At 52.8% G+C, this 69,413-nt stretch overlaps 4 protein-coding genes and 1 long non-coding RNA gene across 5 annotated transcripts; 2 read left to right on the forward strand and 3 right to left on the reverse strand.

Annotated features, from left to right (window-relative positions):
* Positions 1–1,091: 1,091 nt before the first annotated feature.
* Positions 1,092–4,691, reverse strand: LOC135116792 (uncharacterized). The gene is made up of 2 exons (XR_010276403.1): positions 2,024–4,691; positions 1,092–1,769 (listed from the first exon to the last, which is right to left on the reverse strand). It is a non-coding gene; the product is annotated as an uncharacterized LOC135116792 (long non-coding RNA).
* Positions 4,692–5,340: 649 nt separating this feature from the next.
* Positions 5,341–15,794, forward strand: LOC135116794 (endoplasmin). The gene is made up of 13 exons (XM_064034362.1): positions 5,341–5,546; positions 5,812–5,907; positions 12,000–12,160; positions 12,229–12,483; positions 12,549–12,745; positions 12,827–12,998; positions 13,357–13,535; positions 13,615–13,798; positions 13,875–14,041; positions 14,342–14,510; positions 14,676–14,832; positions 14,911–15,113; positions 15,337–15,794. The coding sequence occupies exons 1-13, from the start codon at positions 5,501–5,503 to the stop codon at positions 15,679–15,681; spliced, it is 2,331 nt and encodes a 776-aa protein (XP_063890432.1). The 5' UTR covers positions 5,341–5,500; the 3' UTR covers positions 15,682–15,794.
* Positions 8,600–10,548, reverse strand: LOC135116796 (uncharacterized). The gene is made up of 3 exons (XM_064034364.1): positions 10,326–10,548; positions 9,990–10,137; positions 8,600–9,911 (listed from the first exon to the last, which is right to left on the reverse strand). The coding sequence occupies exons 1-3, from the start codon at positions 10,522–10,524 to the stop codon at positions 9,785–9,787; spliced, it is 474 nt and encodes a 157-aa protein (XP_063890434.1). The 5' UTR covers positions 10,525–10,548; the 3' UTR covers positions 8,600–9,784.
* Positions 15,795–17,292: 1,498 nt separating the features above from the next.
* On the reverse strand, positions 17,293–19,887 carry LOC135116795 (solute carrier family 35 member E1 homolog). Its single transcript, XM_064034363.1, has 2 exons — positions 19,171–19,887; positions 17,293–18,267 (listed from the first exon to the last, which is right to left on the reverse strand). Exons 1-2 carry the CDS (start codon positions 19,493–19,495, stop codon positions 17,651–17,653), a joined length of 942 nt encoding a protein of 313 aa, XP_063890433.1. The 5' UTR covers positions 19,496–19,887; the 3' UTR covers positions 17,293–17,650.
* Positions 19,888–20,554: 667 nt separating this feature from the next.
* On the forward strand, positions 20,555–25,027 carry LOC135116790 (palmitoyltransferase ZDHHC18-like). Its single transcript, XM_064034358.1, has 4 exons — positions 20,555–20,875; positions 22,835–23,636; positions 24,364–24,485; positions 24,601–25,027. Exons 2-4 carry the CDS (start codon positions 22,899–22,901, stop codon positions 25,025–25,027), a joined length of 1,287 nt encoding a protein of 428 aa, XP_063890428.1. The 5' UTR covers positions 20,555–20,875; positions 22,835–22,898.
* The last annotated feature ends 44,386 nt before the right edge of the window (positions 25,028–69,413 follow it).

Consider the following 69,413-nt stretch of genomic DNA (forward strand, 5'->3'; position numbering starts at 1 on the left):
ACTTTTAGTTACACAATCAATAAAAACAGAAAAGGTGTAGTTCGCCCCGTCTTACCTACCCATGTGATGGTAATATGGGGTAAGTACCCCCCTGAGGTGAGATGGGGTGATGATAAAAATAAATGAGAAAGATGTACCTAAGTAATTATGCTGACAGAACTCGCACATATATGAGTAAGAAGCTTCATCATCATAATCTATTCCTGCGCAGCTATTTATATGAGCCCATCTTCCACATAATAAGCACGATATTTATCCATCCTTCAAAGGCAATGGAATATACGTCACCAAAATATGGGATACTCAAAGTGACCAACAGTTTTGAGAAAACACAATGCAACCTTATTATAGGTTAGTTTAGGCGTTAATCACAGCAACACCTCATCAGATTACTTTATTAACTAAACCACAGTCAAACCAGAAAGAAATAGGACAAGCAATTAAAAAAAAACATGTTTTTTTTTATTTTTTTCTCGACACTGTGCACTTGTGAATCATTAAACCCGGCGTGACTGACAAGTGTCATGGCGGCCCTCGAACGATGAATAAACAAACGTGATTGGTCAATTTGAATTTGAATTTTGGCGGGTACCCTGTACTTACCTCTTTCGCCCACTATATGTAGGTACCTAGGTAAGTACCTACTTATTGCTTATCCATTTCTGAACTATCTAAGTATCACCCCTTACCCCTACCCCTTGATAAGACTGTTTGTTAGACAACTAGAATCAAACTTAGTTAAAGGAAAATCGACAGTGTCGAATGAAGTCGAATCTTATCCTTCTAGATGATTTTATCACTAGTAGTATGGGTGATGGTAAGCAGGTCGATGTCGTTTACACTGATTACAGTAAGTGTTTTGACAGAATAGATCATTCCACCCTTGTACTCAAATTAGAGTCAATAGGGATTAGGGGAGACCTATTACGTTGGTTTACATCTTATATTTCCAACAGATCTCAGGCAGTAGTTATACAAAATTACCTATCTAGCTGGGTAACAGTGCCTAGCGGTGTCCCTCAGGGTTCCCTTTTAGGTCCATTACTTTTTGTGATCTCTGGAAGCCGTGGTGGCCTAGTGGGCAAATCAAATCAAATCAAATACCTTTATTTTCAGGCTGCATTGGCCCATAGATATATACCTTAATTACTAACATACATATTATATTATACAAAATTAAATAAATGCAAAGAACCAACCTCTCGAGTATGAGGGCGCGGGTTCGATTCCAGGTCAGGCAAGTACCAATGCAACTTTTCTAAGTTTGTATGTACTTTCTAAGTATATCTTAGACACCAATAACTGTTTCGGATGGCACTTAAACTGGCGTTAAACTGTAGGTCCCGGCTGTCATTGAAAATCCTTGGCAGGCGTTACGGGTCAGAAGCCAGTAAATCTGACACCAGTCTAACCAAGGGGTATCGGGTTGCCCGGGTAGCTGGGTTGAGGAGGTTAGCTAGGCAGTCGCTTCTTGTAAAAGCACTGGTACTCAGCTGAATCCGGTTAGACTGGAAGCCGACCCCAACATAGTTGGGAAAAGGCTTGGAGGATGATGACTTTTTGTGATCTTTGTAAGGGTTGCTTTGTTTTGCAGATGACATGAAAATATAAGCATCTATTTCATCACAAGCAGATATTCAAGCAAGCATAAGTCAGATTTGAACCCCTCAAAATGCTCTGTGGTCACTTACTCTAGGAGTAACCGTGTCCCTCTGAGTAGGTATAGATTGAAAGGTCAAACACTAGTGAAATCTAGTAAAATACGGGACCTTGTGTATGACCCAAAGCTTCTCTTTGACGAACACATTGACAGCATAGTGAAGAAAGCTTCGCAAGCTCTTGGGTTTGTGATGCGAGTCTCCTCTAGCTTCAAGGAAGCTAAGACCTTAAAGATTTTATACTGCTCGTTTATTCGAAGTTTATTGGAATATGGGTAAACGTTTTCATCCTTCTCTGTGATTCAATAATGAATTAATAAATCATTTTGTCTGCGATGATGAATTATTATGATTGAAGAGCAGACTGTCTGCTCTTCGATCATAATGCAATCGTCTGCTGCAGACCATAGATAGAGAGACCAAATGAGAAATCAATGGCAAACCAATGAAATGTCAATAAGATTGGTCTTATATTTGTAAAACGTAGTGATTATATACTCTCTGATATTTGTAGCAGCTAAGGTTAAAACGGCTATTGCGATTCAATTGTTACATTATTAACTTAACAGAATCAAGTCCCTGGGGCCCGATTCTGCTAAGCTAATAATGTCAAAAATAAACGCCTACGGTGTCGCATGCAGTAATTAGTTCCAAATATGTTTTATTTTTTTCTCACTAGGTGAGTTACATGAACTTCGAAAGTCGATTTTTTGGTATAGTAGGTAACTTCGGACATCCGACGTCATACGTATATGTTAGTATTGCAATGTCACAAGTGTCATGGTTTAAATAGGGATACCTATTATTAATTACACATCAAAATGAATAATAAAATAAACTTGTTTGAATACAAAAAGAATAAAAACTTATCAAAAAAACTTACTGCCGAGCAAATTAACTAGAACCTATGTAGAAGTTACTGTCATCCAAATATCTGAGAAGCATGAATAGGTACTAGAGCCTTGCAGGCTCATAAGTCATAGTTCCATGGTTCTTATCAGGGAGCAGAACATAGGCAGCAGGGGCCAACATAGGGGTAGGCGGGACAATAACAGCCGAGATGTTCAAATGACAGCAATATATTTTGCCTTCTGAAACTTTAAAGAACCAACTTGTAATGACATGATGTTTCTGTTTACCCACACTCGAACCAACCGCAAACATTTGACTTCCCAATTTCATTATATTTTTGTCATCATTCACATAGCAGTTGTATGAAGGCTCTGAAAACAACTCTTTATAACAACCCTATTGACAGTTATGTCCCCTGCACATAGGCCATGGGAGCTTGCCAGCTTGGCATAATAAGCACAATATTATAATGTAGTCATCATGTTGTTTTTCAAAAAGACTCCTTTATAAAACACCTACCAAACATTTTACTCTATGTAACCAAAAAAACAGTTCACAACAACTCAGGATAATTACTACTATGCTGTTCTGCATTGTCAATCTGACATTAAAGATGATGACTTCGTCAATTCCTGTAATATTTTGTTTTATTACTAGACTGATATCTTCTTATATATAAAAATGAATTGCTGTTCATTAGTCTCACTAAAACTCGAGAATGGCTGGACCGATTTGGCTTTTTTTGGTGTTAAAATGTTTGTAGAGTTCCAGGGAAGGTTTAAACGATACGAAGTTTGCGGGATCAGCTAGTCAAATATAAGAATGTCTTCATGAACATTGTTATACTTTTGTCAGAACAGCTTGTTCCAACATATTTGAGGAAAAACATTGAGCATTTGAGTTTCAGCAAGTGGCATAATAGATATTATCTTGTACACTTTTTATGGTCACCTGGAAAGAACAATGAAATACAAAATCTGAACAAAATGCAAGAAACTGAGTTTACCCTCCCCCCAAGGTGTTCTCTGATGTAACAAGATTACATCCATTTGGCACATTTGCACTTTATTCCACTTATCTTTTAGAGTAACAATCAAATTTTAATATCGCAATAAGCCGGCACACTGGCTTCTTTCTTATTTACAGTAGTAACAAGTCTAAAAGCATTCTGGCCTACTTTTAATTTCTGTAATAAGTCCACTTTCGACGAGTGGCATCGTGAAGCGGTCGAACACAAGGCCGCTGCACACGTACACAGGTCGAGCGAGCGCGGCGGACAGGCGGCGAGCCAGCGCCGTCGCAGCGCCGTCCGCGCCCACCAGCGTGGTGGCCAGCGCCGCGCGGCCCGCTCCCGGCATGCCCAGCGCCACCTCGCTCAGCTCCGGCGCGCCGCCGCTGCCGACCCAGAGCAGCAGGGCTCCATCGACGCGCAACGCTACAGCTTTGCACAACAGGTCACCGCTCCATATTTCAAACTGATGCACACTCCATGCACTTGGTTTATAAGTAATGTCTTTCCGTGAACTTGTAACTTGAGGTTTCCCGGTCTCCATTTATGAGAAATGATTGTACCTTGTGTCTTGCAGCAGTTGCAGCATTCAATAAATGAGTATTAAAATTGCAACCGCAATTTTACAAAATATGGGTCGATCTGCATCTATAAAAATAAAATTACTCTGTGAGTGATCTGCATTTCTTTCTGTTAGTAGTGTAATCATTACAATGACAAAAATATGTCATTGTCAATTTTTGTTGTCATTGTCATTTTGATAGTCAAATTTTTTTATTTTTTTTTGCCCATAGGGCAGGCTGAAGTCTTTCGACCATACTGCCTAGTTTTGATAGTCAACTTCATTATTTATTTTTCACGGCAGGCTTATATTTCGCTCAATCTATTACTATACTCTATGATTTCGCCTAAAGTTTAACTTATCCAATCAATACGCGTGCAATACGCCGAGCCGCGCCGCGCGCGCGTGGCATAATGCCGCCCATGCCGCCAGCCTTTTGGGTACATTACCATTGAGGATCGATGCCCTCTACCAGTTTTAAGTTACTTTTTTATGTAAATATAGAATTAGTTTACATTAAAATAATGTACAGTTTATTTTTAATAATACCTAATCACTAAAAAAGTAAAATATTCCGTTAGTGAGCCTTTACTTAGGTACCAGGTTAAAAAAAAAACATTGCTCCGAGCCCTTTGAGCCTAAGAAATTCCTTTGAACCTAAGAAATTCTGATTTCTGGACAAATTGTTTTCAAAATCTTTTGAGACATTCGGATAATCTGACAGACTTCTTTTCTCTTTTTCCCATATATATCGATGCTTTTTCCGTATATTCCGTATATTCGATTTTTATTTCCAATTTTTTAAATTGTTGATTACAAGTACGTTTCGTTACACGACCTCAAAACTAAATTGCAGTCACGTATTAAGATCAGCACCATCTAGGCATCAGATAGGAAAATAAAAAAATAAAATTTCTCATTTAAAACATAGGGAATAAAATTTAAAAGGATTCTTTCTCCATCACTGGATACTACAAGGTTCCAGCCATTGACTTATAAATAATTCCGATCTCAAAATGGTTCCAGCAGCAGCTTAATCTCTCTGTTTGAGAATCTGTGAAATCTGTCACTTTGAAATAAAATTGAATTGATGTTGTGCTGCAGTATTTTAGCCAATGAAAAAACGACATTTGGTTTTCGTTATCTACTATTTGCTGGTATAATGTCGTGTGTACTTTCTATTCGTCCATAAGTCGGTTAAGGTATGAACTACCAATAATAATCAAATAACCAATACGAGGCCGAAAACTTAATCCAAATCCATAGCTCATTTTAGTTTATGCCTGGCAAAGCGAACGGGCGGCGTTTAAAGTGAACGTGGACCGCAAGGTTCTGGTTTAGTTTAAATGTATTTCTGTCTTTGAACAAAATATTCCAACGAGCAGTTAACAACGTACTGTAAGCTTTCTGAAACTCACGATGAAGTATTTTCTTTTGTTGGGATGCGGCGTCCTGTTCCTCGCAGGTAAGTTGTCTACGTAGCGCTTTTTTATTATTTTTAAATATGCGTTTTGTTTATTGAAGTCAATATTTTTCACAATTTATGAAAGAAATTTGTTATTGCTACTGTTCAAAAATATGTCAAAATATTTATCGTTGTGTTAGTTTTTGTACTTCCGGAGGTACTGCATTTTATTTCTTAAGTTGCGGCCACTAGAAATTTCTGTAGGTGCGCCGGTTTGCTAATGAATGTTAGTCAGTTTGTTGTTATGTTATAATAAATGTTTCAGGATGTTCGCGGGCACAGGAGGGCGTCGGTGTGGGCTCGGTGGAGGAGGTGACGGTGGACGCAGACCTGGGCGCGTCGCGTGAGGCTTCCCGCACTGGTGAGCTCGAGCTTGTTGCCTCGCCGGCCATTTATTGTCATGAACACTGAATGCTTACGATACAGAGATATTGTTGCATACTGTACAGCATACCTACTTAGTTTCAGTACTCAGTATACCTACTTAACATTGATTTAGCAAGTTGATGATAACTTAGTAGTACCTATACAGTTAAATTCATTTGTTTCTACTTTGAAGGGAAATTACGAACATGGTCATACTAAGTTGACATCATACAAGCACTCTGTAGAAAATAATCTTGTGTATGCATTTATCTTAATGGTGATAAGTACATAAAAAACAGAAATAATTAGAATGCATACATATGTTATAATTATGTTTCTTAAATAATAAGTCAACAGTTATTGTATGAGTCAATCAGATACCTACTCCCAAGGGAGTTAGAATTCAGATTATTTAATAAATTATTTTGCTATAAGTAACATGTCACTGTAATCAACAGGTCATTTTATGCAAAGTCACTGCATCCGACTTAGTTATAAAGAACTAGCTTCATCCCGTGGGTTAATATGGTATACCTAAGCTATATTAATGCCAAAATTTCATCCACTAGTTTTTGCATGAAAGAGGATCAAACATCCATCCAATGAAATGAACTTTCACATTTATTAATTATGTAGGATTTTATGTGAAAACCAAACTGTATTGTTTTATTTCATAATTAAATAACCCATTTTCTTCCTGCCCTGTTCCCAATTTTATTTGGGGTTGCAGAAAATGTCTTCCGCTTCTATTCTTCACTGTCACGTCATACTGACACTTACACCCTTCTTATTCATGTCACCTTTCAGGTAATCCATCCATCTTAGCACACATTTTGCTGCATGCATGTCATTCTGCCTCATTACATGCCCATACTCAACTTAATTAGATTAATTTAATACCTGACGCAGGGCTAACAGTTCATCATCATCTGTCTAGCCTTTTACAACTATGATGGCGTCGGTTTAGAGTTCTGTCTAATTGGATGCTGCTTAGAATCAGTGTTTTACATGGAACGACTGCCTACCTCAACTCCACAACCCAGTTACCCAGGCAAACCAATACCCATTACTAAGGTTACTGGTTGTCAGACTCTGGCTTCTGACCCATTAAAACCACCAAAGATGTACTAATGACAGCCATGACCTTCAAGTTTATCGTGCCTTCGGAAACACTGAAGAATTCGTCACAACAAGATTGTCACCTATCCTTGGACTGACCGCGTTGCTTAGTCTTATAATCGAACAATCCATGTGGGTTTTTACTTAGCTACAAGTTCGTCTTGTTGATCAATTTTTATTTTAGTGATAATAAATCAGAAGGATTATTTTTTCCATACTTGTTTATCTTAATCTTTATACTGTAACCTGACTGATAAGCTCAGTCGAGTTGATTATAATTTAATTTCATAAAATTTTTAACAACAGTTGATTTGATTGAGAAAATTGTCTGTCATATAGGAGGAAGTAGATATTTGATAATAGATACAAATGATATAGATAAAATTAGAAAAAAATACATAAACGTTTATGTATCCTGATTTCTGATTTTTAGAAGATATAGTGCTTGCCCGCAACAGAAAAAAGTCTACTGAGCTGCATCCAGTTTCTGTATCATAACCATACATAAGTAGTTTGCACTGATAGCCAGTTTAAGCCAGCCAGAGCGATATTCATTCCTAATTACCTTATGCTACGTTCACACGCGCGCGTTCAACTCTACATTTAACGAGCACATTCACGTTCACGAGCGTGTGCACGGTACGCCCGAGCCCGTGAACGCTCCCGTGAACGTGAATGCCGCGAATCGGGCAAGTGTCGGTTTTTTGGCAAAGGTCAAAGGATGAATGTGCGGGCGCCCGGCGACTGTTTAGGCTCGGGCAGTCAGTCTCTCCTGCGCTTTCGCGACCAGTAGATCTTCATTCAACGTTGCTAAGAAAGTCGCTACGATCGGAGATTACTACATGGCGGAATGGTCAACGTCGTTCATCATTTTGCTTCTTTTTCCAATAAAAATAATTTAAGTCAAAGGAAATGGCAGCAACAACACCGAGATCCTCGCTGCTCGCCATATAGCACTGACTGACACGACGGCGTGCGTGTGAACAGCTTGAATTTCCGCCGGCATGCCGCGCAGCCCGCCAGGCAGCCCGCCGGGCTGCACGGCGCGCGTGTGACCGTAGCATTACAGTTATAATATTTTTACATGATTAAAAGTTGAGTTTTCTGTTGTAAACGGTTGTGAAGCTGCCTACTAACGTTCGTAACAGTGTCGCTCGCAAACGCATGTGCATCGACGAGCTCTTGTGTTCTTCTCTCGGTGCTGCCGGCATCGAGTGTCGCGGCAAGACCTACCGCATCATTTGTGAAGTTGACCAACATAGGAACTAAAGTTTGAAAGTTTTCTCAATACTACAAGATGAGATCACATTGGTTGGTTAAAAAGAGGTTCGCATTAAAAAATATATAAATCCTAAATAACTTTATACATATAATAAACTAGCCGTTTTCCCGCGATTTCACACACGTCCCGTGAGAACTACTGCCCCTACTGAGATAAAATATAGCCTTTATGTTACCAGTACTGATTTGCTAAATTCAATGTACATAAAGCGGGCGACAACCGCGCTACATAGAGAACCGAGAGAAAAATCCGTTAGAAAGTGCTCTTGGTCTTTACCCACCCAAAACAAAAATGTGAAAGACTGCCAAGTTCGATAATATGGGAATGCTTCGCCTATAAAAGAAGTGAGATCTGAATAAGTACCAAGTTCCATACACATACCTCAGTTAAAAATAGTTACTTTTTAATGATGTTACTTGGCAAGTTTTCATACACCTTGTTATAAACCTACTAAACGCAATGAATCAAGTATTTAATTTTCTATTAAAACTTGCCAAGTAATCATCATTAAAAAGTAACTATTTTTAACTGAGGTATGTGTATGGAACTTGGTACTTATTCAGATCTCACTTCTTTTATAGGCGAAGCATTCCCATATTATCGAACTTGGCAGTCTTTCACATTTTTGTTTTGGGTGGGATTTCATTTATTTTTGTAAGGCTGTTTATTTTATTTTTTTCTTATGATTAAGTTAGTTAAGTAAATGTCTCATTTATACTATCTTTCAGATTTTTAAATATGCACTATGCTTCTTACAAAGAAATGAACTAGATTAACTAAATGGACTAGATTTACCAACTGACTGACATGACATGTTATCATATATTATGTTCGTGGATCAAAGTTACACATTCGTTATTTTCGAAAGTGACTCACACTTGGCCGTTTTCAGATTTTTACTTTGACTAAATACAAACCTTTGTAACGAATTTCAGATCGGTACGACCATTCGAAGATATATTATATAAATATAGATAAATTTAGTTCGTTTTAGTTCCTTAGGGGTATAAATTTACACTGGGTATTTTACACCTTCATTATTTTGAAACCGACTCACACTTGGCCATTTTCAGATTTTTTCCTTTACCTTGACATAAAGACCTACCTCCATGCCAAATTTCAAGTCAATACGACCATTGGAAGTGGTCTAGGTTTTTGATGAGTGAGTCAGTGAATCAGTCAGTGAGTGTATAGTAAAAATAGCGATTTTCTGACGTCAATATCTCAAGACCTACAATAGGTATATTAATGAAATTTTGTATTTTAGATAAGTGAGGGGGTCTCAACAGATACTAGAAATTTGATATGCGTAAATAAAATAGATTTTGAGTTACAGGGGGGTCGAATTTGGCCCGAAATGGTTCGTGTAATATAACCCACGGCCGGTGTGTCGCTTTTTTTGCTCGAACTTGGCGGACACACTGCCGTGTGTCTAGATTTTGTTGTAATCATCCCCTGATATATACCTACACTAGCGTTGCTTGAGCTTGTCGTCCGCGGCCAGCACGCACAGGCGCGCCTTCAGCCACGCCGAGTCGCGGATGTGGTGGCTCAGCCGCGCGTCCGGCCGCGCCGCGCCCGCCGCGTGCCAGCCCACCCTGCGCCACACGCTCACTTATCCGCACGAATGTCACATCGCTTGCATGCATAAACAAAATGCAACAAAGCAGACTAACACTTGCGAGCTGGTCACCGGAGCGGGGTACTTGTCGCGTGGCCCGCGCCCGAACATGTCGTGAATGCGCGAGAGCGCGCGCCGCTCGCGCTCGGCGTCGCCCGCGCCCGCCTGCTCGCGCACGTAGAACTTGCCCGTCACCGTGGCGGCTGCACACACCAATACTACTTACACTAACTACTTACTTGGACGGACAGATAGGGCAAAACCATAAGGTTTCCTAGTTTACCACGGTAAAAAGGCACGCCAACGCCACGTTGGAGTTAAATTTTAGAGTAGTGTCAAAAATTTGGTGCCTATTTATAATTTTTCCACGGGTAGGAATACACCGACTTACGTAGCCCGAGGGGCTTCACGAGCGACACGTAGGAGCGCCCCTGCTCGCGCTGCGACGCAAAGCGCAACTTGAAAGAACGCGCGTGCAGCGAGCGGCCCTCAGCGGCCGTGTCGCCCGGCGCGGAGCCCGGCGCGGGGCCCGACGCGGGGCCCGCGCCCTCCGCGGCTGTAGCGCCCTCGGCAGAACGCGAACTGTCCATGTTTTCTGTAGCCTTCGCTCGTGGTGCTTTCTAACGGAACTGCTTTGATTGAGTAGATATATCGATATGTCGAGTTGCTAGGGGTATTAGCAATGATACTTACTTTATTTTATCGTTACCATGTCGACAAACAGACATCGCAGTGCTTATATTCATAAATAGGTTTCCTTTTCATTTATTAAAAAACGTGTTTTGCTAAATAAATGTCCATGTTTTGTACGTAACAAATAACAACGAAAAGACAGAGGTTCAAATGCTTTTTATTTCAAATAGGCCTTTGCAGGCTAACGACACACTAGTAGTGCACGGTTCCAAAAAGATATCATGGAGAAGACTCCGTGCATATAGTTTTTTGCCGGCAAGAGCCGGCATAAACTATTACTATGGACACTATTTTAAAGAAGTAATCTCAGGAAGTAATATGTTCTTTTACATAACTTAAGGCGAGGAATTGGTCAACAATAATTCCATAACCGGCACGCGCATCTAAGGCGCCAAAAGGGGTCGGAGCGTCTGAGCGGGGCGAGGATAACAATACGCGCGCTAGCTTATAACTAAAAGTCGTAAGCGACAAAATGGTTTTGTAATTTTATTATTTAGAAATGATAATTTGATAAAAATTCCTTCTACAATTTTAAAGAGTATGTATATACTCAACTACTAAAAAAGTTAAGAGGCTTAAATCGGTCCCGTATGCCCATAATATGTGAATCTCTTTTTAAAAAGAGGTATGTTTGATATATTTTTCTCTGTTATAAAAGTTACCTAATCATGTTTCTACTTCTAACAAAATAAGGTTTATATCATGAACTTTCAGGTAACCAAGTTGTATTTTGATCCGTTTTGTATTTACTGAGAAAAATTGAAATTCTTGACGCCAAAAATTCCAATTCGTCCTCTTAATAGTTCATCGACAAGCATCGCGCACCCACCCCGGCCGTCGCGAATACTTATAGTATACTAGCTTCTGCCAGCGGTTTCACCCGCATCCCGTGGGAACTACTTCCCGTACCGAGATTAAATGGACTATCTAACACCGAAAGAATTGTTCAAATCGGACCAGTAGTTCCTGAGATTAGCGCGTTCAAACAAACAAACTCTTCAGCTTTATAATATTAGTATAGATTATTACTTATTTTAAAATCAAAACTAATACTAATTGAGCGCGTCGCTAACACTTAGTAACAACTACACAGATCAATCGGTTAGCATTGCTGGACGCGGTCGGTCCGTGGATTGGTGACCATTGTGTCGTGACGAGCTCCTCCGTGGTTCGGCAGGCCCGTTCAATTTGTGGTTGTGGAGTTTCGTAATCGGCACTCGTTACGGGTAATCAAAACCCAGAAAGATGACAGCCAGTTTTGCTGAGGGGTAACGCGTTACCCGTGATTCTATCTGTCATTTTCACTCGTAGTCGTTACATGTAAAACAGCATTAGTACCACCAAATGTAGAGAATGAAATGGATTTTGTCAGATGCGGAAGCTGTGCTGCGAGAGGAGGAGGCCATTTCTCCGGACGGACTAAGTGTGGCGCAGATGCGAGAGATGAAAGAGCACGCGCAGAACTACACCTTCCAGACAGAAGTGAACCGCATGATGAAACTCATCATCAACTCCCTGTACAGGAACAAAGAGGTAACGGATCGCGGGCGGCGCCGGCCGGCTCCCACTGGCCGGCGCCGCTCACCGCTGCGTGCTTGCAGATATTCCTGCGGGAGCTCATCTCCAACGGGTCGGACGCGCTCGACAAGATCCGGCTGCTGTCGCTGACGGACCGCGACGTGCTGGACGCCAACTCCGACCTCAGCATCCGCATCAAGGCCGAGCCCGAGAAGCGCCTGCTGCACATCATCGACTCCGGCATCGGCATGTCGCGCCACGAGCTCATCAACAACCTCGGCACCATCGCCAAGTCCGGCACTGCCGAGTTCCTCTCCAAGATGCAGGACGCGGAGAAGGTACGCTCGCGCCCCGACCGCCTCGTGCACGCGCCCGAGCCCACCTAACGTTCGTCTGTTTGCAGAGCGGCGCTCAGGAGATGAACGACATGATCGGCCAGTTCGGCGTGGGCTTCTACTCTGCATTCCTGGTGGCCGACAAGGTGACCGTGGTGTCCAAGAACAACGCCGACAAGCAGCACGTGTGGGAGTCGGACGCCAGCTCGTTCAGCGTGGCCGAGGACCCGCGCGGCGACACCCTCAAGCGCGGCACGCACATCACGTGAGTAGCGCCCGCCTGTCCCTCGCGCTGTCCGCGCCCGCCCCGCCCGCTCCGCCCGCTCTCACGTCGCGCTGTCCGCAGGCTGCACGTGAAGGAGGAGGCGGCCGACTACCTGCAGCCCGACACCATCCGCAACCTCGTCAAGAAGTACTCGCAGTTCATCAACTTCCCCATCTACCTGTGGGCGTCGCGCACCGAGACCGTGGAGGAGACCGACGCCGACGACAAGCCCGACGCCGATGACGATGCGCAGGTCACTTGTCCTCTCACTAACACATACTTTAAATCTCGTTTGCAACGAGCCGTTTTCCCGCGGTTTCACCTGCGTTCCGGAGGAACATCATTTTGTCTATAACAGGACATAATGTAGCCTATGTTACTCGGAGATAGTATAGCTTTCCAACAATAATGGAATTTTTCAAATCGGTTCAGTAGTTTCAGCCAAGGGTTTAAATAAACAAACAAAATAAAATATTTATCTTTATTACTTTTGTAAGTAAGTAAGAAGTATACATGTGTAGATAGTATATGCGTGATAAATGTAGATTCAGAATAGATGGATACATTTATTTGAATACAGTGAGCACCACTTTGAAATATTCTGAGGGCAGGTCGAGGATGCTGCAGAAGACAAACCCGAAACCAAGAAGACCGAGAAGACCGTGTGGGACTGGGAGCTGATGAACGACAACAAGCCAATCTGGACGCGCAAGCCCAGCGAGGTCAACGACGACGAGTACACTTCGTTCTACAAGAGCCTCACCAAGGACTCGTCGCCGCAGCTGGCCAAGTACGTGTCTCCGTCTGCGGCACTAGCAGCCGGCAGCCGGCGCTAGGTCCGCTGACGCTCCGCTGACTCGTGTGTGCAGGGCGCACTTCGTGGCGGAGGGCGAGGTGACGTTCCGCGCGCTGCTGTTCGTGCCGCGCGTGCAGCCCGCCGACTCCTTCAACCGCTACGGCACCAAGACCGACCACATCAAGCTCTACGTGCGCCGCGTCTTCATCACCGACGAGTTCAACGACCTCATGCCCAACTACCTCGCCTTCATCCAGGTGAGTGGCGAGCGACGCCGCCCCCGCCCCGCCCCCGCCCCGCCCCCGCAGCCCGCTCACCGGCCTCTGTCCACAGGGCATCGTGGACAGCGACGACCTGCCGCTCAACGTGTCGCGCGAGACGCTGCAGCAGCACAAGCTCATCAAGATCATCAAGAAGAAGCTCGTGCGGAAGGTGCTCGACATGCTCAAGAAGATCCCTGACGACGAGTACGACGCCTTCTGGAAGGAGTACTCCACCAAGTTAGTAGCTAACTGTGTTACACGCACCGCCTGTTTGCTACCGTTTCAAACTAAAACATTGAATTGAATTTCGAACGGTAAAAGCTTTAACGTCTAGAAACGACCCACGAAGTGATAAGTACTGCTGGCAAGATAGCACGAAATTAACATAACCTAGCATACTATAATACGTACTCGGGAGCGGGTTATACATTAATAGAACATACCTATAAAACTCTTCATCATGAATCCTTGGTCTCGTAAAAGCGCATAGAAACCCTTGCATTAGTTTTGGAGTCGATAATAGTGGTGGTGTTGCAGCGTGAAGCTGGGCGTGATCGAGGACCCCAGCAACCGCTCGCGCCTCGCCAAGCTGCTGCGCTTCCACTCCTCGCGCGGCGACGGCATGACGTTCCTGGCCGACTACGTGGCCCGCATGAAGCCCGGCCAGAACCACATCTACTACATCGCCGGCTCCAGCCGCGCTGAGGTACCCTCGTCTGTTGTTCCTTCACACCCTAACTTCAATATTTTTGGCTTACGGATTAATTATATTCCTTATTTTAAAAAAATGGTTTAAAGACAAGGTTCTTTGTATATTTAATAGCTGGACTGATACCCAGGATAGTCGCAATAAGCGTAAGTGTGTGTGCAGGTGGAGAAGTCTCCGTTCGCGGAGAGGCTGGTGAAGCGCGGCTACGAGGTGCTCTACCTCACCGAGGCCGTGGACGAGTACTGCCTGTCCTCGCTGCCCGAGTACGACGGCAAGAAGTTCCAGAACATCGCTAAGGAGATCTTCGACCTGGAAGAGAGTGAGTGATCTTTCCGTCCGGTACGTCATCGGAGACGGGCGAGCGGCACGGCGGCACTGACGCGGGTTGTGTCCGCAGACGAGGCGCAGAAGGAGCGGCTGGAGGCGTACAAGGCGCAGTTCGAGCCGCTGACCAGCTGGCTGGGCAACGCGCTGGGCACGTGGGTGACGCGCTGCGTGGTGTCGCGGCGCCTGCAGCGCTCGCCCGCCGCGCTGGCCGCCACGGCCTTCGGCTGGACCGGCAACATGGAGCGGCTCGCGCTCTCCAACGCACATCAGAAGGTTATTTTGCTTGTTTTTCAGCGATTCGTTACTCCCAGTATATATTATTACTTATTCCGATTCCATAATAGGGCGTACCCTAGTATCACGACGAGACGGCAGTTCGGTCGCGAAGTAGATTTTGGCTTCTAGTAGATCGGCCGACCGAACGGCCGACTCGACCCGGCTCGAACGCCGATCGAATCGCGTATCGCTACCGTACGCTGACGGAGGTCGGTTGCAGGCGGACGACGCGCAGCGCAAGCACCACCTGACGCAGAAGAAGATGCTGGAGATCAACCCGCGCCACCCGCTCATCGTGGAGCTGCTGCGCCGCGTGCAGGACGCGCCCGACGAGCCCGACACGCTCCGCGCCGCGCACACGCTGTACCGCACCGCCGCCATCCGCTCCGGCTACCTGCTGCAGGAGGGGCAGGCCGGCGACTTCGCCGACGACGTGGAGGCCATGCTGGCGCGCGCGCTGGGCCTGCCGCCCGACGCCGCGCCCGAGGACGACGACGAGCCCGACGTGCCCGACGCAGAGGCCGACGCCGACGACGTGCCGGCCGACGACCACGACGAGCTGTGAGCCTGTCGCTGTGTCGACGTGTGTGACGATGATGTAACTTTTTATACTTGGTATGCTTCGTGTGAGAATGTGAATTTAAACTTAAATGTAATGTAAATAAATTATATTTATTATGTGGTGTATTGTATTTGAACAACGCGCGACGGTCAGGGCCCGATTCTCCTAATTTTACTTAAGCGACATACGATTCACATTCGTCTGCGATCCAATCTCGACTCGATTACGATTGAAGCGTATGTGGCATTCCGCTATTTTTTCTTTAAAATAAACGTTTTCATCCTTTTCTGTCATTCAATAATGAATCATTTTGTTTTGTTAAGAATCTTTATTTGCAGAGACACGGTATTAGGTACAGGTGTTTTGGTAAATTACATAACTTACATGCATATCTCACCGCTCAATCGTAATGCAAACTTCGAGTAGACACTGGTAAATACTACATTGACATGCATAAAAAATAATAAATATTACAGTATCATACACATACAAAAGTGTTATTTCAAACAATTGTAGAGCAAACTACCGTATAGACCAAAATCACCTATAATAAAAGTTTGGATCCTAAATAATTTCTACAATAAATTATAGCGCATTTCATAGTTTTAATCGAGTAACAAATAAAATCTGTTGAAATTGTGGTAAAAATACAACTATGACAAGATGTCAGTTTGAAGTGGACGGTATATGGGCGGTGCTTGGGCGGTGTCCAGCCACGCCTGCCGTGACGTATTTGACCTACCTGAAGGCGCGTGACCTACTTGCTTTAGGGCATCTCCGTGGTTTTAACCATATCGGGCATTCTGCTACTAATAAAAGACCAATCGTATTCGACTGACATTTGATTGGTGTGCGATTGGTCTGCTATTTTGGTGATTTTGGTCTATACGGTAGTTTGCTGTACAATCATTTTGCAATCGTAAATCATTTGCAGACAAAATGATTCATTATTGAATGACAGAAAAGGATAAAAACGTTGTTTATTTCAAAGAAAAAATAGCGGAATGCCACATACGCTTCAATCGTAATCGAGTCGAGATTGGATCGCAGTCGAATGCAGTATGTCAAGGTAAGGTAGTTAAGGTTTATATAAAATGTTGTCTTCAAATGCGCTCCGCCGCGCTTCCAGCGATGGCTGCTGGGCCTATAGCCCAATGGTTGACCAATGGCAAACCAATGGAATGGCATTGGAATACGATTGGTCTTATATTATTAGCAGAATGCCTGCTTAAGTTAAAACTGCTTTTAAGATTCCATTGATATCCAATTGACACATGAAATTAGCAGAATTAAGCCCCAGACTTACTTAGGACGCAGTCGCACGGCGCCGCTTGTTAAGTAGGTGCAAGCTCACTGTTTTCCCACCGTAGGCTTTTTACATTGACTTCATACAATGTTTTATGTAAGGCAGAATAAAGGATTTAAGGGTCAAATTCATATGACAAGTTATCGCTGGGTTGGAGCTTGTGATGGATCGCTCCGTGTGAAATGGTGCCATGCCGCCGTCGTGCCGTTCATGTGTGCCACGACCTTAAGTCGACAACACACCGCACCGGTTCATGTTTCCCGAGGATACGCTATCACTAAATGGTTGGATTTATAAAACAAAGGAAGTAAAAGTCTTTGTATATTGTATACATATTAATAAAATATATACATTTGTTAATAAATCTCATAAACAAGTCGACTAAGCCACATGCTAGTAACAATACTGTTTTTTCCACGTAGGTAATACATATAAGGTCCAGTTCAGATTGATCGATGTTATCTTGTAAACTAGTGAGGTTCCTTTCCTTTTATCCACAGAAGTACTTCTTGGAAATATCAACTAAACCAGGTTTTTATACGAACAAACGAAATAACAGTCTTCACTATTATTAGAAAAAAAACCTGCATTATGCATCAATGACACTTCAATATAAAAATATCCTTGTGGTTTTATTGTTTTTCATTTGAAATGAGCAAACTAAAGTCAGACAGGCAGCGTGGGCGCTCGGCGCGCTTGCAGCTTGGCGCGGTTGTAGGCCAGCACCCCCAGCGCCGCCAGCGCCATGCCCAGCAGGTTCAGCGGCGGCGCGGGGTTGCGCAGCAGCAGCAGCGACGCGCCCACCACGGCCGCGCGCTTGGCGGCCGACGCCACGGCGTACGCCAGCGGCGTCACGCGCGACAGCACGCTGAACGCCGCCACCGCCTGCAGCCACGCCAGCACCCCGTCCGCCGCCAGCAGCGCGCCGCCCGCCGCCCAGCCCGCGCGCGGCGCCGCGCCCGCCAGCAGCGCCGGCCCGTCCGCCCACGCCCACAGCGGCGTGAACAGCAGCAGCGCCAGGCGGCCCAGCACCTGCAGCAGGCGCAGGTGGTGCACGCTCGTGTCGCGCATCACGCGCTTGGAGAACAGGTGCTGCAGGCTGAGCAGCGCCGCCGCCGCCAGCGCCGCGCCCAGCCCCAGCGCGTCGAACTGCAGCTCCGTGGCCGACGCCACGCCCACGCCCAGCGCGATCAGCACCAGCGCCAGCGGCACGCCGCGCGGCACTCGCTCGCCGAACAGCAGCCGCGCCAGCCCGGCTGTCCACAACGGCGTCGTTGCTTTCACTGAGGACACACGCCGCACATTAATATAACAACTCTTCATTAAGATTCTGGAAACGGAAGACACACAAAAACAATGGTCAAAATCCACAATAAAATTATTCTATTGCACATAAAAGGGGACAGAAGCGACTTTGGAAACTACGGGGGCTTGATTCTGCTAACTTAATAATGTGACAATTGAATCTCAATAGCAGTTTTAACCTTAGCGGTCATTCTGCTGCTAACATAAGACCAATCATATTCTAATGAAATTGCATTGGTATGCCATTTGGTCTGTAGGGTAGTCTGCTACTCATTATGATGCATATTACAATCGTAAATCATTTGAAGACAATATGATTCATTATTAAATCACAAAAAAAAAGTAATGGTTCCCAAGAAAATGACAGATGGTGTTGTACCTACTGGTTAGTGAGCCTTTGCCAAGTAAAAAAACATTGCACCGGACCCTTCGAGCCGAGACCCAAGAAATGCAGAAACGATTTACCATATGGAAATCTTGAATTTTCCACGGAACCCTTGAGGGCCTGTCACGGACCCTCAGGGTTCTGCTGAACCCCATTTGGGAACTGCTGTCTTAGACACCAATGACTGTGTTTCAGATGGCACGTTAAACTGTAGGTCCCAGTTGTCACTCAAGATCCTTGGCAGTCGTAATGGGTAGTAAGAAGCCAGTAAGTCTGACACTATCTTGGTATTGGGTTGCCCCAGTAACTGGGTTAAGGAGGTCAGATAAGCAGTCGCTCCTTGTAAAGCACTGGTACTCAGCTGCATCCATGGAAGCCAACCCCAACGTAGTTGGGAAACGGCTCAGGAGTCGATGATGATGATATTTCATGTAATGTACTGTCAGCTGTGCCAGTAAGCTGCCTCTCATAAATAAATAAAATTATTAGAGCTAACCTGTGTGCGCGTAGGAGATGGGCACCTTCCAAATAGACACCTGTGAGCATATGGTGGTGAGGAACTTGGCGAAAGCGAGCGGCACCAGCGTGCGCAAGTAGTAGCGGCGCGGGAAGTCCGTCTGGCGCCGCACGCCGCACGCGGCCAGCGCCGGCGCGCTCAGCAGCACCACGCTCAGCAGCTGCACCATGGTCACCGTCACCGGGAACGGGAAGTCCGTCAGCACCAGCTTGCCCACCACGTTGCTGGCCGAGCTGGCGGCGTACCACGCGCCGCACAGCAGCACCACCGTCAGCGCCTCGCGCCGCGACCCCTCCGTGCCCATCTGCCCGACCGCTTACCGCTGCCCGGCCTTGCCTAGCTCTCCGCAGAGATTACATATCCTCTTCGACCATCTCGATGTGTTCAAAATATTATTTTTAAATAACATTGAAAGGCTGATAATTATTTATAAATAATGGAATAACATTTGCCTGAACTTTAAAGAATTCGGTTTATTGATAAGTCAGAGCAACATTTCGGTTCGTAACTATTCATAACCGTATTATCAGTATCACCTATCTCGCATCACCAGCACAGCAGCAGATACATTTTGACAACTCGACGATACTTCTCACTGACAGTTGTCTGACACTAACATCTTGACACATCATCGTTACCATCACCGATTGTCACCGACAAAGCCACAGGTAATACCGTATCTTGGTAATCTCCTTATAAATTAAACACTGACCTCTATATTTACCACAGTGCCTTATAAAACATATATAGATAATCGTATTATAATAGATCTAGTTTTATTCCTACGTTTTATTCCCTATTTTATACTTTTTAATTGTTAATAACAAAAACGGTTCCGTGAACATTTTATGACGGTGTTGATAAGCTATGACGTTCCGTTCCTTGCATTCAGGTACCTTGGTCAGCGCCATCTAGTCATGAGCTAGGAAAAGAATTTTGAAAAGTATAAAGATAATCCCTCATTTTAGTTCGTGACGAGTTCGATCTTCCTTAATACAAGCTGACCCAACAGACTTCGTATCGTTTAAACCTTCCCTAGACCTCTATAAACATTTTAAAAGCAAAATAAGCCAAATCAGTCCAGCCATTCTCGAGTTTTAGTCAGACTAACGAAAGGCAATTGATTTTTATTTATAAAGAGAAGAAGAAGAAGATGTACTATGATTTATGTAATAAACCGTGGAGCGTTTTGTTTACAAAGAGTAAACATGACATAAATACTTTTAAAACTAAATAATAGTTTTAAAAGACACGTGTAAGTGAAATTATTTGTAAAAAACTATTTGTGAAAAACATTTAAGACAATACGGATTTGGAACCGTCCCCCTCTTTTTGGTTAGTTGGCAAATGCCATACCCTAATCTAAACATAGTCTGTGGAATGGATTGAGTAGATCCATTCAAGATGAATTAATTTGTCTGTGGCACTCTACATCTGTCATGTAGAAAACAAGAAAGTTTTTATTTTTCCCAAAAACTATTAATTTATTCAATTTATTTCCATTAAGTAGCAAGGTTTAATCTAGCATAACGTCAAATAATATTTTTATTTTAGCTGTGCGCATATTATTTCCGTTTTGATAGCAATCAAACGTTTTAGTTAAGTTGAAAACTTAACACTCATTTATGGACCATATTATGGACAGACTGTCATCTCCTGGATATCTTCTAGAATTGTAATTGAGGTACGTGGAGTGCAAGTGTGTGTGGTGACTGTTCACCTATTACAACTAATGTGCTTTTCAAAACTCAGTTGCGAATTTTTAAAAGTAGTAAACAAATACAAAAAAGAAAACCTATCTAAACAGCTTGTAGGAGTTGCAAAATCAGGACACACCTACTGCCCCTACTGGCAGCGGCAGCATTTGTGGATGAAGTATTCATTTTTAAGAATCCAATTTATTCTATTTGTTGTGTTCAGTTATCAAGTCTAACTTGTTGCTTCCAAACTTGAAGAAATTATTAGCTCACCATTTACAATATTGATTCGTATTTTGGGTTGATGAACCTTGATAGTGATATATGCAGCTTATACATCAGAATAACATATACTCTTCATCTGTAGTCGGGAAAGTTTGTAGTTCTCTCAGCAAAGCAAGTGAGTTAAACTGCTTATGGATTTTAGTGTATTATAATCATGTCAATGATTGTCTATATCATTTTGTTGTTTGTTAATTCATATCCAAGCCATTCAAGCCCTTCGCTTGGAAACTGCAGAAATGTTGGGCAGTCAAACAATCCCTGGATACTGTAAGCAGTTTCCACAGGACACGGGTGAAACATCAAGTGTTTAGTAATATTGAAGTTCACTCTGCCAGTTACAATATCCACTACTGCCTTGTGTAAGTAAATGTGACTAAACCATGCAGTAAGGAAAGATGAGCATAGGTGCCATAATGCAAGTAGGTCAGGCACCTTCTTCTAGATCACATACGTATGGTGGGCATGACCAAAAAAATCTGTTACTAGGGAACATTCAGGTTCTTTGTGACATCTGTCAACAATTTTTGACGTTATAAAAATTATTGTGCCCAAAGAAGTGCAAGGGTGAAGACAGTAACGTGTCCTACTTTCTTAGGAGAGTTTCTGCTATGACGCCTCTGCTAGCCAATTTGTTATCCATGGCACAAAGTAAATAAAATGGCACGTCAAGTGTATAATACTTGAGGTTGTGTCAAGTGGAGTGGTTGTCAGCATATGTGGTGGGACTAGAAGTCATATTCAGAACGTGTTTAAATTGTAATTGCAGTGTTGTATTGTACATTAGGATGTTAGTATTGATATGAATAGACCTTGACAATAGAGTGTATGTTGATAACAAACTACTGATTGTTAATTCTGTTTCTGATAGCCATTGTTTATCTTCTGTTGAGTCACCTCAAATGGATAAACCTTTTGTTGAAACACAACACAGATAAATGCAAATTAGTTATGGCCTTCACTAAATAAACCCTGTAAACGGCTAAATCTTTAATTTGTTGGGTGCTCACAATCTGCCTTTGCTCAGGCTAATTTATTTTTTCTGTACTATTTTACATGTCATTGGTTGATAGTACATATGATATTCAGCAGAATGGTTATTGTGTTGTTTCTTGAATGAAATAGCCAGTTTGGATCATTCAAAAAGTAATCCACATTTATATAATCTACATTTATATAATTGAGTAGCTGTTTCCCCAAGGTTTTACCTGCATCCTGGGGACTTTGTTTGAATTGTAGAAAATTAAGTCATTTCATAAAACAAAACTTAATATTATACATCAATAAAATACATATGTATTTTATTAAAAATACGCATGTGCCCGGGTAACTGGGTTGAGAAGGTCAGATAGGCAGTCGCTTCTTGTAAAGCACCATCCCAACATGATTGGGAAAAAGCTCGGAGGATGGATGCAAAATAAGTATGTGAAAAAATTGCCTGGCTAATACAAAAATATGCTGATGCAGGCTGTTGAACTACCTACAAAAATTTTCGGTATAGCCCCATATATGGCCATACATAACGGAAATGTATGAGAAATATTGGCAGTACGTTACTGGATAGTCTAGCAGGTATTGCTTGCAATGTGCATTAGGATATGCACAGACAGCAGGAAGCGACTTCGTACTACTCAAACTACATAGTGATGATGAAGTCCTGTCAGCAGGCAGCAGTGCGCGAGCAGAGAGCGTCGAGCGGGCGGCGGCGGGCGGCGCGGTGATGCGGCGATGGCCTCGCGCCGCGTGACGCGCAAGTGGGAGGTGTTCGCGGGCCGCAACCGGTTCTGGTGCGACGGGCGCCTGATGACGGCGCCGCACCCCGGCGTGTTCGCGCTCACGCTGGCGCTCATCTGCGGCACGTGCGCGCTGCACTTCGCCTTCGACTGCCCGTTCCTGGCGGCGCGCGTGTCGGCCGCGGTGCCGGCGGCGGGCGCGGCGCTGTGCGCGCTGACGCTGGCGGCGCTGCTGCGCACGGCGCTGTCGGACCCCGGCATCATCCCGCGCGCCGCGCCGGCCGAGGCGGCGGCGCTGGAGGCGGCGGAGGCGGGCCGGCCGCCGCCGCGCGCGCGCGAGGTGCTGGTGCGCGGCCGCCCCGTCAAGCTCAAGTACTGCTTCACGTGCAAGATGTTCCGGCCGCCGCGCGCCTCGCACTGCTCGCTGTGCGACAACTGCGTGGACCGCTTCGACCACCACTGCCCGTGGGTGGGCAACTGCGTGGGCAAGCGCAACTACCGCTACTTCTACACGTTCGTGGTGTCGCTGTCGTTCCTGGCGGTGTTCGTGTTCGCGTGCGCGGTGACGCACGTGGCGCTGCTGGCGCGCGGCGCGGGGCTGGCGGCGGCACTACGCGCCACGCCCGCCTCGGCCGTGGTGGCGGCCGTGTGCTTCCTGTCCGTGTGGTCGGTGCTGGGGCTGGCCGGCTTCCACACCTACCTCGCCTCCACCGACCAGACCACCAACGAGGACGTGAGTCATTTCAAACATTACTACATCCTACATTACTGTATTTATCTACCTACTTTTTACTCTTTCAAGCCGAAACTACCAATTAAAACATATCAATAGTGGGTAGGTAGGTATATGTATGTAAAGAAAATAGGTTTTAATTTAATTATTTTTCTTTTTGTTCGGCGTGTTTGCACGATGTTTTTTTTGGATGTCTTAATTTGGCATTCGATTTTACTTGGAATTTTTATTTCAAAATGTGATTAAATAATATGAATTTATAATTATCTCTAGCTTTGTAAAAATATACATTAACACTTCAATAATAAAAATATCCTATCCCAAACCATAGTCTTATATGTATACTAGCGGATACTTTACTTATATCAAAATAATGTATAGGCTACTTTTTATACATAAGCGGGAGGTAGTTCTCCCGGGACGCAGGTGAAACCGCGGGCGTAATGTATATTTATTTAGGTTATTGCTACTGCTCCATCTGCGTTAGCGTTAACGTTAATGTCAATGGCCAACTACACGTTACTTAGGGCATTAAAAATGCGCGTTGGCTACACTTAAACCGACACTCGAGTTATCGCTTAACGTTTAATGCTATTAATAATGCCATTTGTATAAAATGCCATTAAAAAGTTGGCCACATCTGTGTAACGCCAAAATTTTACGCGTTAAGACGCAGATGGAGCAGGAGCATATGAAAATGTACCTATATGCTATTCGTGTGTTTCAGATCAAGGGTTCTTTTTCCACACGCCGTGGCGTGTCTAATCCGAACCCGTACTCGCGCGGCAACGCCTGCGCCAACTGCTGGCACGTGCTGTGCGGCCCGCTCGCGCCCAGCCTCATCGACCGGTACGTGTCGCCCCGCGCCCCGCCCCACCCCGCCCCGCCCCACCCCGCCCCGCCTCGCCCCGCCCCGCCCCGCCCCGCCCCGCCCGCCTCGCCGCTCACTGTCCTCTGCTTGCAGGCGCGGCGTCTTCACCGTCGACGTGAAGGACGAGTTGCCGCCGAGCTTCGTGCGCGCGCTGTCCGCGCCCGCCGCCGCGCCGCCCGCGCCCGCCGCCCCGCCCGCGCCGCTCGCGGGCAGCTACACCAACCTGTTCGAGGGCGGCTACATGAACCGCTCGCTGGACCTGGACCCCGTGCCGCTGCAGGCCACGCCCGAGCCGCGCCGCCGCCCGCGCTCGCCCGCGCCCTTCGCGCTCAGCGCGCCGCCCGCCGCGCCCGCCGGCCTCAGCGCCTCGCGCCTGCGCCTGCTGCACGACACCACCATGATCGACGCCGCGCTCGACCTGGACGAGCCCGAGCCGCCGCCGCACCTGGCGCCGGGCCCTGCACGCCGTGCCCGTGCACGCCGTGCCGTGCGCGGCGCCCGCGCGCTGGCGGCGCTCTGACGCGCTGCGGGCGGCGCGGCGCGGCCGGCGCCGGGGCCCGCGGCCCGCCGGGATCCGCGGCCCGCCCGGCGCCCGCGGAGCCCGCTGCCCGGCCGGCGCCGCGCCCGCCTGGCCCGGTCCGCCCGACTGTCTCGGCCTGTTCGGCCCCGGTTCGTTCGGCGTTACCGGGATCGTTGTGTATATAAATAAATAAAATAATTATAATAAATAGCTTGTATTGTAGAGTTTCCGTGACTTTTATTTTGTGCAAGGATGCTTATAAACTTAATACCCGAACAGGACTTAGCTATCAAAATATTTACGAAAATGAACTCTATTCCAACGCATTAAGATTTAAAATTTGATGCAGAATACATAAGAGCCGCTGTATATGCCGCACCTCTCCGTTCCGCCGGTCAGGGCCTCACTAGTGGCCCTGCATATGGCCAGGAGTTCAGCCTAGTAGACTGTGCAGTACGCTGACAAGCTCAGTTTTCGGCTCCGCAGTTCGGTCTGGTCGTCCCATATGGACAGCGTAGCACCAACTTTGCCCTGGAGCTTGCTGCCATCTGTAAATATTCTGAGCGACTGCACGTTGTGTTGGTCTACCAGACTTCGGTCATCTAGACACCTGAAGTTCAGGTCCATACGCAAGGCGGGGTGTGGTAGCTCTGCAAATCCCACCACCCGCTCAACCTTCCGGTCTCCCAGCACTAGCCGGGTCGACCCTTAGCGAGCCTCGTATAATCCGGCTACTTCCTTTATACGCAGATCCAAAGGTAGTAAGTAACCCTTCGAGTAATAGGGCCGAGTTTAGGGAGACGGTGCGGTAGGACTTGCAGATTTTCTGTGCCCCACTGGACGGTGTTTAGGAGCTTGCGGACACACATTTCTTCAGTGGCGGGCGACCATGCGGCAGCAGCATAGGATGACGGGTTCGACTGTTTCCGTGAAAAATTGTGCGGATGACGTCGGGGTACAGTCCCCAGCTTATTTTTGTAAGTATGTATGGCAGAGTGCAAGGCAAGCAAAAACTTGTGTGAGCGTGAAGTATGCGAGGCACGGACAGTTACTGCGTACTGGTCCGAGTGAACGGTTCTATCTGGGGGTTAACGCGAAATATATCCGGTATCCGAACACCGTTATTTCTCTCAACCCCCTGCGCCCCACGACCAGAAGAGGCAGTGCTCCATTAGGGATCCTCCTAACTACGATCCCTAAACGATGTTTAGGGCCGACTCCCGGCCCAGGACCGTTGCCGAGGGAATGGAATGTATATAATGGCTCAATTCCATTTCATCTAGGGCAACCTCGACCACTGTGCCAGAGCTCAGGATCTGCTCAGGCTCAGTGTCCATGGATACTAGTTTTTCTGGCCCTGTTCCCTGGCGTCGCCGCCAGCCACAGGTTCTTCAGAAGAGGAGAACACCGAGGTGACGCAAGCAGAGACGAGAGCGTCCGTGTCGCGACTCCGGGCTAAGAACACAGCGCCGGGACCCGACGGAGTTCCTGGTCGAGCTCTCGTCCTGGCCCTGAAGGAGCCGGATCTGGACGACAACCATTTCGGTTTTCGTCGGGGGCGCTCCACCATAGACGCCATCATGCGCGTGAGAGCACTAGTGTGGAGCTGCGGAAGAATCTGGATTCCCGCGGCCCCGCGCACACGTGCAAGGAGGACACAAGGGGGTTTTAGCGAGTAGGAGTCCGGCATACCCCTCCGCCTCAAAAAAAAAAGGGTTTGGTTAGGTTAGGTTGGCTCAGGGTTAGGTTAGGTTGGGGTGCCTGTCAGAAAACCTCCCCGTGTGCTCGGCAACTGCTGGTCCCTGTGGACACGTCCTAAGGGAAGAGCAGTCACCGGGCCGGTGCACCCTGGGCACGGACAATAATCTCTTCGCGGGGGGTGGGATAGAGGAGATTGTTGTCCGTGGCTAATTTCGACAGGAGCGGAGGAGTCGCTCCCGAGGGCTCCCTATCTGCACTCTGCAGCAGCAGAGTGCACGACTAGGGAGCGAGGTGGGGTAGATCGCGGGCCGTTGTACAGTCCGCGGTCTACGGGTCTCCGCGGCGTGCTCGTCGTGGTGACCGAGGTGGGGAAGGCCGCAGGTTGCTCCTCAACCTGCGGTATTGGGGCATCCGTGGCGAGGTGCTGAGCCACGGTGCCAAGTAGGTTAAGTTAGTTTTAAGTTAGCCGTAAGTTAAAAAATTACAAAATAACAAAAAATACAAAAATATATTAGGTTTAGTCTTAGGTTAGTGTCCTAGTTGTAGATACCGAGCAGCGGGCGGTGTATCCTGCACCGGAGGCATCCGCTGGCCTCGGGGGGACTAAATACCCTCCCAAAAAGAGTGGCCGCATCGCCTTGGGGAAGCGATGGGTGTACCACCCATATCGTAAATGGAAATGTCAGATATAGAGTGTGTCTTGTCTTGCGATCCGGCTGACGCCCGGCGCTCGCAGGTATCCGGGCCTGCGAGTGTTAAATTGGTTACCGAAGGACGCGCAGGGGTAGGCGACCAGGCCCCTGTAGCGGATGTGGCTACTGGAAGCACCGATTCTATGTCATGTGACCCGGCTGACAACCGGCGCTCACAGGTATCCGGGCCTGTGAGTGTGAAATTGGCGACCGACGGACGCGCAGGGGTAGGCGACCAGGCCCCTGCTGCTGATAGTGCTACTGGAAGCACCAATCTTGGCACGGTCTTGAGCCAGGGGGGCTGCAGACCGTGCAGTGTCCTGTCCGACGGGGAGTCGCGCGGAACTGCCTCCAGATTTTGGAGGAAGCGTCCGCGCGATGAAGTCTCAGACCGAGATGGGTCGATAGGCCTATCCTCAAGCGAGGAGGACCTATCGGCCCAAAAGTGCCGACAGCTCGGCGGGGCCGAAACCGGCACCAACAGGAGGGGGGGCCTCTTTGCGGCCGCCGAGGGATTCGCGGGGGCGGTTTCTGCGCTCCGCTACTCCGGCGGCCAGCGAAGAGAGTGATGTTGGGGTCAGGAGCGAGGACCCTGGCGGCGTGAGCTGTGTTTCCTAGGAAGCACGAAAGCAGAGCTCAACGCCGCCAAAGAGCAGCGGAGGGCGGTCGCGGTCGATGAGGTGACAGAGATGGCCCGACGCGCCCGCGAGCGACGTGCCGCTTTGGCGGCTTCAGGGAGATGTCGGCGGTGGCGTTAAGCCAACAAGTGTTGGGCGGCGTGGATGTCGTCCTGAAGGTTGCCACGCAGTCCGGCAACCTGAAGGGCACACACCCGCGCCCTCAGGAGGCAGCCGCCGACATCAAGGAGGCGGTTGGAGACCTCCTCAACCGAACGGCCTCAGACGAGGTCACTAAGTTGCAGGAGGAGAACAGCCGCCTCCGAAGAGATCTGGAGGATCTCCGGCGGCAAGTGGCTGCGCTGAGCGAGCAGCAGCAGCCACAATCTGCCGCCGTCGCCACTCCGCCCATGGCGACTCCCACTCCCGCACCGGGACCGACAAGCGCGCACACCGACGATGAGGTCGAGCGCATTGCTCGGCTCTGCATGCTCCAGTGCGGGAGCATGATGAACGCTCGCATCGAGGCCATCTCTCGGCGCCTTCCGCAGGAGCCAATCCTCCGGCCGACATTAGCGGCGGACAAACGGAGGACGGAGGAGCCGCCGAGACCTGCGCCTCAAAGGGGAAGCCCGCGGAGGGTGTTGAAAAGCCCGTGGAGGGAACCCCGTCGAGTGTTCAGCCCACGACTGCCGGGTCAAGGGTGAGACCTGGGCGAAAGTCGTGGGCCGCAAGAACCCGCAAAGCCGCCAAAAGGCCGCGGCACCAGCAGCAGCGCGCGCCGCAGTTGCGCAGCCTGCGCGACGGACTGCCAAAAAGACCGGCGGTCGCAATGCGCCGGCGATACGTGCGCCTCGTTCTGAGGCTGTTACGCTAACGCTCCAGCCCGGAGCTGCGGAGCGCGGCGTTACGTACCAGTCGGTGATTGCCGAGGCCAAGGCCAAGATAAAATTGGCAGATCTTGGCCTCCAGTCCGTCACCCTCAGGCAGGCTGCCACGGGTGCGCGGCTGTTTGAGGTGGCTGGTGCTGCGAGCGACAGCGTCGAGGCGGACGCTCTGGCCGCCAAAATGAAGGAGGTCCTCAACCCAGAGGACGTCCGGGTCTCCAGGCCAATGAAAACCGCAGAAGTGCGGATTGCTGGCCTGGACGACTCCGTGACCTCTGAGGAGGTGGCGGCGGCCGTTGCTCGTGGCGGAGAGTGTCCGCCGGACAAGGTGCGGGCCGGCGACATACGCGTTGACGCTACCGGACTCGGCGTAGTCTGGGTTCGGTGCCCTGTAGCGTCGGCGAAAAAGATCGCCGATAGTGGCAGATTGCTGGTTGGCTGGGTTGCAGCGAGGGTGAAACTCCTGCAGCCCCGGGCTGCGGTGCTTCCGGTGCCTGGAGAAGGGGCACGTCCGGGCAAAATGCACCGCCGAGATTGACCGCAGCGACCTCTGTTATCGTTGCGGTCAGCCCGGCCACAAGGCGGCCCAGTGTTCCGCGGCGCCAAACTGCTGCTTGTGTTCGGCTGTGGGGAAGCCAGCGGGACACAAAGTGGGCGGAGGCCTGTGGCGCGCCTGCCAGCAAGGCCAAGAAAAGAAGAGGAGCTCTAAGCCTGCCGGGGAAACCTCGCCACCCCGCAGGCCAGTAGCTCCGCGGCCGACTCCCGGCCCAGGACCGTTGCCGAGGGAATGGAGTGTCAATAATAGGGCACCTCCATTTCCTCCAGGGCAACATCAACCACTGTGCCAGAGCTCAGGATCTTCTCCTCCAGAGCATGGCAGAGTGGTCGATTGACGTGGCTGTGGTCGCCGAGCCGTACTTCATCCCCGCCCGTGACAACTGGCTGGGGTGCGCTGACGGTTTGGTGGCCATTATTGGCGGGACTCTGACCGACCCGTCTCGGGGCCGTGGCTGGGTTGCTGCGGTCTCGGGCGGCATCGTCATTGTGGGGGCGTATTTCTCCCCCAACAAGAGTCTCGCCGACTTCGAGGGTTTCCTTGTCGAGTTGGGCGCCGTCGTAGGCCGCCATCACCCTCGCCCGTTCTGGTGCTCGGGGATCTCAACGCCAAGTCATCGGCGTGGGGATCTCCGGTCACTGACCCTCGGGGCGAGGTGCTGGAAAAGTGGGCGGTGACGACCGGTCTGGTCGTCCTGAATCGGGGCTCGGAATACACGTGCGTGCGGCAGCGGGCGGGTCGATAGTGGACGTCTCGTTCGCTAGCCCTCTGTCGCCAGCCGAGTCCGCGACTGGCGTGTCGCCGTGGAGGTGGAGACGCTGTCGGACCACAGGTATATCCGGTTCGACGTCTCTGCCCAGACCGCGAGCGGCCGCCATCCAACAGCCCCGATCAACGACGGCCCGCGCTGGGCGCTTAAGTGCATCGACAAGGAACTGCTCGAGGAAGCTGCCTTAGTCCAGTCCTGGATTTGGGAGTCGGCGACGGACGGCCCCGTCGACGTCGAAGCGGTGGCGCTGCGGTTTCGCGGGGCGATGACGCAGATCTGCGACGCGTCCATGCCCGCGTCCGCCAACAGTCCGCAAGGCGCCAGGTGTACTGGTGGACCGCCGAGATTGCGCAGTTGCGCATCGCGTGCGTTGCGGCTCGCCGCCAGTACACACGATACCGGAGACGACGTCGACGGGTTTCCTCGAGGAGGACGCGCTGTATGAGGTGTACAGCGCGTCCAAGGAGACTCTGTGGCTGGCCATCGGCGATTCTAAGTCGCGTGCCAGGGAGGAGCTGCTGGGGTCCCTGGATCGGGATCCGTGGGCCGCCCTACCGTTGGGTACGGGGCAAGCTGCGTGCATGGGCGCCTCCACTGGTGCAGAGCATGCAGCCCCAGCTGCTAGGGGCGGTCGTATTGGCGCTCTTCCTGAGCGAGCGGGACACGTTCCCCGACGATGGCTTCACCCTCGGCCACAGACTCTCCCGAAGAGAGCACCGATGTCCCCGAGGTGACGCAAGCAGAGACGAGAGCGGCCGTGTCGCGGCTCCGGGCTAAGAACACGGCGCCCGGACCCGACGGAGTTCCTGGCCGAGCTCTCGTCCTGGCTCTGAAGGAGCTAGAGCCCCAGCTGAGAGGGCTCTTCACGGCATGTCTCGAGCAGGGTCAGTTTCCCAGTGTGTGGAAGGAGGGAGGCTGGTCCTGCTCAGGGCGCCCGCGGACTCGCCGTCCGCGTACCGGCCCATAGTGCTGCTCGACGAGGCGGGCAAACTCTTTGAGCGTGTCATCGCAGATCGCCTCGTCAGCCACTTGTGCAGAGGGGCCGGACCTGGACGACAACCAGTTTGGTTTTCGTCGCGGGCGCTCCACCGTAGACGCCATAATGCGCGTGAGAGCCCTGGCGGAGGAGACGGTGTCCCAGGGTGGGGTGGTGTTGGCGGTGTCTTTGACATCCCCAACGCGTTCAACACCCTGCCCTGGAGCTGTATTCGGGAGGCACTGAGATATCACCGCGTGCCTCCCTACCTCCGTCGCACAGTAGGGGCCTACCTAGAAGGTAGATGCGTCACATATCGGGGACATGACGGTGCCGGTCGGCACCTCATGACGTGCGGTGTTCCACAGGGATCGGTGCTGGGGCCGCTCCTGTGGAACATCGGTTACGATTGGGTGCTGAGAGGCGAACTCCCGTCGGGCGCCGACTTGACGTGTTATGCGGACGACACGCTTGTCACTGCCCGGGAGCTCGCACAGGAAGCAGCGTTGATAGCCACGGCTGCGGTGTCACAGGTGGTGAACCGCATCCGGCGCCTGGGCCTGGAGGTGGCCCTCAACAAGTCGGAGGCCATGGTGTTTCATGGCCCCGACGCGCGCGCCGCCGTCGGGATCACACATCGTGGTCGGTGGAGCCCGGATAGCTGTCGAGTCCACCATGAAGTATCTGGGATTGGTGCTCGACAGCCGATGGAATTCGGCCCCACTTCCGGCGGCTGGTGCCCAAGCTGATGGGTGCAGCGGGCGCGCTGTCAACGTTGCTTCCTAACATGGGGCCGAGCGCCGCCTGTAGGCGGTTGTACGTGGGAATCGTGCGGTCCATGGCCCTATATGGGGCCCCTGTGTGGGCGATGGACCTGGCGGCCAGCACTCTAGCCATTCTGCGCAGACCGCAGAGGGCGATGGCCGTCAGAGTCGTCCGCGGGTATCGCACGATTTCCTACGAGGCGGCTTGCGTCCTGGCCGGATCCCCGCCCTGGGACCTAGAGGCTAAAGTACTCGCGTCGCTGTATCGGTGGCGCGAGGAAGAGCGGGCACGGGACTCGAGGCCGGTGCAGCGGCAGATAGCGCAGCGCCGAGCAGAGCTCCGTCAGGTCTTGGTGGCGGAATGGCGGCAGAGGCTTCTGCGCCCCCGCCGGCCTCGCCACCGTCGAGGCGATCCGGCCAGTGCTCGACGACTGGCTCGGGAGAAGGCACGGCTCCCTGTCGTTCAGGGTGACGCAGGTGCTGTCGGGGCACGGCTGCTTCGGCTGTGTACCTGTGTCGCAGGGGAGCCGGACGCTCGGTGCCACCACTGCGTCCATGGCGGGGAGGACACGGCGCAACACACGTTCGTTCAGTGTGTTGCTTGGGAGCAGCGCCGTGTCCTCACAAATGAAGTAGGAGGCGATCTGTCGCTGCCGGCCGTGGTACGGAAGATGGTCGGCAGCGCAGAGTCGTGGGACGCAGTGGTGTCCTTCTGCGAGGACGTGATGTCGCAGAAGGAAGCTGCGGAACGGGAGAGGAGATTTCAACTGCCGATCCCGCCCGCAGCAGGCGCTCCGGCGCCGGAGGAGGGCGAACAACGCCCTCTTCCGCCCCCATGAACGGGTCCAGGGGCGAAGGACTTGGGAAGTCCCCGCCCCTATTCAACGGACCCGAGGCGGAGGCGCGCGCGGGTGTCGACGCGCGCCTCTGAGGCGTTGCGGGGAGTTTAACACCTCACCCCCGTGCCGAGGCGAGGCCCGCAAGGCGGGCCAGCACCAGTGCGGGGCTGCGGAAGAATTTGGATTCCCGCGGCCCCGCGCCCACGTGTAAGGAGGACACAGGGGGGTTTTAGCCGGTAAGAGTCCGGCACACCCCTCCGCCTCTCCCCAGGCGGAGGAAGTCCATGAGGATTTCCCCCCGGGAAAAAAGGGTTAGGTTAGGTTAGGTTAGGTTTTTTTTCTTTTTTTATAGTGCACCCGCCATCTTGGGTACTGCCGTGTACCTCTGACGTAATCAGAGTCTTTGTATGTCTTATGTTTTTTATTTTCTTTGTTGTGTAGAAAGACGCTCCGGTTTAAGCCGAAGCGTTTCTCTCCACGACAATTTTACAAATTTTTTCTGCAAAAATGAGGAAATCGCCTCTTAATTTTTTATTTGCGATGAGCTCGAAGGCTCTACTGACTGCCACATCTGTTTCGAGTCTTTGGGCGAGGTCAAAACGTTTTCTTTCGAATATAGGACATTGAAAAAGAATGTGCTGAACGGATTCCTCAACCACAGGATCGCAGACGCATGACGGGCTCTCCCGACACTTGAAGCGGTGCAGATATTGGGAGAACCCCCCATGGCCTGTAAAGATGTTTGTTAAGATTCCCTGCGGTTGTATTTTTCGCACCAGACGATATGCCTCCCTCGCGTCCGGGAAGAACACTCTCGTGACGGAGGCCGTCTCGCCCGTTGTATACCTTCGGTTCCATTCGCCAAGAGAGTCTCCACGAAGTTCACTCCTGACGAATGAGACCGGGCACCGGTCGTAGTCAGGCTTCCTCCGGCTCGAGAGTGCTGCTTCTTTGTAGCTCGTCGGCGCGCTCGTTTCCATCGATGCCGGCGTGGGCCTTGATCCAGAACAAGGTCACAGCTTTGCCAAGGGTCAAGGCCACGCTAAGGTTTCGGCGCGCCTCGATTGCGAGGGAGTGCATAGACCCGGGATAGGTCACAGTCTGCAAGGCCGCCCGTGAGTCGCTATAAATGCCGCAGCTCTCCGCTCCGCTGTTCAGGGTTTCGCTAGTGGCCCTGCATGGCCAGGAGTTCAGCCTGGTAGACTGTGCAGTACGCTGGCAAGCTCAGTTTTGGCTCCGTAGTTCGGTCTGGTTGTCCCATATGGACAACGCAGCACCGACTTTGCCCTGGAACTTGCTGCCGTCTGTGAAAATTCTGAGCGACTGCACGTTGTGTTGGTCTACCAGGCTTCGGTCATCTAGACACCTGAAGTTCAGGTCCATACGCAAGGCGGGGTGTGGTAGCTCTGCAAATCCAACCACCCGCTCAACCTCCCGGTCTCCCAGCACTAGCCGGGTTGACCTAGCGAGCCTCATATAGGCCGGCTGCTTCCTTGACGCGTAGGTCCAGAGGTAGTAACCCGGCGAGTAGTAGGGCCGAGTTAGGAGACGGTGCGGTAGGATTTGCAGATCTTCTGTGCGAAGCCCGCTGGACGGTGTTTAAGAGCTTGCGGACACAAATTTTTTGAGCGGCGGGCGACCATGCAGCTGCGGCGTATAGGATGACGGGCTCCACTGCTGCCGTATAGATTGTGCGGACGACGTCGGGGTGCAGTCCCCAGCTTATTTTTGCAGCTCGTTGGAGTTGCTTCGCGATATTGAGGGCCTTCCTACAGACGTTGGCGACGTGGGTGTTAAAGGTCAGCTTATCGTCTATAGTCAGGCCCAAGATCTTTATTTCGCGAGACATGCCAATGTCGACCCCGCCCATGCGCAGGAGTGGGGTGTCATGCTTAAGCTTGTTTGTCAGCAGCATTGCGCAGGTCTTGTGTGGCGCAAACTTGAGTTTGTTTCTGACTCCCCACTCCTGAACAAACTCGAGGGCGGCATTGGCATGTCGCTGCACCTCCAGCGCAGTATCCCCGGCAAACAGCAGAACCACGTCATCGGCGAACGCCGCCACACAACCCCGCGGTCATGTAAGTTCTTGAGGAGGGGATCTAGGAGGACGTTCCAGGTATCGGCCCGCTGATCGAGCCTTGGACGCAACCCTTTTGCGTGTTTCTACAATGTTCGACTCCGGCATACCTTAGTCGCACATCTGTCGCCAAGGTAGCTGTCGAGTAGCCGCCTAATGTTGACCGGACACTTTTCCTCCGCCAGTCTGACCTTTATGGCTGGCCACCAGCGCTGTCGAAGGCGCCCTCTATATCCAGCGAGACAATGGTGACCAACTTTTTGTTCTTGATTTCAACCTTTATTTGGTTCACTAGATTATAGAGGGCGTCCTCGGTGCTCCTCTGGGGCATGAAGCCGTACTGGCGGGTACTCAGCCTCGGTACTAGGTGCCACTGGAGCCTCGTGACAGCCATCTTCTCAGGACCTTTCCTAACACGGGCAGGAGCCCGATCGGCCTATATGACTTGGCGTTTGTGTAGTTGTCCTTGCCCGGCTTCCTCAGTACCACAAGTGTGGCTTCCTTCCACTTCTTGGGAAGTGGCCCAAACTGAGGCATTTGTTGGCCAGGGCAAGGAACGCCTCGGGGTCCTGGAGAATTGCCTGGCGACAGATGTCCGCGGTGAGACCGTCCGCGCCTGGCGCCTTTTAGGGTTAAAGAGGACACTGCTGTTATGAGCTCATGCGGAGTAAAGGCGGGTCATGTTCTTCATCATAAACCCGGTCGTTTACCCGCATGGCCAAACGCCGGATGTCCTTTTGTTCTTCAGTGTCCTCTTCTCCCAGGTCGTGCGGATAAAATGTCTCGGCCAGGTGCGATGCGGATTCTGCCGGAGTCAAATATACACCGCTTTTAATTGGGTTGCGTCCTCGTGCCGTGTTGCGGTACGCCCTATCACCTGTAAATGCCCTCCCACATCCCCTCCCTGTCCTGCTTGGTGCAGAACTCCGTCCAGCTCCTCGTTTGGGCTATCATGGCTTTAATTTCATAGTTTGTTTTGTGTTGCAGGTCTCTTGACATGACTTTTGTATTACTTCTAAATATTTGTTTATGATTATTTCTAAATTTTGACTATTTTCAATTTCTTCGAATTTTGACTTATTTATGTTTCTTCTATTTTAAACTGGGCCAGTTTCTCACGAAACTGGAGTTTGTTTCTTTGTGTTGAACATCCTAGTAGTTGATTTTACTGCTATGTCTAAAGATTTTGCAAATTTATCCTAAATTTTATGCCGTTATGGTCCGAGCTCGTCAGTCCCTCGTCTGCCTCCCAGCCTTCGACCAGGCAGAAGATCCGCCGAGCATGCCGTCACGTCGACGTGACTGCAGTATCTCCTGCCCTCGGATGGTGTCAAAGTGGGCAGGGTGCCGCTGTTGAGTACCTGCAACTCCAGCTCGTCCAATGTGGGCATAGCTCCCCCCTGCTGTCCTCCGTAAGGCTCCCCACCATGGGCTCTTTGCGTTAAAGTCGCCTCCGATGAGAAGGTGGCGACTTCCCAGCTCCGCCTGACCGCTCTGAGGTGCTCCAGGTACGAGTCCATGGGCTTGTCCGGTTCGAAGTACACCGATGCTGCTGCGATTTCCCAGGCTTGGGTCCGGATCCTCACCACGACGATGTTATTGGTGGTGAGTTCTGGGCACTGTATGACGTCGAGGTCGTGGTCGAACACTACAATGGCAGCTTTTACAGTGCCCTCTCCCTCCTCCGAAGCCTGGTAGATCCGCGCCCCCCGGTAGCTCCGCATTCTCCGGACAGAGCCCACGTAAGGCTCTTGGATGAGAGCGAAAGATGACTTCGACCGTGAAGCGGCCTCAAGCAGCTCGGCAGTCGCCAGCTGCTTTCTCTGAAGGTTGGCCTGCGGAACTTTGTATGACCTGATGTCCACTGCGGCGCCCTCAGCAATATCCTATTTTTGACCTGGCCAGTGCGTCCCATCTGCGTCTCACCGGGCAGTCCGGGCTGAACGCATTATGCGTCGTTCCTCCAGCCTGGCTCTAGTGCAGTTACAACAGGATGGGGGCGCATTGGCTTTCGCTTCTGGGCAAGAATTGCGTAAGTGAGGGCCACCGCAGTGGCTGCAGGCTTCCTCTTTTTCTGTGCAAAGGCGTCTGCCGTGCCCATATCCTAAGCATAGGGAGCATTGGACCAGGGGAGATTGGTCTTCCACCCTGATCCGCTGCATGTCTATATACACGGCAGACGTCCCCGTCAATCTGCTCCAGAGGGTGGGGGAGACTCTCGCAACAATGTGGCACATCAGCTGGTTCCGGGCCTTTTCCTATATTTTATTATGACGCGGTCATCCTCAGCCGCAAGGTCGGCGAAGAGCTTGGTATTCTGCGTCCTCAGGGCTTTCGTGACGTCCTCGTCGGTGTTGTAGCTGAGGACGTCCCTGAGGATAATGAGCGGGTCTAGGTTTGCTGCGTCCTGGACGGTCAGGTGTTGACCGGCCGACCTAAGCTTTTCCCGGACCCTGCTCCGCCACCACCTTCCTTGGCGTTAATAGCAGTGCGGATTTTATCCAGCACCTGCTCGCCAGTTTCTTGTTTATCGTTGGAGGCGACCACAACCGAGTGCAGTGTTGGTCGCAGTGATGCTGCGAGCGGCTTTGGTGCCGCCAACACACCCGCGTATGTGGTCGCGTCCAACGCTGTCGTGTGTTTGGACAGACTTTGTTGGAGTTCCTCCATTTTTTCGGCGCTCTCCTTCACAAGCCTACTGTGGTCCGCCAGTGAGGAGAGCAGCTGAGTACTCTTGCTGCAATGTTCCGGTAGCACCGCATCGACAGTGGCTGGTTGTTCTTTTTTTGAAGATATAAGGCCCCTCCCCTTGTCCGCTTCCCCATCCCTCACCATGCGATAGAGGGTGTCTATAGCCATGGTGACATCCTCCTTGATGTCGGTCCGGAGGTTCCGGCTTTGGCCAAGAGCAATCTTGGCCTTAGTTAAAGTTTCTGGCTTCTTGCACCCTGCTGACGGAGGCTGGGGGTTTTGGGGCCTCTGCCGTCCCGGTGAGCTTCTCTGGAGCTGGTGACACGCTCTTTAGTGTTGTGATCTTTTTAGGTTTCACCGGGGCGGCAGTTGCCGAGCTGGGCAAGGGGGTTTGGCTAGACTCCAACACCTCGATGCTCCTCCTGACGTTTGTGTTTGTCGGCTGAGCCGGGCTCACATTTGAAGAATTACCAGGAGAAGCATCTTGGGCTGGAGGAGCATTCTTCCTGTTAACGGGCGTTCGGATTCCAAACATATTTAGTTTTGTTTGCTGGCGAAGGACAAAAAGACAGTTTTTCTATGATGGATGGCGGCGTTCGAGCAGCTAGCTGTGTGAGCACTAGCAGGGCTACTCTTCTTGCTAGGAAGAAGGGTCCAAGGGCCCTGGTTAGCCTGTGGATACTTCACGAAGCTAATTGCCGTCGCGTGCTCGTCCTTGTGCAATGCACCGTCCAGTGTATAGGGCTGGAAGGTGCTGTCAACAGTTTCAAAGTCAAATTAGAACGGATCAAAAGATCTAATAGTGCTTTGTGATGATTGTATAGGTTTTAAAATAGTTTGTTAAAACAGTCAAATATATTAGAAAAATAAAATAATTAATAAAAAGCATAGATAAAAAAGTACGAATTAAAATTTCGGTCACAGTTGACTAGAGTAGATAAGTCGGCAGCCAAAAAGCTGTGGGTTCAAATTTTTGAATACAATCTAAGTGCAGCGTCAATAGACACGTTAAACTGCGTGAGAAAAGATAACTTATGTTGGGGACTGCGCCCCGGTCAACTGATTGGTCAAAAATGTTTTGATAACTTTTCTTGGATAAAACAGTACTTCAACCTACGCTAAAAACCGCTTAATTTGAGTAAAAGAGCCCAGATTAAAGCGAATTTTATGTAATCAAGTCAGGAGACTACTGGGATGCAAAATCCGTCAAAAATAATTTTCAAAATTATCTTGATTGCGACTAAAGGGCGGGTGGGTGGCATTTTGACGTTTGGTGCGGCGTAGAGGGACGTGCGATACGTCAAAAACGCGTCTCGGCGGCCCTAGCCAGCTGTCCAGAAACTAGAATAAGCTTTAATAGAAATTTTGAAAAATTTGGCCGAAAAACTGAAAAATTTAGTGTTTTAATAGAAATAATTTAATTTCGACGTCCAAACTACCTTAAATCGTGCAAAATGCAGTCAGGAGGACAGGTCGAAGTGGTAAGTATTTAATAAAATTTTTACAATGAAAAATCTTGTCAGAATTTTGAGTATTAATTAATTTTTTTACAGGTCGAGAGGGTGGGGTGTCAAAAATCGAGTCACACCGCTTCGATGTCGCGTTTGAGGGTTATTGCGTGCTTACAAGCCTGTTGTAGCTATTATACCAAGCAAAACCATCAAAATCGGTCTCCTTTGAAAAAGTTATTAGGAGTACTAGTGTTTTATAGGGCGGTTAGGTTAGGTTTTGTTTGGCAGCAGGGGGTGGAAATCCTCATGGACACCCGAGGGGTAGTGCCGGACTCTTACCGGCTAAAACCCTCCTGCCTCGCAAGTTGTCCTCTAACATTGTCAGAGCTCTTTATTGCGATTTTGTTTAATTAACATCATACACATTATAAATAATGTCATGGTGTTTTCTTTTCTCTAGTATGATTTACAGGTAAGCAGTGCACGGCAAAGTGTTTCATAAATATTTCTCTATTTTTTTTTTTTTTTTTTCTGCTTTTCCCCGTTCATGGGAACAACGGGACCTTATTAGTCTAGTGGTACTCTTTCATACTAGTTCTCGCATTTATGCCTCTCGCACTCAAGCCGCATCCGTTACACAAGCATACATCATCTTTTAGTCTTGGCCGGGTGGGATTCCCGCTAACAGCCTATGAATATCTACAGGGACATAACTATTAGGTTTTTATTTTATTTCAATAAAGTTGCACAGTTTTATTTATTGCACATACGGTATTTCTTTATCCTTAAATCTTTAGCAAAATAACCATATCTGGGGATGACAGAAGGTATAGGTTTGCCCACCCATCACCCGCCATCAATGTTACAATTGTTCTTAACAGTATTTTCTAATGCATATCTAATTTTGTTAACAATTTTTATTTGAATATAATTTTAGTTTTTAAGTACCTATTTCATTATGTGCTTTACAATGAGCTTTTTTGTAACAATTTAATATTTAAAACACATTTAATTACATGACGACATGAAGCAATCATGTCGTAAATCATTCATGTCTAAGATTCGAAATATAAACATTGGCGGGTGCACAACATTTACTTTTGTAATTTTTACATTTTATTTACATTCAAACAATAACAATAAACAACCCTTATAGTTTTTACATATAATTTGTAGATACCTAACCATTATATTACAATAGAAAATATTAACTGTATTTTTAATTTAACTAGGAGCTTTTCACATTTTTATCTGACTACACTTATTGCTAGATAACTTATAATCTATCTAGACACACGGCAGTGTGTCATAGTTCGAGCAAAAAGCGACACACCGGCCGTGGGTTATATTACACGAACCATTTCGGGCCAAATTCGACCCCCATAACTCAAAATCTATTTTATTGCATGTCAAATTTCTAGTATCTGTTGAGACCCCTCACTTATAAAATACAAAATTTCATTAATATACCTATTGTAGGTCTTGAGATATTGACGTCAGAAAATCGCTATTTTACTATACACTCACTGACTGACTCACTCATCAAAACCTAGACCACTTCCAATGGTCGTATTGACTTGAAATTTGGCATGGAGTAGGTCTTTATGTCAAGGTAAAGGAAAAAATCTGAAATGGCCAAGTGTGAGTCGGTTTCAAAATAATGAAGGTATTTATACCTAAGGAACTAAAACGAACTAAATTTATCTATATGTCGGAGGCGAACATCAAGGATGGCACTATCGTCCGACATCAGTTAGGGTAATGAAGCAAAGAGATAACTCAAAGAAACTCAAAACTCAAACAAACTAAAAACTCAAACGTTTATTCAAATTAGTCAGAACAAAGACAGCCCAAAACGCCCGCCCTTCGCCACTTCCTATGTGTTTTGGCTTGGGGAAAGAAGTGGCGGAACAAACTCCCAAGCAACACATGTCTGTCTGTTAGGTTAGAAGAACCTTTACTTTAATTTCAAAAGACACTTAACACACTTTACAATATGGATCTACAGCGGTACTACAACACTAGGCAATAACACTAGACGTGACGTAGGGCAGTTTCGAGATGTGCGCAGCACGACGACTCGACCAAGACTGAGCTCTGCGGACGCCACGCTGACCGCCTACTCTGCCAAGCGCGCCAAAATGTTGTTTCACCGGAAACGCCACCAGAGGGCGCGCGCGTGACGTTGGTGTCCGTACTGACAGTCTCCGACACGTCCTGCGTAGACCCACGTCCTCGTGGGTTAATCTGCAACAACACAAACACAGCACAGTATGCACAGTACAACCTCGGCCACTCCTGACCACTATAGCACACTGAACAAGAGTCACACAGATCCATCTGAACCACAGAACCACATAGGGTCATAATTACGCCACACAGGCTTATTAATATCGCTCACACTTGAATGCCACAGGCTACCAACTGCCACACAGGCTACCAACTGCCACAGGGCTACCAACTGCCACAGGCTATCAACTGCCACACAGGCTCTAACTGCCACACAGGCTCCTAGCTGCCACACAGGCTCCTAGCTGCCACACAGGCTCCCTAGCTGCCACACAGGCTCTGGTTGCCACAGGCTCTAGCTGCCACACAGGCTCCTAGCTGCCACACCTCCTAGCTGCCACACAGGCTCTAGCTGCCACACAGGCCAGTCATTGCCACATAGGCTAGTCATGCCACACAGGCCAGTTATTGTTAAGTTTGTGATCAATCTAAACATTTTCAATGCAATAGAATGCTTTCACCTTGTGCGATGACATGCGATGTCCTGGCCTGCCGCAACTCATACGGCCTCCACGACGAATCCGGGGAGGATGACGCTCCAGGCAACTGCAGCGCAGCTCGCCCGCCGGCTAGTAGACCTCGTCCTGTTCTTCAGGCTCGGTTCACCTTAGATGTTATCTGTTAAGTCAGAAATGGAAAGTGCTTAAGCATCAAATATTGACAACATGGGTCAGCAACAAACCTTCTCGATGGTAAGACCTAAACACATGTTATGGGTTTTAAGAATAGCAATCACCATTTAAATGAAGAAACTAGTTACATTAAATTCTACAAAATCAAAGAAAGATCGAATTGCTAGTCAGACTGAACTTGTAAATTACAAAATCATTACAGCTACGGTTGTCATTCACATCAACGCCTTCTACTCGATAGGCTTCACAAAACCGTCGTGTCCCTTAGCCGAGCTCTCAGCCCATCCTGGCCTCCTAGGGACCACAATACCACCACAGTGACATGACACCAACTGTACCACAGATGTATACGGGTCTCTTCCTGGTCACCCCGATGCCGTCACACAGGCCAACGAGTCTCTTCCAGATCACCGATACCCATCATAGTTACAGCTTAACACAATACAGTAGCACTTTACACAGGCTCTCTTCTTGGTCACCGATGCCATCACACAGGCCAACGGGTCTTTCCAAGTCACCTTGGTCTCTATCATTGGTACAACTTAAACGAAATTACAGAGTAGGAACGTAACACTTTACCAAAATCTATCGTCTGATGCACAATTCAATCAAATGACGCAAAACTGAAATATTCTAACTTTAGGATATTGATGAGATCAGATAACTAATAATTTTCAACTCTGGGATCAAACCTGTGAACCTAGGTTTCTGATTATCTACGATTCCACCAATTAATAAGCGCCACTAAACAACGAGACTGAAACTGCCTCAAGTTTAAAAATGTCGTAAGACAAATAACCTCAACATAAAGCAAAATGGATCGGTCTCACCGGGTTTCCACTCAACGCGCATGACGATCGCACATCGCTATGGCGCGCAGTAACACGACACGTTGACACGTTGGGCTCCTGGCGAGGCAGCTGGGATGCTCCGCAATAATTTTGACGCCATATTGCACAATAACCACCGTCATTGTTGAAACATGAAAAAAAAACAAATTCGGTTAATTTTCTAGCATACCTTCAATAACTAACTTGACATGTAACAATGGAAACCGATACACCATTACCGTAACCGTGGTTACCATACTTGTACCTTCGCTGAAATTCTCAATAAATCTTCTACTACAAACTCACATTTGAAATTATCGACGTTCTATTTTTTGTCAATGGGCAGAATTTTATCCTCGCATGGCGAATTCTTCCATGTGGGCATTCGGATTACATCCCACCTGATGTCGGAGGGCGCGAAACATCAGGATGGCACTATCGTCCGACATCAGTTAGGGTAATGAAGCAGAGATAACTCAAAGAAACTCAAAACTCAAACAAACTAAAAACTCAAACGTTTATTCAAATTAGTCAGAACAAAGGCCAGCCAAAACGCCCGCCCTTCGCCACTTCCTATGTGTTTTGGCTTGGGAGAAGAAGTGGCGGAACAAACTCCCAGCAACACATGTCTGTCTGTTAGAAAGAACCTTTACACTTTAATTTCAAAGACACTTAACACACTTTACAATATGGATCTACAGCGGTACTACAACACTAGGCAATAACACTAGACGTGACGTAGGGCAGTTTCGAGATGTGCGCAGCACGACGACTCGACAAGACTGAGCTCGCGGACGCCACGCTGACCGCCACTACTCTGCCAAGCGCGCCAAAATGTTGTTTCACCGGAAACGCCACCAGAGGGCGCGCTTGCGTGATTTAGTGTCCGTACTATTGACAGTCTCCGACATATATTTATATAATATATCTTCGAATGGTCGTACCGATTTGGAATTCGTTACAAAGGTTTGTATTTAGTCAAAGTAAAGTAAAAATCTGAAAACGGCCAAGTGTGAGTCACTTTCGAAAATAACGAATGTGTAACTTTGATCCACGAACATAATATATGATAACATGTCATGTCAGTCAGTTGGTAAATCTAGACCATTTAGTTAATCTAGTTTATTTCTTTGTAAAGCATAGTGCATATTGAAATCTTAATAATAAGAAAACAATAAAATAAACAACCTTACAAAAATAAATGAAATCCCACCCAAAACAAAAATGTGAAAGACTGCCAAGTTCGATGAAATGGGAATACTTCGCCTATAAAAGAAGTGAGATCTGAATAAGTACCAAGTTCCATACATACATATAACATACCTTAGTTAAAAATAGTTACTTTTTAATGATGTTACTTGGCAAGTTTTAATAGAAAATTAAATACTTGATTCATTGCGTTTAGTAGGTTTATAACAAGGTGTGTGAACTTGCCAGTAACATCATTAAAAGTAACTATTTTAACTGAGGTATGTTATATGTATGAACAATGGAATTCAGATCTCACTTCTATACGAAGTATTCCCATTCATCGAACTTTCTTTATTTTTGTTTGGGTGGGATTATAATTAAAATTGTTTACTTACTAGTTGCTATCTTATTTTAAACCTAATTGTGCCAAAGTTGTGGACTTATTGTTTTATATATTGAGTACTTACTTCACATTGGTATTCTAGTTTGTTTACGGTTACAATATCTAATTAAATTGAGACATCTTATCTTATCAGTTTCTTATTAGTAATCAATTAACAACAATTTGTTTCAAACATTTGGATGGACATTTCGTGTTATGAACACTTATTGTATTTTTAGTGAAAGCCAGTTGTTGTTACTGAAGGTTTATAACATGTATTTACTTGATGACCCTATGTGTAAATCATATCGGTTATACTGAAAATCCTGAGTTAATCTATTATCTGGCTAATTCTAATGATATGTAGGTAGGTACATGAGTATTACTATACCTAGGACTTGCAATCTGTGAGTTCCATTTCTTAAATATGTACTATTTAAATTAAATTATATTTATTCTACTTGGCTGTGTTTGTGTATTTTGGTAACTTTAGTTAGGTAAGTTAGTTTGAGTTTTAAGTTTCTGTTATCTACTTAACTCACTTATTTTCAATCTAATTCTTTTGTAGTTCTAGACAACTTCTAGTAATAATATATATATACTTATTTTATATATATTTATTGACTTTTCTTATGCTTTTACTAATTTGGGTGTGGTTGTAGGTTTGTTTGGGTGCGTGTTGTGTGAATGTGTTTGCGATATACAATATATATATTTACTATATATTTGTTATATCCGTTTTTATTTGTTTTTTGTTTGTCCGGTGTTGCTGTATCAGGTTTTACCAATAGTTTGTTGCACTCCCGGTTTGTGTTGTAGTGTGTCGTGTGTGTGTGTTTGTGTGTTATCGTGTATGTTGTGCAGCAGCCAGTGAGTGGTGAGTCACACATAAGCTGTTGTCTGTCGGGCCAGGTAATCCCATTTTCGGCGGACGGGGCACTCAGCGCTGAAGGCATTGTGGTCGGTCCTTTGTTACTTCGAGTGCGAGCAGTTGCAGCACTGCGGTTCGTTCCCTGCGATATAGTCTGCGCATTTCTCGCGCAGGTGCGGGCCGCCGCAGTGACTGCACCTGTCCGCACCTTCTAAAATTTCCGACCGTGCCCGAATGCCAAGCACCTCGTGCATTGGATGAGCGGAGACTGGTCCTCCACTCTGATCCTTTGCAGGTCAAGGTAGGGGCTCCAGCCTCCACCATCCTCCGCCAGACAATAGGTTTTGCCTGGACTACAATGTGTGCCGTTTTGGATTTCTAGTTCTTTTTGTACTTGATTGTTATGTCTGTGTCCTCTTGTGATAAGTCTGTGAAGATTTCTGTATTCTGTACATGTATGGCTTTATAAGCTCATCGTCATCACTGTCAATGAATACATCCTTTAAGATGACGAGCGGGTTTTATTCCTCATGTTTGAAACTATCAAGCCCTCGCCTCGGCTTTCGATTCTTTGTTTAACTTTTCTAATTCCGTTTCGGTGTCGCATCCAAGGATAATGGTTTGATTCTTTGCTTTCCGCACCTTATTTATCTTGAGCCCAGTTTCCCTGGCATCGACCGCCCTCTTCACTCGCTCGAGCACCTCGTCGGCAGTCTCCTGGTTGCCTTCGAGTGTGACCGCCATGGAGTGAAGCGCCGGCCGATGCCCGGGTTTAGCTGTAACGCTGGCGTACGACCTATGGTCTCGCATGGTTGCTTATCTTTTCGACCTCAAGTATGGTTTCTTTGGCGGCCGCGACATCACCGGCAATACTGTCGAGCTTCTCGTCGAGGGTTATCTGAGTGCGGCTTACCACCATGACGCCTTGCGTCGTCTGGTTGATGGCCGCCTTAGCCTCGTCGATTTTGTCGACGATCTTGTCGATGATGTCGGACCCGCCATCGTCGCGTAGCTCTGTTTGCCTATCGAAGCACCAAACCATTTTTTCTTCTAGATTATTCAGCCGTGTTTGCAGCTGTGCTTCCACCTCCTCCAGCTTTTCAAGCATGTGACTATCCTTTCCGGCCGGCCTGGCTAAAGCTGGTGTTCGTTCTTTAGTTTCCAGGCCGGTCACTCGCTTGCTAAGCTCGAAAAGAATACGCAGACATTTGTCTGACCTCTCCTCCAGGAAGGTCTTAATGTCCTTCTCATTTGAGGGTACTCTTTGACTTTTGAGGGAATATCCTCAAAAGTCTTCATCACTTCCTGAAGGAGCTCGTCATTAGTCTTTGCCCCGTAATCCTGTTTTTTATAAATGGCCATGTTGTCCAGCGACCTCCTGTTCCGGTCTGGTCTGCGGATGAAGGTTAATGCAGCGTCCTGCGCTGGTGCGGATGAGATGAAGGGGTGCTGGCGGAGGTGGCCGGCTTAGGTGACCACCGGTGGTTGTCGGAGTGCGATACATTTTGTATTCCGTTTATTTTTGTGTAACGCGTATCTGTTGTGTGCGGTTTATGTATATGGTATGTGTGTGTTTGTGTATATGTGCAGTAGGTCTAGCGAGACGAACGGGGAACGTTGTCAGTCTGACCCTGTATAGGGGTCAGAGTCAGTATAAGTGATCCAACTGTAAGTGCAAGTCAATTTTGTCCAAAAATGTAGCTATCAGTTATAGCTAAAGTTTGTCTGTGGACTGTTTAATGTATAAACGCCACCGGATCATAAATTATTATGTTTAAGAACATAAAATGCAAATAAAAAATTTTAATTTTGGGGAAGGGGGGGGGTCCAAATTGGGGGGAGGGGTTCCCCTTATATAACTTCTGCACAAAGGCAGGATTCGAGGTCGGAATTGAGCTATCTCTTAGTTTCGGAGATATTCGGATTTTAGATTTTATTTAGAGGGTGTGTGCGGGGAGGGGTCCAGACCAGGGGGGATGAACTATTTTTACCCGACTTTAACCGTGGTGTCTTCGACACCACAAAGGCCGGATTTGAGGTCGAAAATCGTCTATCTCCCCTGGTTTCCGAGATATGACTAAGCTTAAGACACAACCTCCCTCTGTTTCGTTGGTTAAAATTTATAAAATAAATTAACTAAGCTTCTACTGGACCGATTTTGGCGTGAGTGGGCTCGTTAGAAAGCTCTCGTCTGGGCCTTCCTATTCCACTGTAATTAATTCTTGAAATATTTCACCCCTTTAAACTACCCTAACAACAATAACAGAAAATTAAATTTTTAAAACCGGGGCGCTATATTTATCGTTAAATGTTCGTGTAATTTCAAGATTAGGGTTGGATGAAGGTTTTTGGGGAAGAAAGTCTAAAAAATATTTAAAAACTTACCCCCTGGGTCATTTTGAGTTGTGAATATTTAAGGCCAATTACTACCCTGTTCAAGGGTGTTTTTGAAAATTTTAACGACGTAGGGGGTGGTTTTTCACCAAGCCCTATACAGTCCTATATAAAAAATTTAAGAAATCGTATTATTCTGGAAGTCGATTTTCGATCCGCGATCTCGTTATTAACTTTGTTTTGCGGTTTCTGCCGTTGTAAACAAAACTTTCAAAAAGGTCTAGTAACTCGAAAAACGGTCCAAAATTCTAAATTAAAACTAACTTATGCACTAGAGCCTTATCTATCTTATAGTCTAATTTGCGTCTGCGCGCAACCACGTCTTCACCCTCTTCTGTGGGGTGTTCTCTGTGCCACCCTCACAACAACCGCAAATTGCCTTGTTTTATTTTGGGAATAAATTAAGAAAATATTTGTTAATTTAATAAGATAAAAGGCTGATTGGACAACCATAAGTGTCAATAGTTTTTAGAATTTTATTTATAGGGGCTAGTATTTCGAAATTTATTTGTTTTGGAATTTACACTATGTTTTAAAGTTTCAATTTTGACTAAACTACCGAGCCGAAAATCTAAAATTTTGGGGAAATGAAGTTAGGGTAATCTACTATTTAATGGAATTATAAAATTGGGTTATCATCGATCTTGTTTTGTGGGAAAATGGCACTAAAGATAGTCGTGAATTTTCCGACCTTTGAAGGGCTGTAAATCCGTCCAGGGTGGTCCGATTTTCTTGGTTCAGTGTCAGGAGACTCGTCTTTTAAAGACGCGTAGTTTGGTATATGACACGCCGTTCCAACTATGATGGCAGTCGAACCATGTGGCACGTGGTAGATGTTTTCCGGGATTACGTCGGCATTTTGTACCGGAAAAATCCCGGATAGTCCAGTGGATGGAGCTCCTCAAGCCGGTTATTTTGACCCCAAAAGGGTGGGGTCGTCGATCTTGTTTTTGCAGCGTTTCGGAAAAACCCCAAAAATCTCGGTTTTTCGGGCACAACTTTCACACACTTTCTCCGATTTCCGGGCGGTTTTCACTAATGTTTTGCTCACTGAGACGCGTACGGGGATATATGACACTTGTATATATACGCGAAAAACCTTTTCCCGATTTTAAGAGACGGGCGTGGAAAAACGTGGCGCTCGCGGTGGTGGCTGCCAGCAGACTCCGAGGTTAGGTTAGGTTAGGTTAGGTTGGGGTGCCTGTCAGAAAACCTCCCGTGTGCTCGGCAACTGCTGGTCCCTGTGGACACGTCCTAAGGAAGAGCAGTCACCGGGCCGGTGCACCCTGGGCACGGACAATAATCTCTTCGCGGGGGTGGGATAGAGATTGTTGTCCGTGGCTAATTTCGACAGGAGCGGAGGAGTCGCTCCCGAGGGCTCCCTATCTGCACTCTGCAGCAGCAGAGTGCACGACTAGGGAGCGAGGTGGGGTAGATCGCGGGCCGTTGTACAGTCCGCGGTCTACGGGTCTCCGCGGCGTGCTCGTCGTGGTGACCGAGTGAGAAGGCCGCAGGTTGCTCCTCAACCTGCGGTATTGGGAGCATCCGTGGCGAGGTGCTGAGCCGGTGCCAAACAGGTTAAGTTAGTTTAAGTTAGCCGTAAGTTAAAATTACAAAATAACAAAAAATACAAAATATATTAGGTTTAGTCTTAGGTTAGTGTCCTAGTTGTAGATACCGAGCAGCGGGCGGTGTATCCTGCACCGGAGGCATCCGCTGGCCTCGGGGGGACTAAATACCCTCCCAAAAAGAGTGGCCGCATCGCCTTGGGGAAGCGATGTGTGTACCACCCATATCGTAAATGGAAATGTCAGATATAGAGTGTGTCTTGTCTTGCGATCCGGCTGACGCCCGGCGCTCGCAGGTATCCGGGCCTGCGAGTGTTAAATTGGTTACCGAAGGACGCGCAGGGGTAGGCGACCAGGCCTGTAGCGGATGTGGCTACTGGAAGCACCGATTCTATGTCATGTGACCCGGCTGACAACCGGCGCTCACAGGTATCGGGCCTGTGAGTGTGAAATTGGCGACCGACGGACGCGCAGGGTAGGCGACCAGGCCTGCTGCTGATAGTGCTACTGGAAGCACAATCTTGGCACGGTCTTGAGCCAGGGGCTGCAGACCGTGCAGTGTGGTCCTGTCCGATGGAGTCGCGCGGAACTGCCTCCAGATTTTGGAGGAAGCGTCCGCGCGATGAAGTCTCGGACCGAGATGGGTCGATAGGCCTATCCTCAAGCGAGGAGGACCTATCGGCCCCAAAGTGCCGACAGCTCGGCGGGGCCGAAACCGGCACCAACAGGAGGGGCCTCTTTGCGGCCGCCGAGGGATTCGCGGGGCGGTTTCTGCGCTCCGCTACTCCGGCGGCCAGCGAAGAGATGATGTTGGGGTCAGGAGCGAGGACCCTGGCGGCGTGAGCTGTGTTTCCCTAGGAAGCACGAAAGCAGAGCTCAACGCCGCCAAAAGAGAGCAGCGGAGGGCGGTCGCGGTCGATGAGGTGACAGAGATGGCCCGACGCGCCCGCGAGCGACGTGCCGCTTTGGCGGCTTCAGAAGATGTCGGCGGTGGCGTTAAGCCAACAAGTGTTGGGCGGCGTGGATGTCGTCCTGAAGGTTGCCACGCAGTCCGGCAACCTGAAGGGCATTCCCCGCGCCCTCAGGAGGCAGCCGCCGACATCAAGGGGAGGCGGTTGGAGACCTCCTCAACCGAACGGCCTCAGACGAGGTCACTAAGTTGCAGGAGGAGAACAGCCGCCTCCGAAGAGATCTGGAGGATCTCCGGCGGCAAGTGGCTGCGCTGAGCGAGCAGCAGCAGCCACAATCTGCCGCCGTCGCCACTCCGCCCATGGCGACTCCCACTCCCGCACCGGGACCGACAAGCGCGCACACCGACGATGAGGTCGAGCGCATTGTTCGGCTCTGCATGCTCCAGTGCGGGAGCATGATGAACGCTCGCATCGAGGCCATCTCGGCGCCTTCCGCAGGCAATCCTCCGGCCGACATTAGCGGCGGACAAACGGAGGACGGAGGAGCCGCCGAGACCTGCGCCTCAAAGGGAAGCCCGCGGAGGGTGTTGAAAAGCCCGTGGAGGAACCCCGTCGAGTGTTCAGCCCACGACTGCCGGGTCCAAGGGTGAGACCTGGGCGAAAGTCGTGGGCCGCAAACCCGCAAAGCCGCCAAAAGGCCGCGGCACCAGCAGCAGCGCGCGCCGCAGTTGCGCAGCCTGCGCGACGGACTGCCAAAGACCGGCGGTCGCAATGCGCCGGCGATACGTGCGCCTCGTTCTGAGGCTGTTACGCTAACGCTCCAGCCCGGAGCTGCGGAGCGCGGCGTTACGTACCAGTCGGTGATTGCCGAGGCCAAGGCCAAGATAAAATTGGCAGATCTTGGCCTCCAGTCCGTCACCCTCAGGCAGGCTGCCACGGGTGCGCGGCTGTTTGAGGTGGCTGGTGCTGCGAGCGACAGCGTCGAGAGGCGGACGCTCTGGCCGCCAAAATGAAGGAGGTCCTCAACAGAGGACGTCCGGGTCTCCAGGCCAATGAAAACCGCAGAAGTGCGGATTGCTGGCCTGGACGACTCCGTGACCTCTGAGGAGGTGGCGGCGGCCGTTGCTCGTGGCGGAGAGTGTCCGCCGGACAAGGTGCGGGCCGGCGACATACGCGTTGACGCTACCGGACTCGGCGTAGTCTGGGTTCGGTGCCCTGTAGCGTCGGCGAAAAGATCGCCGATAGTGGCAGATTGCTGGTTGGCTGGGTTGCAGCGAGGGTGAAACTCCTGCAGCCCGGGCTTTGCGGTGCTTCCGGTGCCTGGAGAAGGGCACGTCCGGGCAAAATGCACCGCCGAGATTGACCGCAGCGACCTCTGTTATCGTTGCGGTCAGCCCGGCCACAAAGGCGGCCCAGTGTTCCGCGGCGCCAAACTGCTGCTTGTGTTCGGCTGTGGGGAAGCCAGCGGGACACAAAGTGGGCGGAGGGGCCTGTGGCGCGCCTGCCAGCAAGGCCAAGAAAAGAAGAGGAGCTCTAAGCCTGCCGGAAACCTCGCCACCCCGCAGGCCAGTAGCTCCGCGGCCGACTCCCGGCCCAGGACCGTTGCCGAGGGAATGGAGTGTCAATAATAGGGCACCTCCATTTCCTCCAGAACAACATCAACCACTGTGCCAGAGCTCAGGATCTTCTCCTCCAGAGCATGGCAGAGTGGTCGATTGACGTGGCTGTGGTCGCCGAGCCGTACTTCATCCCCGCCCGTGACAACTGGCTGGGGTGCGCTGAGTTTGGTGGCCATTATTGGCGGGACTCTGACCGACCCGTCTCGGGCCGTGGCTGGGTTGCTGCGGTCTCGGGCGGCATCGTCATTGTGGGGCGTATTTCTCCCCAACAAGAGTCTCGCCGACTTCGAGGGTTTCCTTGTCGAGTTGGGCGCCGTCGTAGGCCGCCATCACCCTCGCCCGTTCTGGTGCTCGGGGATCTCAACGCCAAGTCATCGGCGTGGGGATCTCCGGTCACTGACCCTCGGGGCGAGGTGCTGGAAGAGTGGGCGGTGACGACCGGTCTGGTCGTCCTGAATCGGGGCTCGGAATACGTGCGTGCGGCAGCGGGGCGGGTCGATAGTGGACGTCTCGTTCGCTAGCCTCTGTCGCCAGCCGAGTCCGCGACTGGCGTGTCGCCGTGGAGGTGGAGACGCTGTCGGACCACAGGTATATCCGGTTCGACGTCTCTGCCCAGACCGCGAGCGGCCGCCATCCAACAGCCCCGATCAACGGCCCGCGCTGGGCGCTTAAGTGCATCGACAAGGAACTGCTCGAGGAAGCTGCCTTAGTCCAGTCCTGGATTTGGGAGTCGGCGACGGACGGCCCCGTCGACGTCGAAGCGGTGGCGCTGCGGTTTCGCGGGGCGATGACGCAGATCTGCGACGCGTCCATGCCCGCGTCCGCCAACAGTCCGCAAGGCGCCAGGTGTACTGGTGGACCGCCGAGATTGCGCAGTTGCGCATCGCGTGCGTTGCGGCTCGCCGCCAGTACACACGATACCGGAGACGACGTCGACGGGTTTCCACCGAGAGGACGCGCTGTATGAGGTGTACAGCGCGTCCAAGGAACTCTGTGGCTGGCCATCGGCGATTCTAAGTCGCGTGCCAGGGAGGAGCTGCTGGGGTCCCTGGATCGGGATCCGTGGGGCCGCCCTACCGTTGGGTACGGGGCAAGCTGCGTGCATGGGCGCCTCCACTGGTGCAGAGCATGCAGCCCCAGCTGCTAGGGGCGGTCGTATTGGCGCTCTTCCCTGAGCGAGCGGGACACGTTCCCCCGACGATGGCTTCACCCTCGGCCACAGACTCTCCCGAAGAGGAGAGCACCGATGTCCCCGAGGTGACGCAAGCAGAGACGAGAGCGGCCGTGTCGCGGCTCCGGGCTAAGAACACGGCGCCCGGACCCGACGGAGTTCCTGGCCGAGCTCTCGTCCTGGCTCTGAAGGTGCTAGAGCCCCAGCTGAGAGGGCTCTTCACGGCATGTCTCGAGCAGGGTCAGTTTCCCAGTGTGTGGAAGGAGGGAGGCTGGTCCTGCTCAGGAAGAAGGGCGCCCCGCGGACTCGCCGTCCGCGTACCGGCCCATAGTGCTGCTCGACGAGGCGGGCAAACTCTTTGAGCGTGTCATCGCAGATCGCCTCGTCAGCCACTTGTGCAGAGGGCCGGACCTGGACGACAACCAGTTTGGTTTTCGTCGCGGGCGCTCCACCGTAGACGCCATAATGCGCGTGAGAGCCCTGGCGGAGGAGACGGTGTCCCAGGGTGGGGTGGTGTTGGCGGTGTCTTTAGACATCTCCAACGCGTTCAACACCCTGCCCTGGAGCTGTATTCGGGAGGCACTGAGATATCACCGCGTGCCTCCACCTCCGTCGCACAGTAGGGGCCTACCTAGAAGGTAGATGCGTCACATATCGGGGACATGACGGTGCCGGTCGGCACCTCATGACGTGCGGTGTTCCACAGGGATCGGTGCTGGGGCCGCTCCTGTGGAACATCGGTTGATTGGGTGCTGAGAGGCGAACTCCCGTCGGGCGCCGACTTGACGTGTTATGCGGACGACACGCTTGTCACTGCCCGGGGAGCTCGCACAGGAAGCAGCGTTGATAGCCACGGCTGCGGTGTCACAGGTGGTGAACCGCATCCGGCGCCTGGGCCTGGAGGTGGCCCTCAACAAGTCGGAGGCCATGGTGTTTCATGGCCCCGACGCGCGCCGCCGTCGGGATCACACATCGTGGTCGGTGGAGCCCGGATAGCTGTCGAGTCCACCATGAAGTATCTGGGATTGGTGCTCGACAGCCGATGAAATTCGGCCCCCACTTCCGGCGGCTGGTGCCCAAGCTGATGGGTGCAGCGGGCGCGCTGTCAACGTTGCTTCCTAACATGGGGGCCGAGCGCCGCCTGTAGGCGGTTGTACGTGGAATCGTGCGGTCCATGGCCTATATGGGGCCTGTGTGGGCGATGGACCTGGCGGCCAGCACTCTAGCCATTCTGCGCAGACCGCAGAGGGCGATGGCCGTCAGAGTCGTCCGCGGGTATCGCACGATTTCCTACGAGGCGGCTTGCGTCCTGGCCGGATCCCCGCCCTGGGACCTAGAGGCTAAAGTACTCGCGTCGCTGTATCGGTGGCGCGAGGAAGAGCGAGCACGGGACTCGAGGCCGGTGCAGCGGCAGATAGCGCAGCGCCGAGCAGAGCTCCGTCAGGTCTTGGTGGCGGAATGGCGGCAGAGGCTTCTGCGCTACCGCCGGCCTCGCCACCGTCGAGGCGATCCGGCCAGTGCTCGACGACTGGCTCGGGAGAAGGCACGGCTCCCTGTCGTTCAGGGTGACGCAGGTGCTGTCGGGGCACGGCTGCTTCGGCAAGTACCTGTGTCGCATAGGCGGGAGCCGGACGCTCGGTGCCACCACTGCGTCCATGGCGGAGGACACGGCGCAACACGTTCGTTCAGTGTGTTGCTTGGGAGGAGCAGCGCCGTGTCCTCACAAATGAAGTAGGAGGCGATCTGTCGCTGCCGGCCGTGGTACGGAAGATGGTCGGCAGCGCAGAGTCGTGGGACGCAGTGGTGTCCTTCTGCGAGGACGTGATGTCGCAGAAGGAAGCTGCGGAACGGGAGAGAGATTTCAACTGCCGATCCCGCCCGCAGCAGGCGCTCCGGGCGCCGGAGGAGGGAGACAACGCCCTCTTCCGCCCCATGAACGGGTCCAGGGGCGAAGGACTTGGGAAGTCCCCGCCCCATTCAGCGGACCCGAGGCGGAGGCGCGCGCGGGTGTCGACGCGCGCCTCTGAGGCGTTGCACGGGGGAGTTTAACACCTCACCCCCCCGTGCCCGAGGCGAGGCCCGCAAGGCGGGCCAGCACCAGTGCGGGGCTGCGGAAGAATTTGGATTCCCGGCCCCGCGCCCACGTGAGGGACACAGGGGGTTTGGCCGGTAGAGTCCGGCACACCCCTCCGCCTCTCCCCAGGCGGAGGAAGTCCATGAGGATTTCCCCCCGAGAAAAAAAAAAAAGGTTAGGTTGGGGTGCCTGTCAGAAAACCTCCCCGTGTGCTCGGCAACTGCTGGTCCCTGTGGACACGTCCTAAGGGAAGAGCAGTCACCGGGCCGGTGCACCCTGGGCACGGACAATAATCTCTTCGCGGGGGGTGGGATAGAGGAGATTGTTGTCCGTGGCTAATTTCGACAGGAGCGGAGGAGTCGCTCCCGAGGGCTCCCTATCTGCACTCTGCAGCAGCAGAGTGCACGACTAGGGAGCGAGGTGGGGTAGATCGCGGGCCGTTGTACAGTCCGCGGTCTACGGGTCTCCGCGGCGTGCTCGTCGTGGTGACCGAGGTGGGGAAGGCCGCAGGTTGCTCCTCAACCTGCGGTATTGGGGCATCCGTGGCGAGGTGCTGAGCCACGGTGCCAATTAGGTTAAGTTAGTTTTAAGTTAGCCGTAAGTTAAAAAAAAACCAAAGAGAATTACAAAATAACAAAAAATACAAAATATATTAGGTTTAGTCTTAGGTTAGTGTCCTAGTTGTAGATACCGAGCAGCGGGCGGTGTATCCTGCACCAGGCATCCGCTGGCCTCGGGGGGACTAAATACCCTCCCAAAAAGAGTGGCCGCATCGCCTTGGGGAAGCGATGTGTGTACCACCCATATCGTAAATGGAAATGTCAGATATAGAGTGTGTCTTGTCTTGCGATCCGGCTGACGCCCGGCGCTCGCAGGTATCGGGCCTGCGAGTGTTAAATTGGTTACCGAAGGACGCGCAGGGTAGGCGACCAGGCCTGTAGCGGATGTGGCTACTGGAAGCACCGATTCTATGTCATGTGACCCGGCTGACAACCGGCGCTCACAGGTATCCGGGCCTGTGAGTGTGAAATTGGCGACCGACGGACGCGCAGGGGTAGGCGACCAGGCCCCTGCTGCTGATAGTGCTACTGGAAGCACCAATCTTGGCACGGTCTTGAGCCAGGGGCTGCAGACCGTGCAGTGTCCTGTCCGACGGGGAGTCGCGCGGAACTGCCTCCAGATTTTGGAGGAAGCGTCCGCGCGATGAAGTCTCGGACCGAGATGGGTCGATAGGCCTATCCTCAAGCGAGGAGGACCTATCGGCCCCAAAAGTGCCGACAGCTCGGCGGGGCCGAAACCGGCACCAACAGGAGGGGGCCTCTTTGCGGCCGCCGAGGGATCGCGGGGCGGTTTCTGCGCTCCGCTACTCCGGCGGCCAGCGAAGAGAGGATGTTGGGGTCAGGAGCGAGGACCCTGGCGGCGTGAGCTGTGTTTCCCTAGGAAGCACGAAAGCAGAGCTCAACGCCGCCAAAGAGCAGCGGAGGGCGGTCGCGGTCGATGAGGTGACAGAGATGGCCCGACGCGCTCCGCGAGCGACGTGCCGCTTTGGCGGCTTCAGGAGATGTCGGCGGTGGCGTTAAGCCAACAAGTGTGGGCGGCGTGGATGTCGTCCTGAAGGTTGCCACGCAGTCCGGCAACCTGAAGGGCATTCACCCGCGCCCTCAGGAGGCAGCCGCCGACATCAAGGCGGTTGGAGACCTCCTCAACCGAACGGCCTCAGACGAGGTCACTAAGTTGCAGGAGGAGAACAGCCGCCTCCGAAGAGATCTGGAGGATCTCCGGCGGCAAGTGGCTGCGCTGAGCGAGCAGCAGCAGCCACAATCTGCCGCCGTCGCCACTCCGCCCATGGCGACTCCCACTCCCGCACCGGGACCGACAAGCGCGCACCGACGATGAGGTCGAGCGCATTGTTCGGCTCTGCATGCTCCAGTGCGGGAGCATGATGAACGCTCGCATCGAGGCCATCTCTCGGCGCCTTCCGCAGGAGCAATCCTCCGGCCGACATTAGCGGCGGACAAACGGAGGACGGAGGAGCCGCCGAGACCTGCGCCTCAAAGGGGAAGCCCGCGGAGGGTGTTGAAAAGCCCGTGGAGGGAACCCCGTCGAGTGTTCAGCCCACGACTGCCCGGTCAAGGGCCTGGGCGAAAGTCGTGGGCCGCAAGAAGGCCCGCAAAGCCGCCAAAAAGGCCGCGGCACCAGCAGCAGCGCGCGCCGCAGTTGCGCGGCCTGCGCGACGGACTGCCAAAAAGACCGGCGGTCGCAATGCGCCGGCGATACGTGCGCCTCGTTCTGAGGCTGTTACGCTAACGCTCCAGCCCGGAGCTGCGGGCGCGGCGTTACGTACCAGTCGGTGATTGCCGAGGCCAAGGCCAAGATAAAATTGGCAGATCTTGGCCTCCAGTCCGTCACCCTCAGGCAGGCTGCCACGGGTGCGCGGCTGTTTGAGGTGGCTGGTGCTGCGAGCGACAGCGTCGAGCGGACGCTCTGGCCGCCAAAATGAAGGAGGTCCTCAACCCAGAGGACGTCCGGGTCTCAGGCCAATGAAAACCGCAGAAGTGCGGATTGCTGGCCTGGACGACTCCGTGACCTCTGAGGAGGTGGCGGCGGCCGTTGCTCGAGGCGGAGAGTGTCCGCCGGACAAGGTGCGGGCCGGCGACATACGCGTTGACGCTACCGGACTCGGCGTAGTCTGGGTTCGGTGCCCTGTAGCGTCGGCGAAAAAGATCGCCGATAGTGGCAGATTGCTGGTTGGCTGGGTTGCAGCGAGGGTGAAACTCCTGCAGCCCCGGGCTGCGGTGCTTCCGGTGCCTGGAGAAGGGGCGTCCGGGCAAAATGCACGAGATTGACCGCAGCGACCTCTGTTATCGTTGCGGTCAGCCCGGCCACAAAGGCGGCCCAGTGTTCCGCGGCGCCAAACTGCTGCTTGTGTTCGGCTGTGGGAAGCCAGCGGGACACAAAGTGGGCGGAGGGCCTGTGGCGCGCCTGCCAGCAAGGCCAAGAAAGAAGAGAGCTCTAAGCCTGCCGGGGAAACCTCGCCACCCCGCAGGCCAGTAGCTCCGCGGCCGACTCCGGCCCAGGACCGTTGCCGAGGGAATGGAGTGTCAATAATAGGGCACCTCCATTTCCTCCAGGGCAACATCAACCACTGTGCCAGAGCTCAGGATCTTCTCCTCCAGAGCATGGCAGAGTGGTCGATTGACGTGGCTGTGGTCGCCGAGCCGTACTTCATCCCCGCCCGTGACAACTGGCTGGGGTGCGCTGACGGTTTGGTGGCCATTATTGAGGACTCTGACCGACCCGTCTCGGGGCCGTGGCTGGGTTGCTGCGGTCTCGGGCGGCATCGTCATTGGGGGCGTATTTCTCCCCAACAAGAGTCTCGCCGACTTCGAGGGTTTCCTTGTCGAGTTGGGCGCCGTCGTAGGCCGCCATCTCGCCCGTTCTGGTGCTCGGGGATCTCAACGCCAAGTCATCGGCGTGGGATCTCCGGTCACTGACCCTCGGGGCGAGGTGCTGGAAGAGTGGGCGGTGACGACCGGTCTGGTCGTCCTGAATCGGGGCTCGGAATACGTGCGTGCGGCAGCGGGGCGGGTCGATAGTGGACGTCTCGTTCGCTAGCCCCTCTGTCGCCAGCCGAGTCCGCGACTGGCGTGTCGCCGTGGAGGTGGAGACGCTGTCGGACCACAGGTATATCCGGTTCGACGTCTCTGCCCAGACCGCGAGCGGCCGCCATCCAACAGCCCCGATCAACGACGGCCCGCGCTGGGCGCTTAAGTGCATCGACAAGGAACTGCTCGAGGAAGCTGCCTTAGTCCAGTCCTGGATTTGGGAGTCGGCGACGGACGGCCCCGTCGACGTCGAAGCGGTGGCGCTGCGGTTTCGCGGGGCGATGACGCAGATCTGCGACGCGTCCATGCCCGCGTCCGCCAACAGTCCGCAAGGCGCCAGGTGTACTGGTGGACCGCCGAGATTGCGCAGTTGCGCATCGCGTGCGTTGCGGCTCGCCGCCAGTACACACGATACCGGAGACGACGTCGACGGGTTTCCACGAGGAGGACGCTGTATGAGGTGTACAGCGCGTCCAAGGAGACTCTGTGGCTGGCCATCGGCGATTCTAAGTCGCGTGCCAGGAGGCTGCTGGGGTCCCTGGATCGGGATCCGTGGGGCCGCCCCTACCGTTGGGTACGGGGCAAGCTGCGTGCATGGGCGCCTCCACTGGTGCAGAGCATGCAGCCCCAGCTGCTAGGGGCGGTCGTATTGGCGCTCTTCCCTGAGCGAGCGGGACACGTTCCCCCGACGATGGCTTCACCCTCGGCCACAGACTCTCCCGAAGAGGAGAGCACCGATGTCCCAGGTGACGCAAGCAGAGACGAGGCAGCCGTGTCGCGGCTCCGGGCTAAGAACACGGCGCCCGGACCCGACGGAGTTCCTGGCCGAGCTCTCGTCCTGGCTCTGAAGGTGCTAGAGCCCCAGCTGAGAGGGCTCTTCACGGCATGTCTCGAGCAGGGTCAGTTTCCCAGTGTGTGGAAGGAGGGGAGGCTGGTCCTGCTCAGGAAGGAGGGCGCCCGCGGACTCGCCGTCCGCGTACCGGCCCATAGTGCTGCTCGACGAGGCGGGCAAACTCTTTGAGCGTGTCATCGCAGATCGCCTCGTCAGCCACTTGTGCAGAGAGGGCCGGACCTGGACGACAACCAGTTTGGTTTTCGTCGCGGGCGCTCCACCGTAGACGCCATAATGCGCGTGAGAGCCCTGGCGGAGGAGACGGTGTCCCAGGGTGGGGTGGTGTTGGCGGTGTCTTTAGACATCTCCAACGCGTTCAACACCCTGCCCTGGAGCTGTATTCGGGAGGCACTGAGATATCACCGCGTGCCTCCCTACCTCCGTCGCACAGTAGGGGCCTACCTGAAGGTAGATGCGTCACATATCGGGGACATGACGGTGCCGGTCGGCACCTCATGACGTGCGGTGTTCCACAGGGATCGGTGCTGGGGCCGCTCCTGTGGAACATCGGTTACGATTGGTGCTGAGAGGCGAACTCCCGGCGCCGACTTGACGTGTTATGCGGACGACACGCTTGTCACTGCGGGGAGCTCGCACAGGAAGCAGCGTTGATAGCCACGGCTGCGGTGTCACAGGTGGTGAACCGCATCCGGCGCCTGGGCCTGGTGGCCCTCAACAAGTCGGAGGCCATGGTGTTTCATGGCCCCGACGCGCGCCGCCGTCGGGATCACACATCGTGGTCGGTGGAGCGGATAGCTGTCGAGTCCACCATGAAGTATCTGGGATTGGTGCTCGACAGCCGATGAATTCGGCCCCACTTCCGGCGGCTGGTGCCCAAGCTGATGGGTGCAGCGGGCGCGCTGTCAACGTTGCTTCCTAACATGGGGCCCGAGCGCCGCCTGTAGGCGGTTGTACGTGGGAATCGTGCGGTCCATGGCCTATGGGGCCCCTGTGTGGGCGATGGACCTGGCGGCCAGCACTCTAGCCATTCTGCGCAGACCGCAGAGGGCGATGGCCGTCAGAGTCGTCCGCGGGTATCGCACGATTTCCTACGAGGCGGCTTGCGTCCTGGCCGGATCCCCGCCCTGGGACCTAGAGGCTAAAGTACTCGCGTCGCTGTATCGGTGGCGCGAGGAAGAGCGGCGCACGGACTCGAGGCCGGTGCAGCGGCAGATAGCGCAGCGCCGAGCAGAGCTCCGTCAGGTCTTGGTGGCGGAATGGCGGCAGAGGCTTCTGCGCCCTACCGCCGGCCTCGCCACCGTCGAGGCGATCCGGCCAGTGCTCGACGACTGGCTCGGGAGAAGGCACGGCTCCCTGTCGTTCAGGGTGACGCAGGTGCTGTCGGGGCACGGCTGCTTCGGCAAGTACCTGTGTCGCATAGGCAGGGAGCCGGACGCTCGGTGCCACCACTGCGTCCATGGCGGGAGGACGGCGCAACACACGTTCGTTCAGTGTGTTGCTTGGGAGGAGCAGCGCCGTGTCCTCACAAATGAAGTAGGAGGCGATCTGTCGCTGCCGGCCGTGGTACGGAAGATGGTCGGCAGCGCAGAGTCGTGGGACGCAGTGGTGTCCTTCTGCGAGGACGTGATGTCGCAGAAGGGCTGCGGAACGGGAGAGGAGATTTCAACTGCCGATCCCGCCCGCAGCAGGCGCTCCGGGCGCCGGAGGAGGGCAGACAACGCCCTCTTCCGCCCCCATGAACGGGTCCAGGGGCGAAGGACTGGGGAAGTCCCCGCCCCTATTCAACGGACCCGAGGCGGAGGCGCGCGGGTGTCGACGCGCGCTCTGAGGCGTTGCACGGGGAGTTTAACACCTCACCCCCGTGCCCGAGGCGAGGCCCGCAAGGCGGGCCAGCACCAGTGCGGGGCTGCGGAAGAATTGGATTCCCGCGGCCCCGCGCCCACGTGAGGAGGACACAGGGGTTTTAGCCGGTAAGAGTCCGGCACACCTCCGCCTCTCCCCAGGCGGAGGAAGTCCATGAGGATTTCCCCGAGAAAAAGGTTAGGTTGCGAGGTGCTGGAAGAGTGGGCGGTGACGACCGGTCTGGTCGTCCTGAATCGGGGCTCGGAATACACGTGCGTGCGGCAGCGGGGCGGGTCGATAGTGGACGTTTCGTTCGCTAGCCCCTCTGTCGCCAGCCGAGTCCGCGACTGGCGTGTCGCCGTGGAGGTGGAGACGCTGTCGGACCACAGGTATATCCGGTTCGACGTCTCTGCCCAGACCGCGAGCGGCCGCCATCCAACAGCCCGATCAACGACGGCCCGCGCTGGGCGCAAGTGCATCGACAAGGAACTGCTCGAGGAAGCGCCTAGTCCAGTCCTGGATTTGGGAGTCGGCGACGGACGGCCCCGTCGACGTCGAAGCGGTGGCGCTGCGGTTTCGCGGGGCGATGACGCAGATCTGCGACGCGTCCATGCCCCGCGTCCGCCAACAGTCCGCAAGGCGCCAGGTGTACTGGTGGACCGCCGAGATTGCGCAGTTGCGCATCGCGTGCGTTGCGGCTCGCCGCCAGTACACGATACCGGAGACGACGTCGACGGGTTTCCCTCCGGGAGGACGCGCTGTATGAGGTGTACAGCGCGTCCAAGGAACTCTGTGGCTGGCCATCGGCGATTCTAAGTCGCGTGCCAGGGAGGAGCTGCTGGGGTCCCTGGATCGGGATCCGTGGGGCCCTACCGTTGGTACGGGGCAAGCTGCGTGCATGGGCGCCTCCACTGGTGCAGAGCATGCAGCCCCAGCTGCTAGGGGCGGTCGTATTGGCGCTCTTCCCTGAGCGAGCGGGACACGTTCCCCCGACGATGGCTTCACCCTCGGCCACAGACTCTCCCGAAGAGGAGAGCACCGATGTCCCCGAGGTGACGCAAGCAGAGACGAGAGCGGCCGTGTCGCGGCTCCGGGCTAAGAACACGGCGCCCGGACCCGACGGAGTTCCTGGCCGAGCTCTCGTCCTGGCTCTGAAGGAGCTAGAGCCCCAGCTGAGAGGGCTCTTCACGGCATGTCTCGAGCAGGGTCAGTTTCCCAGTGTGTGGAAGGAGGGAGGCTGGTCCTGCTCAGGAAGGAGGGCGCCCGCGGACTCGCCGTCCGCGTACCGGCCCATAGTGCTGCTCGACGAGGCGGGCAAACTCTTTGAGCGTGTCATCGCAGATCGCCTCGTCAGCCACTTGTGCAGAGGGGCCGGACCTGGACGACAACCAGTTTGGTTTCGTCGCGGGCGCTCCACCGTAGACGCCATAATGCGCGTGAGAGCCCTGGCGGAGGAGACGGTGTCCGGGGTGGGGTGGTGTTGGCGGTGTCTTTAGACATCTCCAACGCGTTCAACACCCTGCCCTGGAGCTGTATTCGGGAGGCACTGAGATATCACCGCGTGCCTCCCTACCTCCGTCGCACAGTAGGGGCCTACCTAGAAGGTAGATGCGTCACATATCGGGGACATGACGGTGCCGGTCGGCACCTCATGACGTGCGGTGTTCCACGGGGATCGGTGCTGGGGCCGCTCCTGTGGAACATCGGTTGATTGGTGCTGAGAGGCGAACTCGTCGGGCGCCGACTTGACGTGTTATGCGGACGACACGCTTGTCACTGCCCGGGAGCTCGCACAGGGAAGCAGCGTTGATAGCCACGGCTGCGGTGTCACAGGTGGTGAACCGCATCCGGCGCCTGGGCCTGGAGGTGGCCCTCAACAAGTCGGAGGCCATGGTGTTTCATGGCCCCGACGCGCGCGCCGTCGGGATCACACATCGTGGTCGGTGGAGCCCGGATAGCTGTCGAGTCCACCATGAAGTATCTGGGATTGGTGCTCGACAGCCGATGGGAATTCGGCCCCCACTTCCGGCGGCTGGTGCCCAAGCTGATGGGTGCAGCGGGCGCGCTGTCAACGTTGCTTCCTAACATGGGGGCCCGAGCGCCGCCTGTAGGCGGTTGTACGTGGGAATCGTGCGGTCCATGGCCCTATATGGGGCCCTGTGGGCGATGGACCTGGCGGCCAGCACTCTAGCCATTCTGCGCAGACCGCAGAGGGCGATGGCCGTCAGAGTCGTCCGCGGGTATCGCACGATTTCCTACGAGGCGGCTTGCGTCCTGGCCGGATCCCCGCCCTGGGACCTAGAGGCTAAAGTACTCGCGTCGCTGTATCGGTGGCGCGAGGAAGAGCGGGCACGGGACTCGAGGCCGGTGCAGCGGCAGATAGCGCAGCGCCGAGCAGAGCTCCGTCAGGTCTTGGTGGCGGAATGGCGGCAGAGGCTTCTGCGCCCTACCGCCGGCCTCGCCACCGTCGAGGCGATCCGGCCAGTGCTCGACGACTGGCTCGGGAGAAGGCACGGCTCCCTGTCGTTCAGGGTGACGCAGGTGCTGTCGGGGCACGGCTGCTTCGGCAAGTACCTGTGTCGCATAGGCGAGAGCCGGACGCTCAGTACCACTGCGTCCATGGCGGGGACACGGCGCAACACGTTCGTTCAGTGTGTTGCTTGGGAGGAGCAGCGCCGTGTCCTCACAAATGAAGTAGGAGGCGATCTGTCGCTGCCGGCCGTGGTACGGAAGATGGTCGGCAGCGCAGAGTCGTGGGACGCAGTGGTGTCCTTCTGCGAGGACGTGATGTCGCAGAAGGAAGCTGCGGAACGGGAGAGGGAGATTTCAACTGCCGATCCCGCCCGCAGCAGGCGCTCCGGGCGCCGGAGGAGGCAGACAACGCCCTCTTCCGCCCCCATGAACGGGTCCAGGGCGAAGGACTTGGGAAGTCCCGCCCCATTCAACGGACCCGAGGCGGAGGCGCGCGCGGGTCGACGCGCGCCTGAGGCGTTGCACGGGGAGTTTAACACCTCACCCCGTGCGAGGCGAGGCCCGCAAGGCGGGCCAGCACCAGTGCGGGGCTGCGGAAGAATTTGGATTCCCGCGGCCCCGCGCCCACGTAAGGAGGACACAGGGGTTTTAGCCGGTAAGAGTCCGGCACACCTCCGCCTCTCCCCAGGCGGAGGAAGTCCATGAGGATTTCCCCGAGGAAAAAAAAAAAAAAAAAAGGTTAGGTTAGGTTGGGGTGCCTGTCAGAAAACCTCCCCGTGTGCTCGGCAACTGCTGGTCCCTGTGGACGTCCTAGGGAAGAGCAGTCACCGGGCCGGTGCACCCTGGGCACGGACAATAATCTCTTCGCGGGGTGGGATAGAGGAGATTGTTGTCCGTGGCTAATTTCGACGAGGCAGGAGTCGCTCCCGAGGGCTCTATCTGCACTCTGCAGCAGCAGAGTGCACGACTAGGAGCGAGGTGAGAGTAGATCGCGGGCCGTTGTACAGTCCGCGGTCTACGGTCTCCGCGGCGTGCTCGTCGTGGTGACCGAGTGGGGAAGGCCGCAGGTTGCTCTCAACCTGCGGTATTGGGGCATCCGTGGCGGGTGCTGAGCCACGGTGCCAAAATAGGTTAAGTTAGTTTTAAGTTAGCCCGTAAGAAGTTAAAACCAAAGAGAAAATTACAAAATAACAAAAATACAAAATATATTAGGTTTAGTCTTAGGTTGTGTCCTAGTTGTAGATACCGAGCAGCGGGCGGTGTATCCTGCACCGGAGGCATCCGCTGGCCTCGGGGACTAAATACCCTCCCAAAAGAGTGGCCGCATCGCGGGAAGCGTGTGTGTACCACCCATATCGTAAATGGAAATGTCAGATATAGGTGTGTCTTGTCTTGCGATCCGGCTGACGCCCGGCGCTCGCAGGTATCCGGGCCTGCGAGTGTTAAATGGTTACCGAAGGACGCGCAGGGTAGGCGACCAGGCCCCTGTAGCGGATGTGGCTACTGGAAGCACCGATTCTATGTCATGTGACCCGGCTGACAACCGGCGCTCACAGGTATCCGGGCCTGTGAGGTGTGAAATTGGCGACCGACGGACGCGCAGGGGTAGGCGACCAGGCCCCTGCTGCTGATAGTGCTACTGGAAGCACCAATCTTGCACGGTCTTGAGCCAGGGGCTGCAGACCGTGCAGTGTGGTCCTGTCCGACGGGAGTCGCGCGGAACTGCCTCCAGATTTTGGAGAAGCGTCCGCGCGATGAAGTCTCGGACCGAGATGGGTCGATAGGCCTATCCTCAAGCGAGGAGGACCTATCGGCCCCAAAAGTGCCGACAGCTCGGCGGGGCCGAAAACCGGCACCAACAGGAGGGGGGGCCTCTTTGCGGCCGCCGAGGGATTCGCGGGGGCGGTTTCTGCGCTCCGCTACTCCGGCGGCCAGCGAAGAGATGATGTTGGGTCAGGCGAGGACCCTGGCGGCGTGAGCTGTGTTTCCTAGGGAAGCACGAAAGCAGAGCTCAACGCCGCCAAAGAGGCAGCGGAGGGCGGTCGCGGTCGATGAGGTGACAGAGATGGCCCGACGCGCTCGCAACGACGTGCCGCTGGCGGCTTCAGGGAGATGTCGGCGGTGGCGTTAAGCCAACAAGTGTTGGGCGGCGTGGATGTCGTCCTGAAGGTTGCCACGCAGTCCGGCAACCTGAAGGGCACATTCACCCGCGCCCTCAAGGAGGCAGCCGCCGACATCAAGGAGGCGGTTGGAGACCTCCTCAACCGAACGGCCTCAGACGAGGTCACTAAGTTGCAGGAGGAGAACAGCCGCCTCCGAGAAAGATCTGGAGGATCTCCGGCGGCAAGTGGCTGCGCTGAGCGAGCAGCAGCAGCCACAATCTGCCGCCGTCGCCACTCCGCCCATGGCGACTCCCTCCGCACCGGGACCGACAAGCGCGCACACCGACGATGAGGTCGAGCGCATTGTTCGGCTCTGCATGCTCAGTGCGGGAGCATGATGAACGCTCGCATCGAGGCCATCTCTCGGCGCCTTCCGCAGGAGCCAATCCTCGGCCGACATTAGCGGCGGACAAACGGAGGACGGAGGAGCCGCCGAGACCTGCGCCTCAAAAGGGAAGCCCGCGGAGGGTGTTGAAAAGCCCGTGGAGGGAACCCCGTCGAGTGTTCAGCCCACGACTGCCGGGTCCAGGTGAGACCTGGGCGAAAGTCGTGGCCGCCGCAAGCGGCCCAAAGCCGCCAAAAGCCGCGGCACCAGCAGCAGCGCGCATTGGTGCGCAGCGGCCTGCGCGACGGACTGCCAAAGCGACCGCCGTCGCAGCGCCGGCGATACGCCTCGCCCGTTCTGAGGCTGTTACGCTAACGCTCCAGCCCGGAGCTGCGGAGCGCGGCGTTACGTACCAGTCGGTGATTGCCGAGGCCAAGGCCAAGATAAAATTGGCAGATCTTGGCCTCCAGTCCGTCACCCTCAGGCAGGCTGCCACGGGTGCGCGGCTGTTTGAGGTGGCTGGTGCTGCGAGCGACAGCGTCGAGGCGGACGCTCTGGCCGCCAAAATGAAGGAGGTCCTCAGCCCAGAGGACGTCCGGGTCTCAGGCCAATGAAAACCGCAGAAGTGCGGATTGCTGGCCTGGACGACTCCGTGACCTCTGAGGAGGTGGCGGCGGCCGTTGCTCGAGGCGGAGAGTGTCCGCCGGACAAGGTGCGGGCCGGCGACATACGCGTTGACGCTACCGGACTCGGCGGCGTCTGGGTTCGGTGCCTCTGTAGCGTCGGCGAAAAAGATCGCCGATAGTGGCAGATGCTGGTTGGCTGGGTTGCAGCGAGGGGTGAAACTCCTGCAGCCCCGGGCTTTCGGTGCTTCCGGTGCCTGGAGAGGGCACGTCCGGGCAAAATGCACCGCCGAGATTGACCGCAGCGACCTCTGTCGTTATCGTTGTTTCAGCCCGGCCAAAGGCCAGTGCGTGTTCCGCGGCGCCAAACTGCTGCTTGTGTTCGGCTGTGGGGAAGGCAGGACACAAAGTGGGCGGAGGGGCCTGTGGCGCGCCTGCCAGCAAGGCCAAGAAAAGAAGGAGCTCTAAGCCTGCCGGGAAACCTCGCCACCCCGCAGGCCAGTAGCTCCGCGGCCGACTCCCGCCCCAGGACCGTTGCCGAGGGAATGGAGTGTCAATAATAGGGCACCTCCATTTCTCCAGAACATCAACCACTGTGCCAGAGCTCAGGATCTTCTCCTCCAGAGCATGGCAGAGTGGTCGATTGACGTGGCTGTGGTCGCCGAGCGTACTTCATCCCCGCCCGTGACAACTGGCTGGGGTGCGCTGACGGTTTGGTGGCCATTATTGGCGGGACTCTGACCGACCCGTCTCGGGGCCGTGGCTGGGTTGCTGCGGTCTCGGGCGGCATCGTCATTGTGGGGGCGTATTTCCCCAACAAGAGTCTCGCCGACTTCGAGGGTTTCCTTTTCGTCGAGTTGGGCGCCGTCGTAGGCCGCCATCACCCTCGCCCGTTCTGGTGCTCGGGGATCTCAACGCCAAGTCATCGGCGTGGGGATCTCCGGTCACTGACCTCGGGGCGAGGTGCTGGAAGAGTGGGCGGTGACGACCGGTCTGGTCGTCCTGAATCGGGAAGCGGAATACACGTGCGTGCGGCGGGGGCGGTCGATAGTGGACGTCTCGTTCGCTAGCCCCTCTGTCGCCAGCCGAGTCCGCGACTGGCGTGTCGCCGTGGAGGTGGAGACGCTGTCGGACCACAGGTATATCCGGTTCGACGTCTCTGCCCAGACCGCGAGCGGCCGCCATCCAACAGCCCCGATCAACGACGGCCCGCGCTGGGCGCTTAAGCATCGACAAGGAACTGAGGAAGCTGCCTTAGTCCAGTCCTGGATTTGGGAGTCGGCGACGGACGGCTGTCGACGTCGAAGCGGTGGCGCTGCGGTTTCGCGGGGCGATGACGCAGATCTGCGACGCGTCCATGCCCGCGTCCGCCAACAGTCCGCAAGGCGCCAGGTGTACTGGTGGACCGCCGAGATTGCGCAGTTGCGCATCGCGTGCGTTGCGGCTCGCCGCCAGTACACACGATACCGGAGACGACGTCGACGGGTTCCTCAAGGAGGACGCGCTGTATGAGGTGCAGCGCGTCCAAGGAGACTCTGGCTGGCCATCGGCGATTCTAAGTCGCGTGCCAGGGAGGAGCTGCTGGGGTCCCTGGATCGGGATCCGTGGGGCCGCCCTACCGTTGGGTACGGGCAAGCTGCGTGCATGGGCGCCTCCACTGGTGCAGAGCATGCAGCCCCAGCTGCTGGGGCGGTCGTATTGGCGCTCTTCCCTGAGCGAGCGGGACGTTCCCCGACGATGGCTTCACCCTCGGCCACAGACTCTCCCGAAGAGGAGAGCACCGATGTCCCCGAGGTGACGCAAGCAGAGACGAGCGGCCGTGTCGCGGCTCCGGGCTAAGGCACGGCGCCCGGACCCGACGGAGTTCCTGGCCGAGCTCTCGTCCTGGCTCTGAAGGAGCTAGAGCCCCAGCTGAGAGGGCTCTTCACGGCATGTCTCGAGCAGGGTCAGTTTCCCAGTGTGTGGAAGGAGGGAGGCTGGTCCTGCTCAGGAAGGGCGCCCCGCGGACTCGCCGTCCGCGTACCGGCCCATAGTGCTGCTCGACGAGGCGGGCAAACTCTTTGAGCGTGTCATCGCAGATCGCCTCGTCAGCCACTTGTGCAGAGAGGGGCCGGACCTGGACGACAACCAGTTTGGTTTTCGTCGCGGGCGCTCCACCGTAGACGCCATAATGCGCGTGAGAGCCCTGGCGGAGGAGACGGTGTCCCGGGGTGGGGTGGTGTTGGCGGTGTCTTTAGACATCTCCAACGCGTTCAACACCCTGCCCTGGAGCTGTATTCGGGAGGCACTGAGATATCACCGCGTGCCTCCCTACCCGTCGCACAGTAGGCCTACAGAAGGTAGATGCGTCACATATCGGGGACATGACGGTGCCGGTCGGCACCTCATGACGTGCGGTGTTCCACAGGATCGGTGCTGGGGCCGCTCTGTGGAACATCGGTTACGATGGTGCTGAGGCGAACTCCGTCGGGCGCCGACTTGACGTGTTATGCGGACGACACGCTTGTCACTGCGGGGAGCTCGCACAGGAAGCAGCGTTGATAGCCACGGCT

This window comes from Helicoverpa armigera, chromosome 4 (assembly GCF_030705265.1).
Source record: "Helicoverpa armigera isolate CAAS_96S chromosome 4, ASM3070526v1, whole genome shotgun sequence".
NCBI classification, from domain to species: Eukaryota; Metazoa; Arthropoda; class Insecta; order Lepidoptera; family Noctuidae; genus Helicoverpa; species Helicoverpa armigera.

Excerpts from the sequence above, each read along its gene's own strand:
- LOC135116796 (XM_064034364.1), bottom strand. The coding sequence starts at position 10,524 with ATGGACAGTTCGCGTTCTGCCGAGGGCGCTACAGCCGCGGAGGGCGCG. Across the intron at positions 10,138-10,325 it reads CGTGAAGCCCCTCGGGCTAC|CCGCCACGGTGACGGGCAAG; the intron begins GTAAGTCGGTGT and ends TGGTGTGTGCAG. Across the intron at positions 9,912-9,989 it reads CCGGTGACCAGCTCGCAAGT|GGTGGGCTGGCACGCGGCGG; the intron begins GTTAGTCTGCTT and ends CGTGTGGCGCAG.
- LOC135116790 (XM_064034358.1), top strand. The coding sequence starts at position 22,899 with ATGGCCTCGCGCCGCGTGACGCGCAAGTGGGAGGTGTTCGCGGGCCGC. Across the intron at positions 23,637-24,363 it reads ACCAGACCACCAACGAGGAC|ATCAAGGGTTCTTTTTCCAC; the intron begins GTGAGTCATTTC and ends CGTGTGTTTCAG. Across the intron at positions 24,486-24,600 it reads GCGCCCAGCCTCATCGACCG|GCGCGGCGTCTTCACCGTCG; the intron begins GTACGTGTCGCC and ends CTCTGCTTGCAG.
- LOC135116794 (XM_064034362.1), top strand. The coding sequence starts at position 5,501 with ATGAAGTATTTTCTTTTGTTGGGATGCGGCGTCCTGTTCCTCGCAG. Across the intron at positions 5,908-11,999 it reads GCGTGAGGCTTCCCGCACTG|ATGCGGAAGCTGTGCTGCGA; the intron begins GTGAGCTCGAGC and ends GGATTTTGTCAG. Across the intron at positions 15,114-15,336 it reads TCTCCAACGCACATCAGAAG|GCGGACGACGCGCAGCGCAA; the intron begins GTTATTTTGCTT and ends GGTCGGTTGCAG.
- LOC135116795 (XM_064034363.1), bottom strand. The coding sequence starts at position 19,495 with ATGGGCACGGAGGGGTCGCGGCGCGAGGCGCTGACGGTGGTGCTGCTG. Across the intron at positions 18,268-19,170 it reads CATCTCCTACGCGCACACAG|TGAAAGCAACGACGCCGTTG; the intron begins GTTAGCTCTAAT and ends GTGTGTCCTCAG.